General features: G+C 49.2%; 1 protein-coding gene across 1 annotated transcript; it reads left to right on the top strand.

Moving 5' to 3' along the window:
* The first annotated feature begins 23147 nt into the window (after positions 1-23147).
* LOC133345526 (beta-2 adrenergic receptor-like) lies at positions 23148-47144 on the top strand. The gene is made up of 2 exons (XM_061556360.1): positions 23148-23583; positions 36255-47144. The coding sequence occupies exon 2, from the start codon at positions 36316-36318 to the stop codon at positions 37765-37767; it is 1452 nt and encodes a 483-aa protein (XP_061412344.1). The 5' UTR covers positions 23148-23583; positions 36255-36315; the 3' UTR covers positions 37768-47144.
* Positions 47145-72089: the final 24945 nt, after the last annotated feature.

Raw genomic sequence — 72089 nt, 5'->3', positions numbered from 1 at the left:
ATTTTAAAAATAATGAGCAAAAACATTTTTTGCATTGAATGTATTTTTTTTTCAAGGCCCTATTAAAAACAAAAAGTTTCTGTATTTAAATGTCAACACCGCCCCGCCCATCGAGAAGCTTCCAGAGCCGCCTCTGCCGCATCTCCGCGACGTCTCGGCGCAGCGTTCCGGCCGCTGAATTCATCATCAGCATCAGCAGCAGCGCGCAATGAAGCGAGGCGCATCGCAGCACTTCCTCACGTTACACTGGGGGGGGGAGGGGGGGCGAGATGCGTGATGGTCAGAAGCGGACAGTGCCGTCACTCATTCTGTTTAGCGGTGAAACATTTCGTTTGACGTTTTACCCCCGTCGCCTTTTAAACGATTCCCGCACGGTCGGCTGCGTACGATGCGTCGAAAGAAGTCCGGCACAACACACGCGACATAAACAAGGTCAAGCGACAGGGCTGACACCCAACATCCCCTGTGTTATACCTCTCGCTGTGGCCGTGGCTGTTGTAGTCACGTGCCACCTCTTACAATTTAGCGACTTGGGGGGGGGAGGTGGGGGGAGGAATATTCGGTGAGAAATGAATCCCTGAGCGGAACGCAGGGAGCACCTCGCTGTGCTGTGACTACGCGCGCGCGCGCACAGCGGGCCCTCGACTCTGCCACAGCGGTTCGCTCGGTGACCTCCGGAGTAAGTCAGCCTCCTCGCCAACCCCCCCCCCCCCCAAAAGCCGTGCGTGCGTGCGTGCCGTGCGTGCCGTTCATGTCCCCGAATGCCGCTCTGTTGTTAAATCCCCCCCAAAAAACCGGCGGTTTACAAAAAAAACGGCAGCGGATCATACTCCTAATGCGGTGGCTATATGAGGAAAAATTACCCTGCCTCAAATGCATCGCTGATCGAATGAGAGCTTCAAATCGGCTGCACCTAGGTGGCATTAGCAATTCCAGGAAAATTAAACACCGCTGTGACAGAGGACAAATCATTTTTTATCACGTAAAATATTTCTATTTTGGGGGTTTATTATGCGCCGTGCCGGGGGGTTTTTTTGTTCCACGCACAGAGGAATCGCATTCCTACTTTGCACCTGGACTTGAATTATGTTTGTGAATAACCATCGCAACAAGTTAGTACAAACTCCAAGTGCAGCGGTGCATGGCTGTAATCATATGACCCCGAAGTGGGGTTCACACAGAGATGAAGCCTTCTCGAATGTGCTCTCTTACGAGGCAGTACAGCAAGTGGTGGCGAGATGTTAACTATTTCGCCTGGTATGCAGGAGGTCATGAGTTCGATCCCGACCCTGGCGCCGAGTTTGCGTGTCTTTCTCCCCGTGGCCACGTGGATTTTTCTCCGGGTCCTCCGGTTTTTCCCCTCCACATTTAGAAAGATGCGTTTATAGTTTTTGGCCGCTTGAAATTTCCACGCGATAAGTCGCTTCGTTGAGCTGTCAATTGCGGCGACGCCGCTTCTGAGAAAGAGCTATGAATCTCCGCGGACCTTACCTGGTAAAATAAAATAAAAATTACAAAAAAATAGTTTCGTTTAGAAGCATCGCAGCCGTGTGGCGCGCGCCGCAGCCGTCAATTATCCCGGCACTTTGCAGCGGACGCGGCGTCGCGTAAGAATTCGGCGCAGAGTCACGGAACATTTCAAATTCTCGCGAATAGTCGCCCAGCGCGCAACCGCCACTTACGCGGTGGTCGTGGGAGTGAACCCGCTCGCCACGTAATTGCATTTTAGCGCGAGCGACGGTGCTAAGTCCGCGGCGGTCGTGTCGTCTTGGCGACGCGTTTACGGGCTTTGCACGTTCGCAGCGCCAGGTGCGGTCACTGACGCGATTAAACACTCGTTTCCTTCTCCTGCATTATTCATGCTGTAATTAAATCACTCGGGGACCGGTGCTCGAAACGGGTATAACGCACACACTGCGCGCCATGACTGAAGCATGAACGTGTGTAAATGAGGTGGCGGGGGGGGGGAGGAAACACACGGGGGACATGCACAACACGGCAGATGATCAACAAACTTTAAATTACAAGAATTTAGAAGGGAGTTTGAGCCTGCAGCAGCCCCACCCACTCGCACCCTCAATGCTACGGGACTGCTACACACGAAGCCGTCTCTAGGGTAACGGCGAATCGGGGCGACTGCCCCGGGCCCCGCGCTTTGGGGGCGACGCACTTCAACGTCATATTTATAATTCAATATTTCCACTTTAGTTTGAAGGCGTCGAGAGGGGGGGGGGGTACACGGTGGGATTTTCCCCAGGTCCCGCACCCCCCTATGGATGGCCCTGGCAACACACAGAGATGCATTGCTTCTGAATATCGTGGGAAGCGTTGTCATTATGATTGACGTGGCGCATGAGAAAGCGTCAGCGGATGCACAGCTAATGGTGCGATGTAATGGTTTAGTATCGCCCTGCGATCGTCGTCATCACCATCATCATCACCATTATCGATGCTGCTGTGGCTATGGTGAAGAGAAGGAGTCTACATCAAAGTGTTCCGGTCGTAATGGGTAACTGGGACTCGGGCCAATAAAACAGGCAAATGAGAGGGCACACACAATTTTGTTGGGTTCTTGCATAAGAGGGGCACGAGAATGAACTGAATAAAATATCGCATGTGGGACGTTTACACAAACTTACACAAAGAGCGCGTGCTGGCCAATGGCGGGTGGCATCTCCTCGCATCTTTTGTGAGCCACTAATCTGCCGAGCAAAAAAGGGCCATTCCTATTTAAGGCCACAGTGTTATTGATGCACGTTTTGGGTTTTTGTTAATTGTGCTTGTGCACTTGGCACTGTCTTCACAATTCAACGAACGAGATTTTGTGTGTGTGTGTGATTATGCATTGGCAGTGGTGCACAAGCACAATGAACAAAAACCCAAAACGTGCATCAATAACACTCTGGCCTTAAATAGGAATGGCCCTTTTTTATAGCAGACAGTTTCCATTGAAGAAAGGCCATTATCCAAAATGTCATATATAAAAGAAAAAAACAATCTTCTTTAGAGCAGTGAAACTGATGAATTTGTAGAGTTTTTGTTGATTTGTGTTTAGCAAATCTGCACGACCTTTAATGCTCACGATGCAATGCTACAGCGTGAGGCTTAATGCTGATTGATTAGCAAAAACCACTGCAGTTTCGGTCTCTCGGTTGAGCATTTCCTGTGCGACCGGAAGGCTCAAATAAATACCGTGTGATGTAAATGCCACCGGTACACCTGCAGATGTTTTGAGAAATTGCTTCTGCAGAGAATGGCAGTGGTTATTTTAATAATTGTTACGTTTTGTGTAAACATTGCTCAGTGTCAGTAATGTATTTGTTCATCCATAATTGCCGTTATGGCTCCTAAAGGGGAAAACGAGGTATTTAAAAGTTATATCCACCATGGATTGTTATCGGCTCTGGTTTTGATCCTCAAGCACTTAGTAATGGTAATTATATTGATTAAAGGTTATTTTCAAAATTCATGCACACATTACCAGTCTTTACAATGTACCCATAAAACGCTTTCTGCCGAACTTGAATTTCTTTCACTTTTTGATAAATTGAGAGGAACTCTATTCAGAGCTGCCTTTAACAATTCCCGACCCCAGCCCCACCACATAGCCGCTATAAACCTTGAGAAATAAAGAAATAAACAACAAAATTATATTTTTTAAAACTAATCCAGTCACTGGTCCATTATCTTCGCCGTGAAATTACATAAATGGCACCGATAGGTAGAAATACCCTCTCGTATAAACTGAAATCCAGAAATCATGGGGCTTTTCTATTCACAAGTGCCATAAACTAATTATCTGCGTCAAGGCAGATTTGAGCAAAAGTCTGCTGCCAGGGAAACATCAATCCCGTAGAAATCCTTGCAGCTGTACATCGCTATGGCTCTCTAATCCACAAAAGCCTTGACCGTGTATGCGAGGGAGCCGCGGGGGAAGACGTGAGATCCGACTGCGTAGGTTTTTGTGGTCGTGCTCTACAGCTCTCCGATGTCTTTTCGGGTCGAACCGCGTGTTGTTTTCGCACGATGTTCCGACGTTTCGCACCACGTGCTGGTGGAGGGCTTCTTCAGGACGCTCCCATAATGCCAGACACTACACGCGGCACAAATCTGAAGACACACGCCGGAGAGCGAAGTGCGATTCCATCCGACCGAGGGACCGAGAGCACGTCATGCCTAGGTGCGATGGGGAGGTGGCACTGGACGCGCGAGTGTTGTACTGATGTTGAACTTCCTTTCGTGCCGTACGTAGCCGACCGTGCAACTCGGAGGTGCGATTTGAGGAGTGGGGTTTGTCTCGCGGATGACATCATCGACAGCTGCTCAAGCCATTAAAATTGTGAACGGCTGCCATATGCCCGCACAGACGACAAGCCGCATTTAAAATGTCAATGTGGGGGCGTAGTGATCCCCACTGAAACTACGACACTTCACACTCTGCCTTGAAAGGTGGCCTTGCAGCTGCGGTGCATGCCCTACCCGTGATGCACTCCCTCATTATTTTCCACAATATCACCACGGCCCACCACCCTCTTTACCCTCTCTCCCCACTCGAACCTCCCACCACAAAATCCATTGCTGGTACAGTGCTTCTATGCTTCCACATCTACGTTCGTCACCTTCACCAACCCCGCAGTGGCAACTGCTTCCTAAATGTGAACATACGTCCTGCCTATGTACCATCCCGTGTGAGTTATTCTTTGTATTCTTCCAAATTGTATTCCAATTGAGCTACCGGCGTCATGCCATCAGATTGCGTCTATTTTTCACACCTTTACGGCACTGCATTGCCCTACGTTAGAAAAACAGCAGTGTGGAAGTAGATATTACAAAACTACTTCTGACATCCCTTTCAGGTTTTTTTTTTATCCACACTTTACTACATGTCCTGCTGTGGAAGCATGTCCATCACATGCAGTCAATCCAATGTTTCGTCAAATTAATTGAAACCCCACATTTAACGTGTCGTGGGTTTCTTGTGCAGTCATTGGAGATTTCGCAAAGACCATCTACTCACGGCCCTTGAGAATCCATTTGAATCACGGGTGGCTGAAGCCTGGATTCAAATACAGGATCTCAGAGGTTGTCTGCTGCTCCACGATCTGGTTGTGGAGCCACCCCGCCATCTGGCTCATACAGGTCTTAATCATACAAATTCGGTTTTACCGACAACAAGTGATCATATTCTTAGGTTTTTTTCGGTAAAGTCACGTAGGTAAAATTTAAAATTAAAATTAATAAAAGTAAAATAAAAAATAAAAATAAAATACAAATAAAATCACGACGTTTCGGAGGCAACACAAGCCTCCGTCTTCAGGTGGAACCGTCACAGCACGACAGCTGTATCAAGTAAATTTACCTACGTGACTTTACCGAAAAAAACCTAAGAATATGAATCCTTGCAGTCACGAAAGCTTCAAATCTAGAATACAAGTGATCATATACGACGCAAGCCTGATACAACTCTTATCTTGCCAACGCCACACATGGATGCAACCTGAATGTCTGTGCACATGTAGTAATTTTCAAAAGCTTGCAGAGATAATTTAATTTATAATTAACAAAAGCAGCATAGTTCGTTGTAAAAAAAATTCCATTAATCGCGAGACACCTGAATAAAAAAAAAGTGCCATTGGCTGGGCTATATTGAATGTTCGTTTTACTGCGTAAACTGCTGGCTTTTGTTCAGGCCTTTCCACTTCATGGAAGGGGAAAAGATTAATGATAAACGTTCACTTGGGTGTGAGGTGGGGCTTTCACAACATATAACATAAAGTACCACGAATGAAATGCAATGAACACACCAGTAGAAGACTAAACAGATCCCACAAGGTATAATTTCCAACGCCTGCTATTTGTTTTCAACGACCAAATCACCTGAAATGCCCCCAATCTTATCAGCTCTCGGGAGCTAAGCAGGGCTGAGCCTGGACAGTGCTGCTTAGATAGATGACCACCATGGTTGTTATAGACAGCTGCACAGTGTAAACAACAACAAAAATATGTTACCATTCTGTACTTCTATGCTCCAAAATCTACGTTACCTGCCTTCACCAACCCAAACTGACCAGCGCATGCCATCAATTCATATTCTACCACACACTCAACACCAGTACTCATGTAAATAGTTTTTTTCGAACAAGGAGGCAACATTTGTCACTCCTCTGTCCATGTAGATACACCAATGTATTCCATTACCGAGCAGAGAAAAACAATTCCATGGCATACGCACTTCGAAATGTGACAATTGAAAAACTCACCACGTTCGTTATTTAACACTCGTGCATTTTAGAATAAAATTAAGCCTTGGAAATGCTTCAGGCGACAGCTGTCTCGTTTGTGCTTGCGCACCCCTGCAAGCATAGCCGCTTGTTTAAAAAATAAATCGTTGAGAAAAAAATTGGCTACAAACCCAGTTTACATCTCCCCAACCCGCGCAGACCAGCATGGTAAAGTATGGTCAAACAACCCCCACACGAATGGAGAGATCGTCATCCTGCAGTGGATGAAAATCTCCCCATTCTGCAGTAATTTACTGTAAACATCACCCTTGTTATTTTTTTGTTCATCACATGGCGCAGTAAATTATTCTCTCAATTAACAATACAACACACGGAAGGGGACTGCATTATGTGAATGAAATTCCACGTACGAATTACCAGTACCATCGTCCCTTGTGTGCCACTCATTGGACTTGTGGACGCAGCAATTAAATTATCCATCCGATCTTTGACCCTGGACAAGTTGGCTTAAAGCTTTGTCGCAGACCGCTGTGTGCTGAGCCAGTCATCCATGGGCTGGTTTATCACCTCGCCCATGTGAGTCATCCGAGTCGCGCCCCCACTTGAAGGCAGTTTAATGCTTTTGACGTGCACTCGAATGGCCTGCAAAAATTGCAGCTGAAATCCTTACACCCATAATAGCCATTGCGTCATTCGTGCATAGCACTTTGACCAACGCGTGTTGCATGATAAAAGCATAGATTTGTACAATTGGACAAAATTGACCGTGGGAGTGGAGACCGAGAGACGGCAAAAAAAAGAGGCGGAGGAAAAAGAGAAGGGAGGAGATGGCAGCAGCAGTGGCAAGTTGGAGCCAAAGAGATCGCAGGCCACCAATGAACGGGAGAAACTGGGATAAGGAGATGGAATAAAATGGGAGTCGCATTTACCCAGCACTGGGAAGTTGCACTCTGACAATAACAACTTTGGTGCTGCGGTGGTGAGATGTTAACTAGCTCACCTGGAATGCAAGGAGGGTCGTGGGTCCGATCCCGACCCTGATGCCTGTATGTCTGGAGTTTGCGCGTCTCTCTCCCCATGGTCGCGTGGATTTTTCTCCAGGTCCTCGGGAGGTTTTTCCCCTCCACATGTAGAAACGTGCGTTTGGAGTATTTGGCTGCTATAAATTGCCACGTGATAAGCCGCTTCGGTGAGCGATAATTTGTGGCCAGGTCGCTTCTGAAACATAGCTATGTAGCTCAGTAGGACTTACTTGGTAAAATAAAAAGTTTCGTTCAGAACTTCTTCCCATCTCGGGATATATTGAGAGGGGAAATATAGGACTCCTTGTTGAAGAATGGGCTAATGCAGAGAATGGCGCAACAGTTTGAATAAGTCTATTAAATGCGACCTATCCAGGTCTGACACACTCGGTGAAATTAGGTGTCCATCTTCAGCCGTGAACAATCCACTGCTGGATGAATGTCTCCCCAAGTTTGTTGCAATACTTCTCAGTGTCGCGATGTAAAAAACATACGAGGTGTTACCGTACATACTTTTACGTGTATTTTAATAGACGATGTGCAGATGTAATAACAGCAGGCTCCCCCCCACCCCACAACACAGACGAAGCGTGCATAAAATGTTACACAATTGTGCATTTATCCTCAGCAGCTACATTTCCCAAGCCAACGCACAACGGAATTCAATGGCAACTTACATTGCAGCACACACACACACACGCGCGAAGCGTACGGCAAAAGCCGGCACATTCACATGCAACCGCAATATTCACAAACACCAATCACCAGTGTCAGCGAACAATGTGATCCGTGCAAAGCGTGGGGGGGGGTTGCACTACTTAATGGTGCAATTTTTCACCCGTGATTTTTTTTCCTTGTTACCGTGCCTAGATTCCAAGTGGATCTTTTCCCCTCCCCGCCTCTCTCTCTCTCCCCTGCTCACATCCACCGACTGGCCAGCCCCCCACCACCGCGCCCCACACAGTTTAAATCAAACAGGCGCGCGGTACGCGTTGCACAAGAAAATACTCGTAATGAACGCGCCGTGAGGGCCGCAATCAAAAGCCGCGGATAGCGTGACACGGAATAGGGGGGGTTGGTGGGTTGGTGGGTGGGGGGCTACCATCGGCACCCAATGAGAACCGCGGGCTTGCCGGAGCGCGTGCCAGGGCGACGCGAAGTCGCGCGCGTGTTTCGTCGCGGCTCTCCGCTCGCTTTCCTCTTGAAGAGCGGCGCCTTTAGTAATTGCCGGCCAAGGAAGGGGGAGAAGATTAATCACTCGCCGCCAGCTCCGCGACGCAGCGGCGCTCCCAAGACAAAGAGGGCGCGCGGTTTGCCCCCCACACCACCTCCCTACCCCCCCCCCTCCCTCCCGAAGGGATGGATTTCGTGCGTTTTGGCTGCACGGTGGCGTTCACGCAAGAGCTGGGTTACCGCCCGGTTATTTCACTGGTCGATTTATAACCCTGCGTCGCGATTATCGCTTCGATTACTCAAACGATTTGTCACCACGAAAATTGCCGTGGGTGTAGGGTGTGGGGGCCCGGGGAGGGGGGGAGGGGGAAGTGTGCCCCTGGACGGGAGGTGTTGGGCGGGGCTTGGTGATGTCTCGGTATTTGTCGGCGGCGTCACGGGTTTTTTGTCTTCGATAGGCAAAATGTGTGTGGGGGGGGGAGGGGGGTGAGGGGGTGGGGGCCATATTATTGATGGAGCAGTGAGCAATCGACCACAACAAAAGTGGCAATGTTTTGCTCCGTAAATTGACTTGCTGGATAACCCTGCCATCTCTAGACTTCTCCCACATATGTGCGCGGGAATTCTCGCAAACCTCTCCGCCACGGCAATATTTGTCCTGCTTTTTTAATTGTTGTTATTCTTGAAATGTGATTCCGCATTGGCAGCGGCACACAAGCACGACGCGAACTTCACAAATGCATCAATAACGCCTCCAGAAATAGACGATATGTAACAGGCGACATTTAAGGCTGTAGTCCCTCTTCATCACAGGGATGTTTCTGCGCTACGGTCAGGCCAAAAACAGCTCTCTCTGCTACGAGCAAAGATCATTGCCCGACACGTCACCCATTATGTTGTTTCCTTTTATATCGGCGTTATTTATGGACGTGTGGATCATCTGTGTTGGGTTTTTTTCATATGTATACGGATACTTTAAAGGTTTTAGTTTTCAACAGCGTAATATTAGGTTTTTTCGGTAAAGTCACGTAGGTAAAAAATTTAAATTAATAAAAGTTAAATAAAAAATCACGACGTTTCGGAGGCAACACAAGCTTCCGTTCCACCTGAAGACGGAAGCTTGTGTTGCCTCCGAAACGTCGTGATTTTTATTTTATTTTGAATTTAACTTTTATCAATTTTAATTTTTTTACCTACGTGACTTTACCGAACAAACCTAAGAATATGAATCCTTGCAGTCACGAAAGCTTCAAATCTAGAATTTCAACAGCGTCTCATAGGTGGTGTTGTTGACTGCTTTCAGGGGGTAGCTAATTCGAGCCAAAGGTGGTAGTGATGGTGGGGGGCTGTGGGCAGGAGGGTGACAGTGGAGGAGGAGGAGGAGGCTGGCGTGAAGCCGTGCATCATTCCTACCCACACCTCACGCTCGGGGTCAAGCTGCATTGACCTCGCGAGGATGGGGTCATTCGCGACAGCCCCGCCCCCACGACGCCGTGCGTCCAGGAGCGGTGGCACAGCGGTGAGCGCACCGCGCTGTGAAACCCAGGCACCCGACTTTGATTCTGAACCACCACCGGCAGAGTGGGGAGTGACATCTGGCGCTGTCTTGAAACGTTCTCTTGCTTCACCTACTCGCGCTGACCAGTGTGGTGAAGTATGAAGAACGACGCGGTGTAGGGAGGACTTCATCCAGCAGTGGATTAACAAAGGGCTAACCGACCCTCCTCGTACATGCCCACCGAGCCAGATGCCTACCTGACTACCCACAAACTAAACCATTAGGGGCCGTTCATAAATGACGTCACGCACCTTTTTTGTGACGATGTGTGACTAGGGGGGGGGGTGGTTGAGAAATGTGACGTCGCATCAAAATGCGCAACTTTAAATAAATATAGACAACACGTTCTACTTAATTAAATATACTTTTTGCTAAATGTTTTCTCCTACAACATCAGAGTGCAGCGCCACATTAAATACGCACTACAATGACAATAGTTTAAAGCGATTTGAAGCATGTTTTTTTTCTTGGGGGGGGGGGGGCAGAGCTTTGTGACGTCATATTTGAGGGGAGGGGGTCTGACTTTTTGTGACGCCGTGTGACGAGGGAGGGGGGTCAAAAAAATTCCAAAATCGCGTGACGTCATTTATGGACGGCCCCTTAAACCTACCTATCCACCCATACAACTACCTTCCTGTCCACCCATCCATCTACTGGCACAGGTAACCTACCTCCCTACTCATCTAACCAACTAATGACCGAGCTACATTACCCATCTAGAAACCTTTCCAATTAACCCACATACTCACACAGTAACCAACCCTCACTCACCTCCTACCAACATCGATCTATCCACCGACCTTGCGAACTTACCTACCCACAGATCTACCAACACACCTTCCCAGCCAGATACCCATTCACCTACCTAGGTGCCTACTCGCCCACCGACCGACACCAGCGCAACGCTGTCTGCAGATGGCGTTACTGGCCCGGAGATTAACGTTTCTCAGCACTCATTCACTCAAGGCAGCAGAGCCGCAGTAACACATGACATGCCGTGTGGTACTGGCGCGTGCATATCACGTCATGAATCTCAGCCTTCAATTCGCCACACACCCTCCGCCTGAACCAACAGCACTTTTATATTGCCCCAATTGGTCCTTGGGGGCAGTCCATAAATGACGTCACGCGATTTTGGAAGATTTTTGACTCCCCCCCCCGCCGTCGTCACACTCAAATATGACATCACAAAGCTCTGTCCCCCCCCCCCCAAAAAAAATTATTAAACTTGCTTCAAATCGCTTCAAGCTATGGTAATTGTAGTGCGTGTTTAATATGGCGCTGCACTCTGATGTTGTAGGAGAAAACATTTATTAAAAAGTCTATTTAATTAAGTAGAACGTGTTGTCTATATTTATTTAAAGTTGCGCATTTTGATGTGACGTCACGTTTCTCAACCCCCCCCCCCCCCCATCGTCACACATCGTCACAAATGTCTGACCCCGCCCCCCCCCCCAAGGTGCGTGACGTCATTTATGGACGGCCCCTTGAGGCATTGGCTAAAAATACCTAATCGGTAACACGTAGGGATGGCAACTGCTAACAATGATTTCCTTGAAGATGTATATCTCTGGATAACAACTCTTGTGAAATAGCAAGATCAGCGTCGTAGGCATTTCGGGGTAAACAAGTCGTTAAAGAAGGACGCCGTTTGTATGTTTGAGAGAAAATACCGTTCGTTTTTTGTTAAGAGGAAAATTAAAACCAATGTGATAGGACCGCAAGGCAACATGAGAATAAATAACAGTGTAAAGTATGATATATATTTATACTCAAAGATGTACGCCCATGATGGATACAGGCGGCAGCATATGCCTCCCCAGATGGTCCCAACCAACCCCCTTTATATGGGATATTACACGGGGTGATTCGTTTATAGATACCCCACTGATTTTCATCAACCCCCCCCCCTCCCTTTCATATCACGTGGTGATTGGCGAATGTCAATGCGATGGCTCTGCGCCTTACATACGCGCATCTTAATAGATCGTGTGAGCGTGCTGATATTGCTGGAAATCATGTAGGGGGTTTGGAACTAAATGTCTAAATACGTTTAACTTCGCGCGGACATACAAAATGGTCAAATTGTCAAATGTTTTATAAGCAGGCGAGGCCCATTAAGATTGCCTCTTTCACGGAGTGTACGAGTCCAAAGTCAAGTAAATGTATCTCATCTTATTGGTTCTTTCGGTAGTCACGTAGAATTGAAATAATAAAATAATGTTATTATGTTATTATTTCAATTCTACGTGACTACCGAAAGAACCAAGAAGATGAATCCCTGCCGTCACGAAAGCTTTAAATCGAAAAATAAATGTATCTCCCTGTACAAACAAGCGTGGAGCGATTGTCATTTTCGTTTGTGGCCCAAAAATTGTGTTCACATAATAGTTTCGGTTTCCATAGCCAATGCAATGATCTCAAGACCCTAGCAGCGTACGTCAAGAATTGGCGCCTGAAGCCAAACGCCTCCAAGAACGACCGCCTGAAAATGAACAACTGCCAAGTTGCGAAAACATTAAGTGTCAACTTCTGTGGTACACCACTAACACACGACCGGACGTTGCTGTCGACGGGACGTTCACCAATTGCCACCGCCTCCGATCAGCACGGTTGGCCACATACGGTGCGAAATAAGTTCAACATATACATATAAATACATATCTCGAACAAGCCAAAAGAAACTTTAAACACGAGTCAGCATCATTGAGAAACTTTCATGGAGCAACGTGGGGTAGTAACGCTCGCACGTTGAAGATATCGACGCAAGGCGCTGGTCCAATCCACTGCAGAACACAGGCAGACCCCGCTTAGCGCGACCTCGTAAAACGCTGCTGAACCGTCATAACGAATTTTGCCCGGGAGAAAAATCTTTACGACAATAAATGAAATCAACATCTCTAAACAGCGCTGACGAGTGCATCACCGACCAAATGCGCCGTCCATGGTGGCGCCGCTGCAATCCACACGGGGTGTACTGTCTCCATGGTTTGGCTGGAAGAAAAAAAACTCTAACACGTTACAAAGCCCTTGTTTTTTTCCATCCTGCCATATGAAAGGAGACTAGGGACGATGACGTTACGCGTCAACATCGGCTGTAAATATTCCGGTAGATTCTACATATGAAACGCGAGTCACTCTTCAGGAATAGTTCGTACGCATCTGTGTTAAATAACTAAATGTGCAGTGGACACCTACGGGCCATCTGCCCATGGATCGCGATGGTGATGCACTTCTTTCACACCGTACGTAGCCAGACGTGCTCCCATCTGTGATCTTATTGCTCTAAGCAGGACTTTGGTGGTCGTCGTGAAGTTGCCCCACCTCCTACTGACCCCCCCCCCCCCCACCAGATCCACCATCTTCCACAACACCCACCACCTTCCACAACCACCATCACCTTTCACAACCCCCACCACCCTCCACAACCACCACCACCCTCCACAACCACCACCACCTTCCACAACCACCACCACCTTCCACAACCACCACCTTCCACAACCTCCACCACCCTCCACAACCACCACCACCTTCCACAACCTCCACCACCCTCCACAACCACCACCACCGTCCACAACCCCCACCACCTTCAACAACCACCACCACCCTCCACAACCACCACCACCTTCCACAACCCCCACCACCGTCCACAACCACCCTCCACAACCCCCACCACCTTCCACAACCAACACCACCTTCCACAACCCCCACCACCTTCCACAACCCCCACCACCTTCCACAACCACCACCACCTTCCACAACCCCCACCACCTTCCACAACCATCACCACCTTCCACAACCCCCACCATCTTCCACAACCACCACCACCTTCCACAACCACCACCACCTTCCACAACCCCCACCACCTTCCACAACCATCACCACCTTCCACAACCCCCACCATCTTCCACAACCACCACCACCCTCCACAACCCCCACCACCTTCCACAACCACCACCACCTTCCACAACCCCCACCACCTTCCACAACCACCACCACCTTCCACAACCCCCACCATCTTCCACAACCACCACCACCCTCCACAACCCGCACCACCACTCAAAACATCCCAACCCCGTGTCCAGGGTGGTGGAGGGGTGGTGGAGGGGTGGCGGAGGGGTTGGGCCTAAAAATAAAGAGATGGTGCTTAAAGAAGAATCAGAATCTTTATTTATCCTGGATAAATTCGACGAGCTATACAAGCTATTTTTTCACAAATGTCCAGTAGTTGGTAAATAGTGGACATTATTTCGTAAGCGAAAATTTGGCGGGTATGCCCTCATCAATAAAATAAAAAAATTGTATCCGTTTCGGTGACATTGAGGGTGCCAGACGGACACTTGTGAATTATATAGATGAATAAGGATCATTACCCGAAACGTTGCCTATATATTTTAGTTTTCATTTTAACACCGCAATACTATTGACAAATGTATTGCGTTTTATTCCTCCCCAACTTATTTGGAATCAGAGGAGCTTACGTCACGTGGTACAGCAATCATCAGGCGCGTGAAGCGTGTAGCCATGCGCGTGTATTTGAGTTTTGGAGACCCTAATTAGAGCGTGTGCGTGCGCAGCTAGCAATTAGACCTAATGATTCGACTCCGCTTCCCACTGAGTAATTTCTGCTGCATTGACAATAAAATGTAATCAGGTTATGACACCGATAATACATAATTGGAAATAGTCCTTCCCAACGGACGTCTGCAACGTAAGAGTTGTTCTGTTTTACGATGCACGACTTGTTAAAAGCAGAAATCAATTGCGCAAACCAGTCCCTTATGGAGCGTGCGTCGTCATCGTGTACGACCTTAAGCGTATCGTTAATGATGTTATCACATTTGATGAAGTAATTGTCATTTCATAGCTTTGTACCAGCCAAATTATGAAATTTCACTCGTAAAAATGTCTACATCGGCAAGAGTTAAAGCCGTCTTGAGTCATACCAGCGCCAGCTGCCTTTTGAGTCGCACTATATATATATATTTTTGTCAGTGAGAATACAATAGGATTTATTAATATCGATCCCGAGTGATGGCTATCCAATGACACCCAGACCCCATTTGTGCCCTCTTAGCGACCCGGCCTCGGGGAGCCGAAGATTCAGTCATCATTGCCCCCTATCATTTAACTCACTCGTGCAATCGATGCCGCGTATTTACATTTTACACGGACAGAGGCCGTAAATAAAACCAGAGCTGTCCGGTGCCGAACTCCGGTAATCAGACTTCATGCGATATTTGTATGCATCACACGAAAATACTTTACACGCATGCAAAACTTCCTTCACACGTACGAGCGATGGAATAAATAGTGAACGTATTGATTTGACATCACGTTTCTTGGAGTATACGTGCAGGAGTTTAGTTTTGTGTTGCTACAGATATCTGCATACAGTATAGAACGCGCCAGATGGGAGACGACCAGCGCGGAGATGGAGCGAGATTGATTGTGAAATAGCAAATTAGTGAGGGATGGGAGGAAGGTCTTCATTCAGTAGTGGATGATGCATACCACGTGTTTGTTGAACTTCTTTCGCACCGTACGTTGCCAACCGTGCCAATCGGAGGCGCGTGTCTCGTGTAAGCAAAGGCGCGAGCAATACTTGCGCTGCATACTGCCGTGCATTTATGTACTCACAAGACCATTTGTCGAACATTATTATCCAACAGGATCTACTTGAAGGCTTACGGGTCTGAGTGGCTGCCTACTCGACATGCTATATCTGATAGAGGTTTAGCGGAGGTCCAATCTTCCGTTCGATCACAAATTAAATCGTTACCTGGTGATTGTTGGCGCTGATAGAGTCACCGCTCCCTGCGTTACAGACGCGCATCAGACAAATACAAAGATCCCCCGTACAGGCGTTGAGAGGGAATTTTGGGGGCAAGTGCTCGCACGAGCGAGTGAGTGGCCGCCTTTGTCTCCCCCCCCCGTGCTGAGGCTTATACACCGCGGCAGGTACTCATTTAAGGCTAAGTCGACGTAGGGGATGCCCGGAACCGGTTCAAATATGCGCAGCGCAGTTCGCTAACCATTCACACCGCCGCTCACCCTACACCCATTCAGTCCGTGCACGCACCGACGCAACGTCTCGACCTTGAATGTAATCCACGTCCGTGTTTAACAAACATTCGGCGCGGGCAGGGTGCGTTTAAAAGGGAGCCAATTGGTAAACACGCGAAGCGGAGTGGTCGTCGGTCGCGATAACCGAAGTTTGGAAACCCCCTGCGCAAAGTTGATTGGGGTAACAGGCCCGGGGAGGACGATATGATGATGGCAGGTGACATTCTTCTTGACCGGAGTAGTGATGTATGGTCAAATTGACCCGCACAGGATGGGAAGGCCATAATCTAGCAGGGGATTGGCAAAGGGCTGTTCGTACGTGTAGCATTCATAATACCTGCCCAAGACGCGACTGGTCCGTCCCACCGAGGGAATAAAGATTTAAACGTGTCTCAACATACGATTACTTATCATTGCCTACCTTGTGCATGGTCGTTGTTGCGGCAACTGCAGCGCAAAGTGACATTGAGCTGTGCCCTGGCGTTGTCACAATTTGCAATCCAAGGTTCAACAAAGACGAATACAGGTACTGATTTATTCTTTGGTTCTTTCGGTAAAGTCACGTATAAAGATAAAATAAAAAATTAAATAATAGCATACTATGACGTTTCGATTGCAACACAAGCAATCATCATCAGGCATAAAAGAAATAGCAACAAAAATCTAACCAGAAAACTATAGACAGACATATACCTGATGATGATTGCTTGTGTTGCAATCGAAACGTCGTAGTATGCTATTATTTAATTTATTATTTTATCTTTATACGTGACTTTACCGAAAGAACCAAAGAATAATTGCTGCAGTCACGAAAGCTCCAAAATTAAGAAGGTACTGATTTTTTTTGGGTACGCAAACAGTCTTTATGTATAGGACTGCACATGACAGAATTAAACACAGGAGTGCCAAAGCATGGGCGGAGCAAGTCGGGAGGGGGGGGCGGCCCTCTCGAGGGGGTTGGGAAGGGAGTGCAGCCGAGTTTGTTGGAAAGGAAGCAAGCGACGGCAGCTTGGCCTGGTGGCTCGGATGTTTGGTCGAGGCCGTGTAGGATGTTTGAGAGTGGGTGAGCAACGGGGTGGCACCGGTGACCCACTGATTCACGTCGGCGAACGGCTTTGGGGGTAAAGAGGTCACCCTCGCCGCGTTTGGGACCAGAAGATTTGTATTTAACTTTTTTTCCCCAACGAGTCCCGGGTAGAAATGGTAGCAATGGCTCTCTTGCAACAAATGCAAACGCATAATTTTATATAAACACACAGTATATCATGAACGTCAAATATCATAACAGCAAACAGGTTCTATACGGTGCAAATAATAAGAACAAACATAGTTACAAATCATAACGGCACAACGCCACGACTGTAAAAGGTTATCAACACAAATCGTACAACCATTTTTGTCAGTCCATGGCTGCATGAGGCCCTCCTCCCCACGCCGTGTCGGCACGCGGTGCACGACACGAACTCTCTCTCTCTGCTGAAGCCCTCTCGTCGTCGCGAGGAGATCTCCACCTTGGTTGGCATTTAGCTCCTGAACCGTATTGCCGTACGCAACAATAGAAGCATAGACACTCAAATTGTTATTCGTCGGCAGAGCGGCAGCCTTGCAGCATTCCCGATTCTTAGTTGATGTGCACTATAAAACTAACAACTCAACTTGTATCAATCTTTTTATTGTTACCCAGGTAAGACCCACTGAGCTATTTTTCAGATGTTACCTGGCCATTGGTGATAGTCCAATAAAGTGGCTTATCACGTGGACATTTCTATCAGCCAAATACTCTAAACGCATGTTTCTGAATGTTGGGGGGGGGACCCAGAGGACCCGGAGAAAAATCCACGCGAGCACGAGAAGAGAAACACGCAAACTCCAAATATACCACAGGTGTCAAGGTCGGCATCGAATCCACGACCTCCTGCATCCCAGGCGAGGGTAGGTAACATCTGCTCCACATTGCTCTTCTCGTTGTAGGACCTCATTACATTGACATGGCTGCAGCAAATTCACATTCTATAGCACTCATGCTCCAAGATTAAAGTTGACGTTTACACTAACACGTGTTGCAGCACTGCACACGCGTGAGGCCGCGAGATTATCGCTCGCAAACACCTTTTTCTAATTTCCGTTTTAGCGCCGCAAACGGGAATTATCACATTTCTGTAATGTCGTTATCACGCTTAATAATTAATTGTTGCTGTTGCCGGATACGCGAATGTGTATGGCGCGTTGTGTTAACCTGGCCGAGTTCATGCAATTGCGGCCTGCGTGTAAATTATCCGTCGCTCATTTGCAAGACGATTTTGGCCAGATATTGCAGAATCAGAATCGTTATACTGGAGGAATCCGATGAAACTATGAAGCTCCTTTTTTCACAGATGTCCAGTATGGGCGGGTCCGAAAGTTACAACAACAAACAATACAAAGACACACGATAGGAGGTGCAAAGTAGAGGAGAGATCAGCAAAGCACGACAAATCAACTGTGTTTGACTTTACCGTGTAAAGTCCACCGACCTATTATTATTAGCTTATTTTTCAAGAAGAAAAAAAGAATTGTGTGCTTAGCCTGTGGGAAAATCACCAAAGATTCACCCGCTTTTGTCAGATCTCGCAAGCTAAGCAGCTTCGAGCCTGCTTAGTGCTTGGGGAGGGCGACCACCAGGGTTTTTTTAGGGCTGCTGTGGAGTTCAGAGTCCGAATATTTGTGTCTCCTGGAAAAATCCGATAAGCGACGAAACTCTTTTTTCCCAGATGTCCAGTCACATCGTGGGCAGGCAGAAGGCTGTTCAGTAAACAAATAAAACACTCTGTTGTACTGTACTATGTAAGCGTGCAACCAGGTCTATGTCCACGGCCCTCACCGACCCGCGTGGCGAAGTATGGCCACATAACCCCCCACGATCTGCACGGCGTGGGGAGGAGGCCCGGGGGTGTCCAAGCAGTGGACTGGCAAAAGTTAAACAAATTTATTAAATTTACCCCGTCACAATGGACCTTAAGATTCACTTTCAGGATCCATCTGCATTTAAGCGCTGCACGTTAGACCGATCGCTGCGTCTTACGTCTTTACAAGGCAAGTGATGTATCTATAAAAAGGAAAGTAATGTATCTATTTTAAAAAAAAACTATTTAAACATGTTTTTATATTAGTAGGTAAGGCCCACTGAGCGATACAGCACATTTTCAGAAGCGACCTGGCCACAATTGATAGCTCAGTAAAGTGGATTATCGCGTGGTAATTTATAGCAGCCAAATACTCGACACGCGTGTTCATTCTAAATGTGGACGGAAAAACCGGAGGACCCGGAGAAAAATCCACGCGAGCACCGGGAGAGACACGCAAACTCAAAATATACTGCAGGCGGCAGGCTCGGCATCGAACCCACGACCTCCTCCTGTACCAGGCGAGGTAGTTAAGCATGCAACACGCATGATCACTCTGCATGAAGCTGCAGAGTGATCATTGGGGTTTGAGTGGCAGTGTGAAGTGCGAACGTCTTTTGCTGGCAATGTAGTATGTTGAACTTCTTTCGCACCGTACGTAGCCAACCGTTCTAATTGGAGGCGCGCCTTGGTCCGAGTGAGGTCACGCCGTCATCGTCTGCAGTGCCAAGTACCCTCGGCCCTCCACCCAGTCTGGTCGGTGGGCAACCTTCATCCTCCACACGAGTCTATCCGTCAAAGTCTGCACATGTCCGTTCTTTACACTTTGGGCTATCCTGGATGCCCCCATTTTGGCCTCGTTAGCCACTTCATGACCCACGTCTGCGTTCAATGCGAACACGGCTCAATAGAGCCTATTCGCGGCTCCGTATGCCCGTTCCACCGTCTCCCAGAGCTTCTGTATCTTTGTGTCCCAGTGTTTCTTAATCGGTGTCACCAAGCATCTGTTTCCCTTGTCCCAGTGTGCCCGTGGCCCTGTGTCCCTGCGTCCCAGTATCATCCCCATGTATCTATGTCCCAGTGTGCCCGTGTCTCTATGTCCCCGTGTCTCCGTGTCCCAATGTGCCCATGTCTTAGTGTCCCAGTGTCTCTGCATCCCCGTGTCCCAGTATCCCCATGTCTCAGCGTCCCAGTGTCTCCGTGTCCCAGTGTCCCCGTGTCTTTGTATATCCGTGTCCCAGCATCCCAGTGTATCTGTGTCTCTATGTCCCCGTGTCCCAGTGTGCCCATGTCTTTGTGTCCCAGTGTCACCGTGTCTCTGTATACCCGTGCCACGGTATCCCAGTGTCTCCGTGTCTCCGTGTGTCTCCCCCCGTGGCTCTGTGTGTCCCTTGTCCGGTGTAAATACGGCTCAGTGGATCCAGCGCACGGCGAGGCTCTTGATCGAAACTTGGTTGACGGATGTGGGGGTCACTGGTGACAAATTGGTTCGTAAGTATTGCCGAGGCCCGATCTGCTGTTGTGCAGAATGGGTGTCGTGGAATATCAGACCACGGCAGGTGCGGCGATGTCAATCTCACTGTAAAACGAAAAGCGATCAAATCTGATATGGCCATCCGTGCGTGCAGTGTGAAGAATAAGAAGCAGCAGCATCAGGCTGTGTGTGGGCGGGACACACCACCCGACCGAACCCTTAACCCTACCCATAACCATAACGAGCTTGGTCAGCTCGTCACTAGAGGACGAAGTCTTCCCACGATCGAGCACTTTGCCCCGATGCCTGACGCCGCGTCGGACACTTCGGCAGGGAGCCCGTGGGATGCGCTCCCCGTCCCGTTGCATTGTTCACGGCAACATCAACATCCACACATGAAGCCCCTCAACCCCCCCCCGCCTCCCCGGTCCCCAGCCAACACGGGCCCATGGCTACATCGCCTGGAATGTGGCTGATCTCGTTATATCTCGGGGGCTAAGCAGGCGTGAGCCTGGATAGTGTCTGGATGGGCGCTTGCGCTGCGCCCGAAACCGGTGATTATAGTTTGCAGCGAGGCTACGTTGTGGACAGCAGAAGAAAGTTCAAGAATATCCACTGTTGTACTGTACTCCTATGCCCCCCCCCACCCCCCCCCCCCCCCCCGTATATTGCTCCTCGCCTTCACACACTACGCACTGGATAATCGTTAACACAGCGGACCCTCATCCAGCAGTGGAATGACAGTAGGGCCGCACACGTCCCCGTGTGTGAATACTAAAGGCAAGGCGATTGTAAGAGGACCCCGCTTAGAGGAAATGTGACAACAGCGCATCGCCAACGTGACCTCCCGCTCCCACAGCCAAGCGCTCAGTCACCGGGTGTCACCGATGATGGGTGTCGATGCTTGGGTATCGTCTCTCGATCCCCATGTCCCCAAGAAAATGAATTAAGTGATTAAATAGCGACACGGCGTCGTGGCCGCCTTGAGAGAATGCGGATTAAGCTGAAATAAAATACGACGAGGATGCCGGAGGTTTGGTAGACATCGATCTTCGGTTTTATAACAAACAACAATAACAACCCGTGGCACGCAAACATCACCGCGCCTTATCACACGAGAAGGATGTTCGTGATAGACGCAGTTTGTTTTGAGAGCGCCGTGACGGGGGTGGGGGGGTACAAACATAGACGTGCAAAGTCCTTCTGTGGACAATCCAAGGTCGTAATTATAATATATTGGAGGGGGGGGCATCCCCCCTAATATTCAAATATGCTCAAAATACCCGCTCCCCCAATATATTGCTATACAATAGATTTCTGTTTATATGATTGTGGTTATGGTTGTACTTTATTAATCCCTCATCTCTGCCATTACACACAATGAAACAAGAAAAGGTCAAAAAGAACAAACAGAGCAATGTAATACAATACACGAATAGACATTATTGTAAAACATAAATAAAAAGTCCATCCCATGTGTGAGTGAATTTTTTAATATTTTAGGCAGGAAATTCGTTTTCAAATTTATATTTTTTTCTGGGGGGGATCCCCCAGACCCCCTGGAAGATTTGGTCCCCCCCCCCAATGTTGACTCCATGGCTACGGCCTTGGTACAATCCACTGCTGCATGAGGGCCTCCCGTACGGCGTGCGGGGCGGGGAGGGTGATGGTCATACCTCACCCCGCTCGTCCATGCGAGTTGAAGATGGAGCGTCGAGGATGAGTGAATTGTTTGAAATTGCGTTCCGCATGTCGATAAGGAATTGCGTTTTACGCAGGCACGCGCCGTTGAGTTTTAGACCCTGGTAAAATATTTAATTAAAACGGATACGTTTTTTAAAGGGCAGGTGAATTATACTACGACATTCAGCAGTCATTCGTTCAACTTGATAATAACTTCTGTTGTCGATATCCCGTGCTCAGAAATTCTCGTTTTTGTATTCATTCATATTTTTGTTGCATGTAGGAAAGGAAATGCCAGCATGTTCTTTTCTCGGAATACGAATCGTAAATTCGCACACGCGTGAACGCACAAAAGCACGCAATACGAAACAGACGATGGCGCGTACGCTTGGACTCCCACTGAGAGAGCGAAAGATGAATACGTGGATAAGATAACATACAAACTCGTCAGAAAGTAAGCGAGCCTGGGCATCGAGCAGGACACGTCGCTCGAACAGATGATGGACGATGGTCTAGAATGACGACAGAGTGGCAGCGAGTGGCAGCGACGCGTTCGTCCACCGGTGCGGATGGATGCCGTGAAATCAACTCGGTGAATTGGTGCGTCGGAGGATCGTCTTGGCGAGTACTTCATCCAGCAATGGATTAACCATGACTGACGACGATTATAATGAGCGTATGTACGTGTTAAAAAAATATCTCCGCTTCCCACTATTTTCCCTTAAACAAACACGCACACCGAGCCAGAACTCCCCCACGTGGCTGGCAAGCTGCAATTAACCCTGGCGGACCGCGTGCTCTCACAGCAAGGCACCGCCTCCCCGCTATCACAACTGGACACAGCCCCCCTCCCCTCCTCCACCTTACACCACCCGTCATTAATCCAACATCGCCACCACTCGCAAAAAAAATCAGCAGCAGCCAGCCATCCACCCACCCACCCTTTCCCCCTCCGTATCGCTCCCTCGACTCGCCCACGCCAATCTGATTGGCTGTGACGCACTGAATAGATGGAACTCTTCCGTGCGGGTCCGGGCAGCCCTGGAGGGGGGCTCACACGCGCACACGCCCCGTCGCGGGAGAGACCAGAGCGCACTCCCCGTCATCATCGTCGCCCAGAGCCGCGTGCGCTGCCGCACGACTCGCATCGCGCGCGTGAGCAGAGTTCGATGTCGAGACACCAACTTGCGATGAAGCGCACCTGGGACTGAAGTTTTTGTTGTTTTTGTTGCTCGAGCGAGTTAGTGTTTGTGTTGCATATCCGTCTTCTACGACTGCTCTACGATTTACTCGACGAATGTATTGAAATTTCAAACGAATCATATCGGACTATTACTACTGCCTGCTGCCGATCCTACTGCAGTTGTCGCTGCTGCTGCTGCTGCGTCCACCACCACCACAACGTCCAGGTGTAACCACCCTGACCTCGTTATCAGCGAGGTGACCGCGGTGATCACATGCCGCTGCCGGGAACACAGCTAAGGTGGGGTCGCTTTTCGAGTTTTGTAGCGGCGCGTTCTTTCTCACGCACTTACTCTCTCATGTGCCCACACACACGCCCAGTAGCCCACGAACCCATGCACGCTCACACACATGCGCACCCACTTATCATACACTCACCCACGTACGCACTTATACGTGCATATATACATGCACGCAGTCGCCCACTTACCGACGTGCCTACTTACCCACGCGCTCACTAAGCACGCGCGGCCACTCGCACGAACTCACTAACTGACTTACCTACTTATCCACTCGCACGCACTCGCACACGCACACACTCACCCACTAGTCCACGCACACACCCACTCACACACTCAACCACTTCTACCACTCACACACTCGCCCACTCACACACGCACATACGAACCCACTAGTCCACGCACACACCCACTCACACACTCAACCACTTCTACCACTCACACACCCACTCACACACGCACATACGAACCCACTAGTCCACGCACACACCCACTCACACACTCAACCACTTCACCCACTCACACGCACCCACGCACACGCACCCACTCCAAGATGGACCCACTAGTCCACGCACACAACCACTCGCACACGCACACACTCACCCACTAGTCCACGCGCACACTCACCCACTCACACACTCACCCACTCGCACACTCACCCACTCACACACGCCCCCACTCGCACACGCCCCCACTCGCACACTCACCCACTCGCACACGCACCCACTCGCACACGAACCCAATAGTCCACGCACCCACTCGCACACTCACCCACTCGCACACTCACCCACTCACACACTCACCCACTCACCCACTTACACACGAACCCAATAGTCCACGCACACACTCACACACGCACACACTCACACACGCACACACTCACACACGCACACACTCACACACGCACACACGAACCCACTCACACACTCACCCACTTACACACGAACCTAATAGTCCACGCACACACTCACACACGCACCCACTCACACACGCACCCACTCACACACGACGTACCTCCGATTAGCACCGTTGGCTGCGTACGGCGCGAACGAAGTTCAACATACATACGCGGACGCACTCGCGCACGACAGATCGACATTAATCGCCACAAATGCGCAAAAAGCTCCTGTCGGATCTCGAGGGCTCCAACAGCGTTGTGCCTCGTTGTTGATGAAAAGGGTGGCCACAAACTGCTATTGGTTGGAGCTTCGAGGTGACCAGGAGGTGGCAGCGCTGAGTGTCACCTTCTTAGATACAGCGCGATGGGTTTTCTCCGGATTCATCATGTTTTTGTTTCTGACTTCCTCGCACACGAAGCCAAATTATCGTGAATGGAACTGACCACGCATCTCCACGTAGCCGCGGAACCCGACTGAAAGTGTCGACGATTTTCGGATACGGTTGAGGCTTTTCTGCGTAAAATAATCGGCATTAGTATTCGTATTATTTGCAATGTTTTCGGCTTGGCGAAAACCAGCAGCGCTTGCAGGCAACATTTGTGTTGATGGCATGTGAGCAAAGTTGCACAAGGCGCGCCGCAAATGGACTTTTATCTCGGTTTATCTGTCACGAAAAAGGGCAAAGTGCGCATTTTCAGACAAACAGCCAGGGAACTCAGCCCATCTCTGCGTTGCAGGCCATTGTGTTGTTGTAAGGACAACGCCTCCGATTAGCACAGTTGGTTACTTACGGTACGAACGAAGTTCAGCATGCACGCTGTACATACATACGAATTCAACGCGTCCCAAAGGACATCCACCGAGAATGTGCGTGTGCGGGTGCCAAGTGGATTATCAAATCGTGGATTCGGGGGAATCCTTCACTCAGCATTGGAATGCCCGTGGCTGATGATGACGATGAGGTACAGTTGAACACGTGCGAGGAGCTCATGCTATGACAACGTCTTGACCCCACGTGTGTGTGTGTGTGTTTACAGCACCACACATGTGTGCGCCGTATGGCACATCGGGTACGATGCGTTTAACCGCTGCTGTGCATTAAGAGGCGGCGCAGTGAACAATTCCACGAATCATTTGGAGCGATATCCGGACAAACGCGACGTTACAAACGACAGCGCCGCCGACAATGGCGAAACGCCACAATACACGCACACACACACACGCAAAGATAAAAAAAATCCCCCGTATAGCCTTAACAGACTGTAGGGGCAAGTGCTGTTAGAGAGCACCTATGGAGGCCGGAACGGTACACGAACGAGGGGGTGGGTGGCCAGCACCACGCCCGACCGCCTTTTACACACCTCACCAGGTACTCATTTAAGGCTCAGTCGACCTAGGGGATGCCCGGGACCGGTTCAGATAATCGTCACTGGTGTTGGCCGTGAGCGGGAATCGAACCTGGGTCGCCAGGTTCATAGCGCAGCGCGCTAACCGCTACACTACCGCTCACACACACACACGCACAGACACGCGCACACACGCACACAGACACACACGCACACAGACACGCGCACACACACGCACACAGACACACACAGACACACACACACGCACAAGCCACCCAAAAATCGCAGGTCGAGTGGTGACTTCCCAAATCGCGCGACGGAGAAGTTAGCAACTTGTCCACAAACAAGTCGCCTGTTGATCCACGGCGAACATTTCCTAACAACCGCGCAGTTCGCAAATTAAGCGGCCGTCTCCGTAACGCACGTCCTGTCCAAATGTTATTTGTAGGCGAGAACACTCGCGGCCACGTGCGCAGTTCATGAGCTACGGACGCTTCCGCGCTGCTGTCGGGCAAATGCCACTCGACGTAGCCGCGCTTGTTTGCGGGGTTTCTACGCAGTCGCGCACGCGCGCGCTATTTACATCCAACGGGTAAATGTATCTCGGCCGTTATGAAAGCGCGTTTCTTCGTTTGGTTTTTTTTATCAGCGGGAAATCATCAGGGGGGCCATCGGCACCGCTTATCGTGGCTGGCACGCGTGCCCCGTTGTGAAACCCCCGCGCTGCGCTCTTCGCTTGCCGACACTTTGGATTCAACTCCGACGGCTTTTTCGGAGGGTTGTAGCCGCGCGTCGCAATCGAACTCGGCAACGATTGTCCGACGTTTCGCCGCGCGTGCTGGGGGGGGGGGGTTGCGAACGCGGAGGGGAACGATAGCAGCCGAGCCGCGCAAAGCGAGGCAAGCGTGGAGTGTCCCTCACTTGAGTTGGCGTCCGGGTGTCCAACTGGAGCAATCATTGTTTTGGCCAATGCATAAACGCTGTTAACCCACCGCCGTTTTCGCATCGATTCCCGATCGCTGGAACGCATCGATATTTACCGATCTTTTGACAGTTCGTTTTGGTGGGGGAGCGGGCGGGCGGGCGAGCGAGCGGGGGAGGGGGGTGCTTCTATAAATGAATTAGTCTATTTACTGAAAATGTAGTAAGCCTTAGGCGCACAGTGCTCTTCTCGACTGAGCACTCTGGGGAGCAAGGCGAGCGCCCCCCCCCCCCCCCCCGCAGTAGATAAGCACAGCGGGTCTGCATAGACCCCTAAACGGCGTCTCTCGCCCCCCCCCCCCCTTCTTCCCCGTTGTCTCAATGCGGCCGCGTGCGTTGTAATTGCTGGGTTGTCCTTCACCTCTCGCGGTGCGCCTGATGTGGGTTTAATTTCCCAGGGGAGGGCAACCGAGAAGGGGTGGCTAAAGCGCCGCCTTTTGTCGCCGTACACACGGGACCGGAGTGCGTGTGTGTGTGACACGGTGTGTGTGTGTGTGCTTCTGTGTGTGACACGGTGTGTGTGTGTGCTTCTGTGTGTGTATGTTTCTGTGTGTGTGTTTGTGTGTGTGTGTGACACGGTATGTGTGTGTGCTTCTGTGTGTGTGTGCTTCTGTGTGTGTGACACGGTATGTGTGTGACACGGTGTGTGTGTGTGACACGGTGTGTGTGGGAGCGGTAGTGTAACGTTTCCGCTCAAGACCAATACCAGTGGCGGTTATCTGAACCGGTCCTGGGCCTCCCCGAGGTCGACTCAGCCTCAAATTGGTACCTGGTGTGGTGTGTAAACATTAGCAATGGGGATACATGTGCCGTGTTGGTCTTCAACGGTACTCGCCAAGAGCACTTGTTCCCAAGAGTCTGTTTAGGCTACACCGGGGAGTCTTTATGTGGTGTGCTGCTGTAGTTCGTGTGACAAACGTCCGAATATCGGCAATGGGGAACACAAAGGCGGCCGGGCGTGGTGTGGGTCACGCCACCGATTCGTTTCAAGTGTCGTGCCTACCTTAATAGGTGCTTGCTAACAGCAGTACTTAACACCGGCCTGCTAACGTCGGTGGCGCTCCCCACGGAAGCCTTTGTTAACGGACGAGTGTTTGTGTTCATCGCGTTATGTACGTTGAACTTCTTTAGCACCGTACGTAGCCAGACGTGCTCATCGTCGGTGCCTGCTGGGGGTGCCGTGGCACAGTGGTTAGCGCCCTGCGCTGCCAACCCCGGGCACCTCGATTCGATTTCCCGGCCACGGCTGACATCGGTAGCGAGTGACATTTGACCTGGAACCTTGGCGCACTTCGCTGGAGGATCGGCCTTCGATTAGCACCCGACTGCGGAGAGACAAAGGCGGCCGGGCGCGATGCTGACCACATTCACACGCTCGTGCGCTGAACCAGCCTCAATAGCTGCTTGCCAACAAAACTTGGCCCCAACAATATTATAAATGCCGCTACGGGGTGGTGGGGGGGGGGGATATTCGTCTTTGTATTTATATGCACAAAGTAACTTTTAGCGGGATGCGACCTCTTTCTATCGGCTTTACAGTCACACTCCAGGGAGGGAAGTATAACTTGGTTAAATGACGGGGATGGTAAATTTAAAGTGGTGAGAACGCCAGATCTGAGTGAATTTGGAACTTCAGAATGACCCTGCCCTATGGGCATGAACCGAGCAGTGTGCGCGCGGGTCCAAATGCAAAACCTTCGGTCTTCTGAATGTTCAAGTCGTGTGCATGTTGAACTTCTTTCGCACCGCACGCAACCAACCATGACAATCGGATGCGCGGGGGAAGGACAGCAAACTAAACACACGAAGCAGTTCTAAAGAAATGAGTTTGCAATCGAGATGACTTAAAAGTGCATGGCTCCAAGTGGTTTCCAAACATCGGAAGGAGGAGCGTTCCAGACGGCCGCAGAAGCGCGTGTGAAAGCGCCGCGCGATGCGGTGGCCGCCGTCTTTATTCTATGTTTCGCCAAAAAGCCGCTGCTACGAGGATGAGCGTGCACTCCGATCTATTTGTACAACAACAACAAAACATGGCAGCTCTCTTTTAGCCCTTCCGGAACAACGATTTTACGCAGCGTTCCATCCCGAAGGGTTGGCGTCACTCACGCCGGAGAAGCGGAGTGGTATCCCTACCTCGCCGTTGGCGTGGCCAATGTCGACTCAGCCTTCAATGGGCAAGGTGAAAATGGTAAAGCAAACCTGTCAACCCCTTGTCAGTGCCCTCACTGAGTACAGACCAAATCAGACCTTATTGGTCACCCCCGCGCCCCTTGTAGATCTCAACGTTCATCTACAAAGTCCCATCACGAGGGAGAAACACAAACAAATAGACACATTTTTGTTTGTCCGTATTGAAACGGCTATACGTCGTATGGACCTGAAAACTAAATTTCCCTGCGCTAGAACACGGGCTAACCCGTCTGGGTTGACAGCTTTGTTAAAGGCGCAGCCACTGCAATTGCTCACTCGCGTCACTGCTGACGGAAAGGACCTCCTCCTGCACCCCTTAGCCGGCGAACTCGGCGCAATGTCGGGCGGTCACGCCGGGAACAGCATCCCCTTAAAGTGAGTAGCGACCGAAGCCGGGGAAGACAAAGGCAGCCGGACGCGGTGCTGGCCACCCAACCCCCTTCGTGTGCCGTGTGGGGGTCTTCATAGGTGCTCGCGAACAGCACTTGCCCCAACCGGGAGGCGGGCGGGGGGGCATCTTTGTCTTTGCCTTTTGTACACGTGCACGTGCGGAGCAGTCGCGCGGCGGTTGCGAACCTTGTGGAGCCGCGTTCGATGCCCGGCCACGGCCGCAAGCACGAGCGGCAAGTCATGTCTGAACCGTACTCTTAGGTTTTTTCGGTAAAGTCACGTAGGTAAAAAATTAATAATAAAAGATAAGTAATGAAAATAATAGAATTAATAATAGAAATAAAATTAAAAATCACGACGTTTCGGAGGCAACACAAGCTTCCGTCTTCAGGTGTTGCCTCCGAAACGTCGTGCTTTCTTATTTTATTTCTATTATTTATTCTATTTATTCTATAGTTTTTATTATTTATCTTTTATTGTTTCTTTTTTACCTACGTGACTTTACCGAAAAAACCTAAGAGTATGAATCCTTGCAGTCACGAAAGCTTCAAATCTAGAATGTCTGAACCGGTCTCGGGGGGGGGGGGTGGGGGGGGATCTCCCGTAGGTCGACTCAGCCAAAATTGAGTGAGTCGGGTTCGTTTGGCCACGCCGCCTCCTCATCCGTTGGCATCGCTCGTCGCTGTTTCGCGCCGCCTCGAGCAAGCGGCGGCACCACGTCGTGTATGGATAGACTGTTGCCGCCATAGGAATGTGGAGTTTACACCAGTGCTCGCTCACAGCGCTTAACCGTACTGTCTGTTTAGGCTATTTAAGGGAGATTTGTTTTTGTCTTTGTGAGCTTTGTGTACGTGTCGTTGCTGCTGTTTAACATTCGACATTACTGTGGCGATCTGAGTACACAGTACAAATATGCACGTACTCTTGCACAATATCGCAGTGACGGCCAAGTGCATCCACAGAGCCTGGCATAGCGGGGCATAGCCAAGTAAATCTATAGAGCATGGCATAGCGGGCATAGCCAAGTGAATGTATAGAGCATGGCATAGCCGGGCATAGCCAAGTAAATCTATAGAGCATGGCATAGCGGGCATAGCCAAGTGAATGTATAGAGCATGGCATAGCCGGGCATAGCCAAGTGAATGTATAAAGCATGGCATAGCGAGCATAGCCAAGTGAATGTATAAAGCCTAGCATAGCGGGCATAGCCAAGTGAATGTATAGAGCCTGGCATAGCGGGCATAGCCAAGTGAATGTATAGAGCCTGGCATAGCCGGGTATAGCCAAGTGAATGTATAGAGCATGGCATAGCCAGGGCATAGCCAAGTGAATGTATAGAGCCTGGCATAGCGGGCATAGCCAAGTGAATGTATAGAGCCTGGCATAGCCGGGCATAGCCAAGTGAATGTATAGAGCATGGCATAGCCGGGTATAGCCAAGTGAATGTATAGAGCATGGCATAGCCGAGTATAGCCAAGTGAATGTATAGAGCATGGCATAGCGGGCTTAGCCAAGTGAATGTATAGAGCCTGGCATAGCGGGCATAGCCAAGTGAATGTATAGAGCATGGCATAGCCGGGTATAGCCAAGTGAATGTATAGAGCATGGCATAGCCGGGTATAGCCAAGTGAATGTATAGAGCATGGCATAGCGGGCATAGCCAAGTGAATGTATAGAGCCTGGCATAGCGGGCATAGCCAAGTGAATGTATAGAGCATGGCATAGCCAGGCATAGCCAAGTAAATGTATAGAGCCTGGCCTAGCCGGGCATAGCCAAGTGAATGTATAGAGCCTGGCATAGCGGGCATAGCCAAGTGAATCTATAGAGCATGGCATAGTGGGCATAGCCAAGTGAATGTATAGAGCCTAGCATAGCGGGCATAGCCAAGTGAATCTATAGACATGGCATAGCGGGCATAGCCAAGTATATATATAGAGCATGACATAGCGGGCATAGCCAAGTGAATGTATAGAGCCTGGCATAGCCGGGCATAGCCAAGTGAATGTATAGAGCCTGGCATAGCGGGCATAGCCAAGTGAATGTATAGAGCCTGGCATAGCGGGCATAGCCAAGTGATCGTATAGAGCATGGTATAGCGGGCATAGCCAAGTGAATGTATAGAGCCTAGCATAGCGGGCATAGCCAAGTGAATGTATAGAGCATGGCATAGCGGGCATAGCCAAGTGAATGTATAGAGCCTGGCATAGCGGGCATAGCCAAGTGAATGTATAGAGCATGGTATAGCGGGCATAGCCAAGTGAATGTATAGAGCCTGGCATAGCCGGGCATAGCCAAGTGAATGTATAGAGCATGGCATAGCGGGCATAGCCACGTGAATGTATAGAGCCTGGCATAGCGGGCATAGCCAAGTGAATGTATAGAGCCTAGCATAGCGGGCAGGCATAGCCAAGTGAATGTATAGAGCATGGCATAGCGTGCATAGCCAAGTGAATGTATAGAGCATGGCATAGCGGGCATAGCGCTCCCACGCGTGACCGTGGCAAAGCAAGAGGGATTATCGCTGTCTGCCACGTGAGCTGCGCACCTGCCCTCCACCTGTAGTTTGTCTCTGCAATAAGCAAAAAAGCCACCACGTCTTGAGTGGCCACAACACTGCTGTGAAGATCAAAAACAAACCCTGTTCACCTTGCGAACGGATATATCTGTCCCGGAGTGCGCTGTGACGCACTGTTGTTGTGTTTTTTACGTGTTGCGACCAACAACAAAAACAATCTAATTCAAGTGGTTTTCTGCTCAAACAAACTTGGGAAGGATCTCCTCTTAAAAGCTCTCAGTGAATGAAACCCATGACGGGGCCGAGGAGATTTAGACGAGACTCGATGCTTTTTGCGTCCTCCCCGGATTGCTACAGCGGGAGGAAGAGACTGAGGGGTCACGAACCAAAAACCTGGAATTGAACTCGCAAGCCCTCTAACCAACGACTCCACCACCTAATAGTGTTTAACCATACGTCACCACGCTGTTAAGTGCCTGTTGAGACAGGGGGGGGGGAGGGCAACACTGCATCTGACATCGCTTGCCAACCACTTGAGCCGCGTCCGGGAATCGAAATCTTGGTGGCGCAATTTACGACGCCATCACCGCTACGCTCACCAATACACAGTGAATATTGCCAAACGCACACGTGTGTGAGTTGTGTGTGAGTTGTGTGTGTTATTACATTTAGCGGTTAGCGCGCTGCGCGACGAACCCAGTGACCCGAATTCGATTCCCGCTCGCGGCCAACAGCAGTAACAAAAAATCTGAACCGGTCCTGGGACTCCCGTAGGTCGACTCAGCCTCAAATTAGTACCTAGTGCGGTACGTAAACATCGCTACTGGGGATACAAAAGCGGTCGGGCGTGGTGCTGGCCACCCGCCCCCTCGTCTGCCGTGCCGGCCTTCATAGGTGCTCGCTAACGGCACTTGCCCCAACAGTCTGTCAAGGCTACATGAGGGATCTTTGTCTTTGTTATTTAAATAGATTTTCAAACTACGTGGGGAGTTTCATCAACACGGCGGCCGCGCACGCGTGGCTGTGTTGTGCCACGTGTCTGCCTGCCTCATTCGTCACTTTCGGCCCAAGGCATGAATGAATAATAAATAATAATACTGTAATGTTATTTACCTGCAGGGCTTCTTCCACATTGCAGTTCACTTTTCAATACCAGTATTGGTTTGCACAGAGAATTCAAGTTCACCGATCAAGTTCCCAAACCCAATTTAAGACTCTTTTTTTTTTACTTCGTCCAGAAGCGTCCCATTACATTGGCACGTTTGGGGGATCGTATTGTCATGAATGTTCGGGCGTGCGAGAAAAACCCTGAGCAATCCCAGAGTACAACCCCATGACGAATACTGGAGGATAACGCCTCAAAGATCCAACGCAGGCAGGTCAGGTAACCTACTTTCTGTACTGCCGCCTCTTGGCCGCCTCGCGGCTATTGGATTGTGGGAGACGGTGGCAGCCTCCGTGAGTCACGAACCCTCAGTTCCAAAAGGGTGCGAGCTTTGTTTTAATGAACCACCTGGGGGTGACGAGAACAATCGCGCGTTCGCAGCTTGTTGCCGAGGTTTGCGGTTCGAACAAAGGCGGCCACCCCGGTTAATACTGCGGGGTTATTAATTGTAAACAAACAAACAAAAAAACGCGCGATCTGCTTCACAGTGGACGTGAAAGACCCCGTGACGTTATTCGTAACAAATTCGGCCGCGTGTGTGGCCGTCACCACATGGCCCAAATTTCCCACGTTTAAAAATCACTCCGTAATTACCTAATGGGGTGAAACCAATATAGCAACGTTGCCCCCCAACCCCCCCACCCCCCCGACTGCGAAACTGCTGCAGCCTACCGATATCCTCATCTGTGAAACGGTGAAATGTAGAACCTTCGCGATGGCCTTTCGAGAATACCCAGAGCACTAATTATTTGATTTGATGATTGGATATTTGTGAGGGTAGCCATGCAATGCGACAGGGGCTGTGCGTTCGGGGGAAACCCGCCTCCGAGCCACGCAGGCAGACCCCCTAATCCCTCATTTAAAATGCCTTTAAGGCCGCTAATCTCGCTGAAGGAAAGCCGTTAAAAATTAAATCTCAAATTGAGAGCTTTTATGTGTTCGCGCGGGCGTGTGTATGTGCGCGCGCACACACACAAAGACAAATATCCCCCTTATAGCCTTAAAACATACTTTTGGGGCAAGTGCTGTTAAGGAGCACCTATGAAGGCCGGCATGGCACGCGAGGGGGTGGGTGGCCAGGATCATGACCGGCCGCCTTTGTCTCCCCAGTGGCAGTGTTTACACAGCGCACCAGGTACTCATTTGAGGCTGAGGCGACCTAGGGGATGGCCCATGACCGGTTCAGACAACCGTTACTGGTGTTGGTGGCCGTGAGCGGGAATCAAACTCGGGGTGCCGGGTTTGTAGCGCATGGCGTCGGGTTGATGGGAGGGGGTGCTGCTGGAGGGGGGTGAGCGCTCCCCCGCCCCCGCCCCCCCTTCCTCCTGCAGAAGACTAAGCGCCCCCTTTTAAATTCGTGTAGTTTAGTCAAGAAAGTGTGTCAGCAGGGGCTTCATCACTGTCCTCATCGGCACAGGGGGTGAAAGAATCAGGGCAGAACGCACGCTCGACGTACGCGCCGCATGCAGCCGACCGTGCTAACGGACAACAGCGGCCCACATCCTTGCTCCTTCTCCATTTGGCGTTTGGCATTTCTTTAAAATCAGCTTGAGATCGACTGTGGCCGCACCCCCACGGTTGCTTTTTTAAAATCCTTTATATTAAGTTCACTTGCTTGCTTGCGCGCTTACGACCGTGCAAATATTTCGGTCGTTTTTTAACCCACTTCCCGTGATCCAATCGAGCTGACATTTTGCACACAGACTCGTTGTGCGTGACAATTTATTTTAGTGGAAAAAAAATTCCAAAATTTTCCACTGTTTAGGAAAAAAAAGAATTCATATTTTATTTAAAATACCAATGTGATAAAAATGAAACTCTTACTCAAGAAAAACAGAAATGAATAATAAAATAAAACCGATGCCATGCATATAAAGGATTTATAGTGAAAAACTTTGTTTTTACGGGTTAATTTTTTCTTTGTACGCCCCACTCCCCGGCAAGAGCGGCCCCAGGGGGGCGACGCGCACGCTCCGTTGTCGCGAGCGACGCGCGGATTTAAGCGGCACGCGACGCACCGCTCGCGTGCGGCGACGGGTGAAGTCGCCGGTGACATGGTGGCCATTATGAACGCGGTGACCCCGTGAAGACTATCGCTTCAAATTGCTTCCTTCCCCCAAAACCTCCCTTTTGGACAGCGTCGCGACGCGAGCTTCCGAGTGTAAATGTTTGCAATAGCTCTGCTCGGAGCTTACATTGCTCACCGAACGTTTGTTCGGGTCGCTGGCAGAGTTGAAGTAGGCGCACGACGAGTAGCCACGGTCTTGGCGAGTAGGTGTACTGGATGTTGCGTGCTGGGTGCAGGGAAAAAACAATTTTCCCAGAATGCTGCCCAGAGAAGACCCGGATTAAATTAAATCCGGATTTTACTTTCTGCTACAGACATGCCACTGGTGATTGGTGGCAACTTGGGGTTCTTTTAAAGTCTAAACTTGTGCAGATCCCATTATTCGAATGCCATACTGCGCCCATTACCTTTCCTCCTTTCTCTCAGCGACATAAACGGCGTGCGAATGCGTGTGCACGTGTGTTCGTTAATTGTGATACGTGCGTGGCCGTTGTGGACAATCCACTGCTGTAATAGTAGGTTTTTACCCTTTTAACTGGTACAAAACTGACACCTTTATTCAAGGCATCATGTTTGCAATGACCACAACACAAGTAGTCAAAAAAACAAACAAAAAGAAGCAACTCTGATAAGGATAATAATATGCACTGTCCTTGAAGTTGATTGGCCCACACCCGAGACGGCTTTCTTTAGAGCCTAGTCCCCATTGGTGTTGGGCCAGATGACACCACAGCTGGGCGAGGCCCTCTACACACCGTGGAGGGCTGTGGGTCTTGTTTGACTTCACCACGCTGCTCAGAAAGGGTTGGTGTCAGCGGCGAGACGGCGGCGCATGAAAGTACAGCACAACAGCGGATGTTGCTACACTGGACTACCCTCCACATAGCTCCGCGTCGACCTGTATACCACCTGTTGTGCGCAGGATAGTCGCCCATCCAAGGGCCTATCCAGACTCAACTCTGCTTAGCGTCCGGGATGTGGCGAGATCCGGCGCGTTCCAAGTGATTTGGTCCTAACTTGGCTCCGCGTCGTGAGAAACGTCTTTTTAATTCTCACTTCCCCCTCCCCCCCCACCATCTCTGACCCTCCCCCCCCCCCCCCGATCTCTCGCCCCAAAGGGCCGCGGGTGGCGGCACGAGGTCTCCTCGGGCCTAGGCGTGAGGAGGAGGGCCCTCGCCGATGCGCGCGTGCCACGCGCCACTCCCGCCCGCACCGAGGAGGCGCACGGCCATGGAGCACCGTGTCAACTCCTCCTCCTCCTCGAGCAACGATAGCGGCGGCGGCATCGCTCACAACCGGAGCGCGGACGACGGCCTGGCCAACGAGACAGCGAGCGCCACCGGCTACACGCAGTCGTGGGCCATCGGCATGGGCTTCCTCATGGCCCTCATCATGCTCATCATCGTGCTGGGCAACTCGCTCGTCATCCTGGCGATAGCGCGCTTCAAGCGCCTGCAGACGGTCACCAACTGCTTCATCGTGTCGCTGTCGTGCGCCGACCTGGTCATGGGCGTGCTGGTGGTGCCGCCCAGCGCCGGGCTCGTGGTGACGGACAACGTGTGGACGCACGGCTCGTCGGCGTGCGAGCTGTGGACGTCGGTGGACGTGCTCTGTGTGACGGCGAGCATCGAGACGCTGTGCGTGGTGGCGCTCGACCGCTACCTGGCCATTACGGCGCCGCTGCGCTACAAGCAGCTGCTGACGAAGGCGCGCGCCCGCCTCATCGTCGTCGTCGTGTGGAGCATCTCGGCGCTCATCTCCTTCCTGCCCATCCAGATGCTGTGGTGGCGCGACAACGCCGACGTGGAGGCGACGCAGTGCTACAAGAACCAGGACTGCTGCGACTTCATCACCAACGCGCCCTACGCCATCGTCTCGTCCGTCGTGTCCTTCTACGTGCCGCTCATCGTCATGGTGTTCGTGTACGGCCGCGTCTTCCAGGAGGCCAAGAAGCAGCTGCGCAAGATCGACAAGAACGAGGGCCGCTTCTACGAGGTGTCCGCCGGCGGCGTGGGGGCCGCGGCGGGCGACGGCGGCGGAGTGATCCCCAGGCGCCTGTCGAAGCGGCGCACCTCTCGCGTCGTCTCCATGAAGGAGCAGAAAGCCATCAAGACTCTCGGCATCATCATGGGCACCTTCACCATCTGCTGGCTGCCCTTCTTCATCTCCAACATCATCAAGGCGTTCTGCAAGACGTGCGTCGACAAGAAGCTGTTCTTCTTCTTCAACTGGCTGGGCTACATCAACTCGGCCTTCAACCCGTTCATCTACTGCCGGAGCCCCGACTTCCGGAAGGCCTTCAAGCGCCTCCTCTTCGGCTGCTCGGCGCTGAGCAGGCGCTCCGCGCCCAGGAGGCGCGCCGGGAGCCTCGCGTCCTGCGCCGCCGAGGAGCAGCAGCGGCGGCGGCGCGCCGGCGACCGCCTGACCCCCAACGGAGGAGGTGCCGGGGGAGGCGGGGGCTCCCGCGCCTCGCAGCTCGCGTTCGCCGTTCGCACCCCGGGCGCCTTCAGCAACGGCAAGGCGTCCCTGGGGGACGGGCGGCATGACAGCCGCACGAGCAACAGCAGCAGCAGCGAGCAGAGCCTGGAGCGCAACGAGAAGGCGCCCAAGACTAGGCCGGCTGAAGGGTGACCGGGTGGCGGCCCACGGAGGTGACGACGCGAGGGGGGAGGGAGGGGGGGTGGGTCGAGGACCACCGTTTAAAAATGCGAGGGCTTGCCGAGACAGCTCGGCAAGGGTCGTGTTGAGCCCTCGCCCCTGTTGCCGTAATTCGTTGGACGAACGCGGCCCAAGTTTCACCGGAGGCGGGGCAGGGGGCGGGGGGCGCGATCTGATCCCCGATTGCGCGCGTGCGTGCAGCGAACAGGCGTGTTCCAAAACAAGTCGCCGAACACTGCACCCCTTTCTGTTGTGTTCCTGCCGCTTCAAAATTATTAAATAATAAGAATAACGAGGGAGGACGGCGAGCCTTGACCGCAGTTAACTCTCGCGTGTTGCATCGTCGTGGCCAGCAATTTGAAAATTGAGAGCAGATCACTTTGGGCTGCCTCTCCCTCAAAGAGGGGGGCGTGCACCCCCCCCCCTCCCCCCCGCAGGGTCTCCTCCTCCCCAGGAGTGAGCCAGGCCACAGCCATGACCGTTTTGAATGTGAAGAGAGTGTCGACCCAAAGAGGTCAGAGGTGGCCGTTACGCGCCGCGGCGTCGCTCGCGGTCGCGGCACGGCCCTCCCCGCGTGCCTCTGCACTTTTTTGCTCGGTCCGTCGCCCAACTCGTTGCGAAGCTCAGAGACGGCGGACAGGTCACCGCCGCTTGGTGTGCAACCGGCAGACCCTCGCGGCGGCGGCTGCTGCAAGGGCCGCAGTAGCGCGACGGTGTCCACGTGTTCGAGGCTGCGACTGGCACCGTTTGTTGGCAGCTCGACAAAAAAAAACAAGTTTATGCGCCAAGCGGCGTTGGGGGTTGGGCAGGAGAGTGATGTGGGGAGGGGGGGCTGCATGTTTCACATATGTAGATATTTCCCCTCTGGTTTCAATTATTACCGCGATAGTATAGAATTCTCTACAGCCTTACGAGTCTGGTTTCCTCCCTTGCAGGCCTTTTCGTGATGCCACAACCGTCGAGTGTGTCATCTCGATCGCACAGAGACAGAGAGAGAGAGCTTCGTGCCCAGCCGCTGTCCCGGCAGCACCGGCAGCTGTAGCAGCAGCAGACAGCTGGCGCCGCAGGCTGCCCTCTGAGCCACAAGTCTCAATCACAGCAGGCTTCTGTGGGGAGGAGAAAGCAGAGTAGCCTGGAGGGAGAGAGAATTCCACAAAGCTGTACATACCCGCGCCGCTTGACCTGCTGCTGTAAAACAGCTGTGGAAACGTACAGTGTTTAATAGCAGTCGGGGTGAGTTGGAGATTTGTTTAAGGTCTCCAATCTAACCGCACCGCGTGTTTTTGTTTCTGTGAGCTAATCAGACGCGTGCGTTGTTGAGCGTAAAGCGAGCGCGTGTCCCCGCTACAACGGGTTGGTGGAGTCGTGGCGACGCTGCGCCTTGATGCCAACTTTAGCGGCCACGTGGGGCTCCACTCACGGCCATCGTCAACAAAGTGGGCGGCGGCATCCGAACCTGTCCGGCGTGTCCCACAACTAGGTCGTCTTAGCCTGCAACGGTGCGTTGTGCCAACATCATCACCACTGGAGAGGCAAAGGCGGTCCGGCGCCGTGCTGAATTAACCACCCACCTTTAGCGGGTGCTCGCTTACAGCCAAACGGCAATTTTGTGTGTGTGATCTGGGCCTAATTAATGAATCTATTAATACAATGCGAGCGAGGGTTAGGGGGTATTGGGGGTTCACCGGGAGGGGGGGTGGGGAGAGGAATGGACTTTCTCAACAGGGGTCAGGTTGAGCGCACTCACGCGGCACGGCTGCGTACGCGCGGTTGTTGTTCGTCGCTGATTAATCACGCACATGTCGACGAGATTTGGATCCGAGAGGTCTGCTCGTGGAGCCGAGACTCGCTCATTCGGAGGAGGACATCATCTGCAATTTCTAAAAATGTTTGTACCAAGTTAATGTGTTCTTAGATGGGAGGGGGTTCGATGTCTGAATCCGCGTGTGTGAGTTCCAAAAAGTGGAACCGGCTCGCGCGGGACGTGACGTCTCCCAACGGGCAAGCCTTTGGCCATTGTGTGCCGTCAAAGTCGAAATTCCAGATTTGAATATCCCTTGCGGCTAACTTTGATGCGAGAGGAGAAATCCAACCAACCGTTCCACCTCCGAGTAACACGGTTGGCTACGTACGGCGCGAAAGACGTTCAACATACATACATATAAGAATAATTCATACCCACGTGTTGGACATTTAGGCGGTCCCACGTTTTCTCTTTAAGAGCATGTAATACGGGTGCTTCACGGAATGTGGATCAAAACATGCGTGCATGGGCAAGGCATCTTTGCGTGTGAACGGCGTGTGTGTGCGCGCGTGTGAGCGATGCGTGTGGGGAGCGGTGGTGTAGCGGTTAGCGCGCTGTGCTACGAACCCGGCGACCCGAGTTCGATTCCAGCTCACGGCCAACACCAGTGACGATTATCTGAACCGGTCCTGGGCCTCCTCCTAGATCGACTCAGCCTCAAATGAGTACCTGGTGCGGTGTGTAAACATCGCCACTAGGGAGACAAAGGTGGCCGGGCGTGGTGCTGGCCACCCACCCCCTCGAGTACCGTTCTGGCCTTCATAGGTGCTCGCTAACAGCACTTGCCCCAACAGTCTGTTAAAGCTACACGGGGGATATTTGTCTTCGATTGTGTGAGCGATGCGTGTGTGCGCGCGTGTGTGCGCGCGTGAGTAAGTGCGGGTTTTATTTTTCATAATTCTGATTAAAGCGAATGCGGACACAAAACAAAGAACTCGTGTGATGTCCGTGGACACTCACACCGCTTGAAGCACTTAAAAACTTCTTCAGAACAACACACAGACACAGACACGCACAAGAAATCTCCATGGAACGGTTCGCTAAACATGACTCATTCGATGTCGCGAAAAACATTCAGAATGCATCTGGGATTTAGTATTATCTGGCGTTGCGTAATTACACTGTTCAAAATGTAACCTGTACGCTGATCGTCACATATGCTTCGTTGAGTCGCGAGTCTCGCTTTGTCAAGCAATAGTGAACTGAGTGTGCAACAGACTTTTTGTTTTTTTAAAGAAGTCAAGTTGCGTTAAAATTAGACTGTTGTCCTGTTAATCACTTGTTTGCGTAAAAAAGGCACAAAACATAGAACTCGTGTTGTTGTTGTTGTTCAGATTTATTGCGAAGTATACTTTAAATACAGCCCTGTACATAACGCACAGGCACAACGTGCTTATGGCAAATGATCATTCCCGCGTAACGTTGTATTATCTGGATTATGAGACGCACTTTTTTTTTCTCCCGCCCTGTATTTTTAAAGCAAATCTTGCAGGTGCACCCCGTAATGCCGTGGCTGTGTGTTGGCGTGTGTGTATGTTACACCAAATTTGTGGGAGCGGTGGTGCAGCGGTTAGCGCTACGCTGCGCTACGAACCCGGCATCCAGAGTTCGATTCCCGCTCACGGCCAACACCGGTGACGATTATCTGTACCGGTCCTGGGCCTCCCCTGGATCGACTCAGCCTCAAATGAGAGCACCCAGTGCGGTTTGTAAACATTGGCACTCGGGAGACAAAGGCGGCCGCGAATGGAGCTGGCTACCCACCTCCTCGTGTGCCGTTCCGGCCTTCATAGGTGCTCGCTAACAGCACTTGCCCCAACAGTTTGTTAAGTCTACATGGGGGATATTTGTCTTTGTCACCAAATTTGCATACCTTTATTGACACCGTGCACAGATTTGCGGTGCGTATTACTTTCTGGAGCATCTTAGAATCCAGAGAAACACAGTATCTACATTTATCGATGTGGAAAGCAGCGTCATCCTGTTGCAATACGTTGAATGAAGAGTTGGTCAAAAAGTATTTTTTTGGCGCCGGGGGGAGGGGGGGGAATTATGATTTTAAGACGGAATTTGTTGCAATCATCAGATGCCGCGTTCGTGTTGACAAGTCACTGTGTGCAGTCTGAGTGCACTTGTGCTGCGCTGGGCGGCTGCCCCCTTGATGTGGTAATAGTCAAGCAGTGGGTGTAACGATCACCCCCCGCTCCCCCCCCCCTTCATCGTGTTAAGATTCATCGCCACAATTCACCGTCACGATGGGATTCGATAAAAAAAACAATTACATCGCGGGGAATGTAGCGGCCTCTTGCGGCTGTACGGAGGTCGCGTGAACCAATTATATACAGCGTGTACGAATCTAAAAAAAAAAACAGTCGAGCCGGAGATCCAATGTAAATCGGCGAATCGATGCATCGTTACACCCCATGGTAATATGCGCCTGCCCGTCACGACGACAGGCCGATGCGCATCAATAACCAACTGAACATTTATCGTGACTTTTGCGTCGAGGTGAGTTTCCGACCCACGTGCTCTTATTTATTCTGCAATTGTGTTGCAGCCATTGGCAGTAGTAGAGAGAGAGTCCATCTTCCCTGCCGATCCCCTTGCTTGCCCCTAGTTCTAGCACTAACGCCTGCTGGCGTTTATGTAAAATCACTGGGTCCCACTAGCACTTGCAGCGAACGATCGCGAATCTTAGCTCGACCGCTACCCGTTGAGTTTTCCATTGCCCGTGCCTTCGTGAGTCTCTGCGCCGATTGACTGCCGGCTCCAGCGGTGAGCGAAACCCACGGCCAACGATTTGCTGATAGCTCGAGTACCAGGTGGTTTCCGCGAGGCACGTAACTCGAGTTGAGGCATCTGTCCTGCTTGAGTTCTGGGAGAAATGAGGCCGACTTCACCATCGACTCGAGCCGACTTGAGTTTGCTGGCCCCATGGAATCGATGAAACTCAATCGCACGAGTTATCTGGAGTGTTAAAAGACCCGGCACGGACTTGTCGACAGCACGGATCATCGCGGTCAGTAACTTACCCGCCACTCACTTTGGCGAGATGACTTTTCACAGGCCGGTGTGTGGGACCCAGGTGTTTGAAATTACCCCCCCCCCCCCCCGCTGTCCCCCCCCCCATCCCCCCTCGTGTCCCTTACTCGATCCCCGCTCTCGTTTTATCGCGATATCGAGTTTGCAGTACGTGCTATTGACTACCTCATCTTTAAGAGTACCGCTGTCATTGTTACGCACCGACGCGTTTTCGTGTACATATGTGTTAATTCACACGTCCCTGTAACCCACCCGCGTTATACATTAATATCATACTATGGGTTTTTTTTTCTTGTTGTGAATGTATAAATGTATTGCCAAGACTTGGCCTCTCTTGAGGTTTTGGGAGGAGGGGATGGGCTTGTGGGATAAAAGGGAGGGCAATAGGGTTTGGGGAGGAGGGTCACAAACAGGGTAAGATTATGGAACAAGGGGCACTCTTTGTAATGTTGTTGGTGGGGTGGGGATTGAGGTTGTGGCTGGTGGTGGCTGTGCTTCACCGTGTCCGGCGAGGTTTCTGTTGTAATCACTGCCTCTGGCGTGGCCCTAACGCGAGCACTCGGCGAGAGGAGCCTCGCAACACTGAGCGCCAGCTACGATTTTGGCCAAGTGACTTTCAAACGGAAGGCCCTATCGCTCTCAAATATGGGCGCTCTTTCCGCACGCACGCGCCTACACGCGCGCCCACCGCACAATGCGCATACACACTCATCCTCGAGCACTCGGCCGCTCGCGTGAACCGAAAGCCCAGGGGAAAGAGCGCTGCTTGTTGGGATTACGCAATAGCTCCTGGTGGCCCAATTAGCGATCAAAACCACGGGATCAAAGTGGTTCGGCAGGCAGGCAAGGAGTGGTTGTACCCCCCCCCCCCCCATCGCCATTCAAGTGTCACGTTGAGTTGCAAAGAGATTCCCACTGCGTCCGCCTGACTGTCCGTATAATTGCAAAACGCGGAAAAAGTATATAATAAACGAGAATAAAAGGTGAAATGCCTTAGGCGCACATGATAGAATTACGGACAATGGTCTGGGCCTCCACGTGTAGATGAAGGATACATGAAATATGTGTTATTAGTCCATCAATCAACATTGGGGAATTTTGTCAGCAGTGTTTTCCGGCCAGCATTTGTGAAAGCAGGCAAACTCCGAACTGGTTTAGACTTCTCTGAGTGGCATCAGCAGAGCGTGGCCTGTCAAACGAACACTGCTGGGTTGCCCCGGTGTGATAGGCAAGAGCTCTTCACTGATAGCACGGGGAACGGCACTAAGGGCACGTAACAAATGTTACGCGTACACATCTAAAATAGTCGGCGTTCGGTAACAATCAACAGGTAGCCAAATGTCTACAATGCATTCCAGAGTCGCTTCTGTGAAAATTATTTATTGGCGACTCTACGGCACAAAACGACAAATTAGGTCAAACTCTGCAACGAAGACTAAATGCTTATTTGAGCTTGTGCTCAACAACAATAATAACCGTAAAAAATAATAATGTCCCATTATATAGGTTATCAAAGATTAGGGCAAACATTTTTCCGTAAACAATGGCAACGCCGGTGGAATGGGATGTGCAGTGGCTCACGGAGGCAAAGCGCCCTTGGGCTCGTAACCGCCGCGGTGGCGGTGCACAATGTGAGCGCGTGCGGGGGCCGCGCTTTGATGAGAAATGCCCGTGGAAACGACGCACGTGTGTGCGGGCGGTGTCAGCAACGCCACGTAAGATGAAAAGCTGCGGCCAGGTCTCCTGGGCACCGCTTGCCAGCAGTCAACGTGGTCGGGGAATGGCGGAGGGTGGGGGGTGGGGGGCCTTTTTGTTTTGTTGTTCTCATGTTTTTTTCCTTCTTTTAACATTCCCCTCCCCCATAAAAACAAATACATCCCGATTGTGTTTTGGGCGTCGGGCCGTGAAAGCGGATATATCGCGTTTGCATCGCTTCGTGTTGGGACGTGGCCCCCGCAGAAGTGGGTATCACAGAGCTATTTCTTGGGATGCCATTCGAGTGGCCCCCTGGTCCAAAGGGTAGAGGGCCGCAGTTTCCCAGCCGCTCTGCATGTGTCGGTCAAACCGATATTTAATTTATCGGAGCTGGTATCTATCCAAGTGACGTGCAGAACAAATGTAATGTCACGGTGTTGTTTTTGTGTGCAGTCATGTGTAACTAGGCTGAGATCAGTTACTCACTATTCTTGAGTACCTGGTGTACGATCTGATGGTGATCCCCTGCATTCGAACTCATGATCTCAGCGATGCCAGCTCAACGCTCTGACCTCTAAGCCACCCGGCCACCACTTTCTTTTTACGTTTTATCTGAATTGTCCGACAGGAAGCAGGCCAGATTGTGCTGGTAATCATTGCCATGGTAGCCCATATACTTGCAGGTAGAATGAGATGTTTTTATTTTATTATAACTGTTGCATCATTTGTGTAGTCTGATGCATATCAACCGAAGGTCAAGAGGTCGTGATGATGGCCAATGCCTTTGATGCCACCGCACCTCGCCATCACTTCTTTCCCTCTGCTAGATCTCATAATTGTTGTAAAGTCACCACCCGAACGTAAAGATCTGTTCTAACAGTATCCCACTGTGGCATGCCATGGTATGGCATGGTGTGGTATACTCCACCATAACAATGGGAAGGTGCCTACATTGCTCAAGGAAGCTTGGCTGCTAAGTTCACACCATGTTGTGAAAGTGTTGATACTGACCGGTGCGATGTGCATTGGTGTAAGTATCGGTGTGAGTAGCAGCTGCATGGGATTTGTAGGCTATCTGCGTGAATATTATCCTAACATGCACACCCTCTCATTAGTCGCACACATGTTTTTTACACACACACACACACGCGTGTACATTAAAATGTGGGCTTATTAGGCTTCAATCTAGAAACTGCAGCTTTTGTGACACTCGAAATGCAACCTGCCGCTCGGTGTGCACGATGTATCCAGTGAGTGTGGCCAATGCAGTATTTGTTGGGTGGAATGACCCCACCGTGGTCCTACATAGTTGCACGAGCTACCCAGGGGTATGGCTGTGCCATGAGCGTGACGATTCTCGGTGTCCGTACTCGTGACCCGTGCTCTGTGACTTTACTCCCGCCGACGAGAACTCCATTTGTCGACTCCATCCGTGTCACCAGGGCCGTCCGTAGGGATAGTGGGGGGGTGCGGGGCCCGGGGCAAACCCCACTGTGTGCCCCCCCCCTCCCTCAAGTTCTGGGCCCGGGGCAGTCGCCCCGATTCTCTGTACCCTAAGGACGGCACTGCATGTCACGGTGTTAGGGGTTGACAATTGGCACTCGCCACACTGCGAAACCTTCCACTTTCCCCAAGGCCACCCCACCACCACCACGGCTGTGATGCCCCCTTGCTCCTTTAACGGCCCTCTCCTCCTGCCTCCGCCTAAAGAGCCTGCGAATGTTATTTGCCGAGCCCTTCACGGCTCTCTTTCTCGTCTCCTTGTTTCCTGAGCTGCTGCTGCTGCGCTTTCCTACCCCTCCCTGCCCTCCCACTATTCAAACTCTCCATCCAGGCTCGTCAGCCTAATCCCACTCTTGTGAATGTCGCCTAACCCCCCACCCCCACCACAGTAAACACTTTTTGATTTCCAGCCCCCAGCTCTCCCAAGTGGTTACCTTGCCACCTGAGCTGTGATCAAGCGCGAGTATCTTGATTCATGATTCAGGCAGGCCGAGAGCCCCATTGAGACTTCAAGTAAAAAAAATGCAATGGAGAACCCGGTTACAAAATGCGAATGGGAAAGGAGATGCCTGGCGAAAAAGGAATTGGTGCGGTTATTGGAACAAACAACAATAACAATGTCAAAGTAATCCCGTGCAACTAAAGGAGACGTGAGTCGAACATGTTGTTACACAAGTCGGCAACGTGATCAGTGGGATACAAACTATGTCAGGCACGAGGCAATGATGATCAAAATGCATTTACACGCGGAATGTCCGAGCCTGGTGCAACCCACCTATTCAATTTAAGGGTGATCACGTGACGCCGGTAGTGACGTTACATGGGGAGCGGTGGCGCAGCGGTTAGCGCATTGCACTACAAACCCGGAGACCCGAGTTCGATTCCCGCTCGTGGCCAAAACCAGTGACGATTATCTTAACCGGTCCTGGCCCTCCCCTAGGTTAACTCAGCCTTAAATGAGTACCTGGTGTCTTGTGTAAACATCGCTACTGGGGAGACAAAGGCGGTCGGGCGTGGTGCTTGCCACCCACACCCTCGTGTGCCACAGTGCCGGCCTTCATAGGTGCTCGCTAACATCACTTGCCCCAACAGTCTGCGGCAGGCCATACGGCAAGGGCCCTGGTGCCAAAGGAATCCCGTGGGCCCCTGCGCAGGTGCACCGCCTGCACACTCGACGGCTGCACAACTGCCTGACTCAATTGAACTAACATTGTCAGCAAATTTCGATTTAAATGCTTTCGTGACTGCAGGGATTCATCTTCTTGGTTCTTTCGGTAAAGTCACGTAGAATGGAAATAATAAAATAATAAAAATAAAACATAACAAAATAATTCTCACATACACTTCAGTGTGAAAAATATGTGTATGTGAGAATTATTTTATTATGTTTTATTTTTATTATTTTATTATTTCCATTCTACGTGACTTTACCGAAAGAACCAATAAGATTGTCAGCAAACACGAAAATAAAATTAACAGTAGAGTTATATTACCTTCCTGGTTAACAACCTTCCCTCAATCAATAGCGACACCTGCCAATGACTTAACTCCGCTCCCGGACCACACAGGCGCACTGCTGCTAATATATCGTACCCCGTGTACTTTCTTGTTTGTGTCCGCTCGAGGTGAATTTAAACGCACCGCTAATGATTGTGACGCAGCAGGTAGCGCGCGCGTGCTGTCCCTGCTGATGCGCACTCGTCGCCCTCTGACGCCCCGTGAATTGCTGCGTCCGCGAGACTTTCGTTTCGTTTCGAGCCGAGCAAATGCTTCGGATTTTTTCGTTGTTTTGGTTTTTTTGTTGGCGCGTGAGCTCCCCCCGGGCGGCCCCTCCCCCCTCGTCCCCACCCCCACCCCCCAACACCCTTTATGATGTGATGTGTGCAATACCTATATTACAAATGTACATTCAATGTTGCCATGTGTGTTCGTCGAGCTTACATTGGCTGGTTAAATAAATAAATAAACAAGCAAAGTCCCGATGTTATATGTCCATGTACGTAAGGTGTGTTGTAATTATTTTGTACGGTATATATATTTTTTTTTTTGTTATCGTCGTTATAAATATTTCGGATTTTATTTCAGATAGCTCAATAAAAGTTCACATTTAGCTGGTCGCTCAGTCATGTGCATAGTACCTGCATTTAAATCGAGAATACAGTACTTCTAATAAATTATATAAGTTATATTGCTGGTGCCTGGTAGGACTCTTTGTACTATTGTGTTCCTTGTTTCTGCATCGCCACCCCATCGCATGCGTCTTGTACAATTAAAGGGACAAATATAAACACATAGCCCACGGTGACCGCATGTCTGCCAATTATTCACAAAAAATGCTAACATCCAGTTGTTTATAGAAGGAAAAAAAGGATGGTTAAGGGAATGAGTCACAGCATCAGTTACATTGGGCGCGTGCAATCTTTTCTCTTAATCTTCTTGGGCTACGCATAACAGAGGAGACAACGTACGGGATATCAAGATGCTACAATGTGGCCTGGCCATTGCAGCGATGAAATGTCACCTCCTCCGTCATATGCGTGGTGTTTCCTCCGGGAACGCTGGCTTGCTCCTCATCCTCCTCCTTTATCATCCCACAAAAAAAGTCAAACACTCGTTCATGGAATTGCCAAACATTCAAATGCAAGACGCTGCTGAGAATGAGTCTTGAGACTCGGTGAGACCTTCCTGGGAAACTAATCGGTTTATTTTATTTCATGGAAATCCTGATTGCGATGTTGGGTCAATCACTTTTTTGCTACAGCTACTGTGCCAATATCGAAAACCAGTGCTCTTGCTATTGTGTGTGTGTGTAATGACCGAGACAACAGACCGCTTACCTTACATGGTGCACGTGCAAACGGGCAGCCAGGAAGTCAATCAAGGGTTCTGATTGGTGCAGGGAGGCCTCAAAGACGACTGATTAAGATAAGAGACTCATAAGGCATTGGAGGAGAAATTCAAACGTCAAGGCGGAGGAAACGAAGGTTGATCGAGAGAGGGCCGCTTGAGAGCCGTTGGATAAGGAAGATGAGGATGGGCTGGGGCAGATAGGTCGGGAAAAGATTCGGGAAAGAGGCCTCGGGGTGGGGGGGGTGTACCTGGGGAATCACAAGAAACGGGGACGCTGGAGAGAAGATAGAGTCCGGACCTGCAAGAAGGAAGCTCATGACCTTGCTCGTGCCACAATAAAGGCTCTTGGTAAACTAAATATCGTGTGCCGGACGTCATTACATGTGGAAAAAACACACACACCATACCGTACACATACAATTCCTTGCACACAAAGACTTATTAAAAAATTATATACGTGTTTCTGGGGAATAAAAAAACGGACAATCCTCGACTTGCGAACGAGTTACATTCATGAGGCTCGTTCCTAAGTGGATTTGTACGTGAGTCGGATGTGATGGGTAAAAAATATAAACATCTCATGGTAGTAAGTAAGTGCGGATGTCCGTAAGTCGGACGTTCATATCTCGGGCACTGCCGGTTACATCGAAGTCCATCAACCTTTGGGAATTCTGGATCGATGTTTTGCAGAAGAATGTTTTACGACGAAGCTGGCTAACGGACCTGCCCTACAAAAGAAGAGCCCAATGTGCCACGTCGTAAATTGTCTCAGCAGTTGATGGCAGGCGTATCTCGCGTGTCCGAGATAACAAACACTTCTTATTCTCTCCTTCTTCTTGTTCGTCCATCAAAGTTGATGATGACCATGGCACGTTTGTCATTTTGTTGGGTTTTGATGAGTGCGCAGATGGCTGAAGAGGCCAATCCGAGCCCGGAATTCCCTGTGGCACACTGGACAGGTCAGGGAGGATGTAGAGCTCTGAGGTGCAGCCACACGTCCTTCCTTGGTAGATTTGCGCTGCTGCCTCTTCAAGATGGCACAGGAGCGTCTCCTACTCTCACAGAGGACTGCACCGTCCTGTACTTTTCTTCTCCAGGCAGGTCGGTCCTGTACTAGGACCGAGAGCAACACTCACGTCTTCATTGACGCGAGACGGTAACCCACAAAAACAACAACAACAACAACGACGACTCTTCGACGGTCTGTACACGTTGGCCACATTGGGCGTGTGGATTTTTTTTGCCGGAGCAGCAATGTCGTCAACGTCGTCAACGTTCATCTTCTTGGTTCTTTCGGTAAAGTCACGTAGAAGGAAAATATCAAAGTAAAATTTTAAATAAAATGTATTTTTATTATTTTATTATTTCCCTTCTACGTGACTTTACCGAAAGAACCAAGAAGATGAATCCCTGCAGTCACGAAAGCTTTAAATCGAAATTTAAGTCGTCAACGCTGTCTTCACGTTAAACGCTCGGCACGCGGCTCGCACCATGCACGTGAGAGGCCGTCCACGTTTCGTTTGACGCGCTCGTAACGATGATCCATCCCACCCTTCTTTGGCTGGCTCTTTTGGTCCTTAAGAGCACCGTACACGCGCCGTGCCTTGAATGAAAACACATTAACGACGAATCTACGAACCCCTCCCCCGCCCCCCGAGCTAAGAGGAACACAATGGTGTGGGGATATTTAACGACCTAGGGGAGGTGCATTTCAACTGGCCCTCTGCACCGAGCAGCGATGAGTGCACGAGTCGTACATCGTGCAAAGGGTGAGGTCCGATTTTGCGCGCACGCCCCTTGGAGGAGCGAGGCCCCCCTCGTCTCGTGAAGCGACCAGTGCCCGATCTTGTTGTCGCCACTGAGGCTTCGGATTCCGTGACGCAAACTTGCGGTAAGTAAAGTGCCGCACGTTGCACACAAAGGAATGGGTTTCTGAGAAAGGTGGTATGGACATTTTCCATTGTCTTATTGTGCCAGCCAATACGTATATGTGTTCTGGTAAAATTCAATAACACGCGTATTCATTGTCCTATACGGAACTTAAACACCCAGGGACTCGTGTAGGGTAAGGCTTGCTCGGGATGATTACGCACGAAGCAACATAATCCTATGGTAGTAATAATAATACTCTAATTACGCTTTCTTGGATCTTTCGGTAAAGTCACGTAGAAGGGAAATAATAAAATAGCAAAACTAAAACAATACAATTCTCACGACGTTTCGGCCACAACACAAGTAGCCGTCCTCAGGTGAAGAACAGAACTGACTGCGACCGAGCTTGTGTTGTGGCCGAAACGTCGTAAGAATTGTATTATGTTTTATTTTTATTATTTTATTATTTCCCTTCTACGTGACTTTACCGAAAGAGCCAAGAATATGAATCATTGCAGTCACGAAAGCTTTAAATCGAAATCTAATTACGCTCACATGGGTCTGAAACCTACGTTCCATATGTCCACACCTAAGCTTGTACAGATGATTGTAATTTACTTAGCAGCTAATGTAAATAATTATAACGATGTTCCATAAATAGAATTCTAGAATGTTGAACACACGCCAGTCAAATGCTTCTCACCCTAAATAAATTAATATACGTCTAAATTGTTTAACATTAACCCCAAAATAAACTGGGAGGTGGGGGCAAACATTAGACGCGTTCTTTTTTAAACCTAGGTTCACCAAGAGAGTGTGGAGAGAGCTTGTTTTAAATACAAACACACGTTTTCACCACTTGTATTTTGGGTACAATTAAGTTTTTATTTTGCTAAAGAGTCTGATGCTCAAAGCGACGAAGAAAGAGGGCAGAGCCTGCCTGCTCTTGGTGAATTATATTCGTGGTGATCCATTAACAGATGCCTCGTGACCTCTCATTGCTCTGCATTACTCTTTGGTTCTTTCGGTAAAGTCACGTATAAAGATAAAATAATAGATTAAATAATAACATACGACGTTTCAATTGCAACACAAGCAATCATCATCAGGTATAAATGAAATAGCAACAAAAAATCTAACTAGAAAACTATAGGACAGACATATAAGCAGACAGATATCACCAAGATACATAGAGAGAGAGAGAGTAACACAGGCACAGAGAGGGAGATTGACTCTGTGGCGAGGCCTTAAATGCTCTGCATTGTTTCTCAACAGCGGATTGAATGGAGGGGAGAGCGTTAGAGCAGCGGCTTTTTCACCTGGGGGGGGGGGGTGGTACACGTCACCCACTCGGGATGCGAGATGCCCTTTCTGGGGGTGCGAGGCACGGTCAGATTTTTTTAGAAGGTAAATAATCGAAAACACAAATTAAGCACGGTCACGTAAGTGATAACGACTATGTTTCATCAAACCCCTCTGTATTTATTAACATTACCCATGGGTTCATATTCTTGGTTCTTTCGGTAAAGTCACGTAGAAGTGAAATAATACAATAATATAAATATAATTTCCCTTCTACGTGACTTTACCGAAAGAACCAAGCATATGAATCCCTGCAGTCACGAAAGCTTTAAATCAAAATTATCCATGGTTTTTTTTAAGATTGAGAAGCAAAGTTGTGCAAGGCTGCAGTAAAGGTTAAGAAGCACTGCGTGTGAGGATGTAATAAGTGGTGATTGCTGCAATGTGTGCAGATGCGTTCAATTAAACTGTTGTTGTCTTCGCTATTTACCTCCATTATGTTAGTAGGGGTGCCTACGAACGGTTGACCTTGCATATACTATATACGCCAAACATCGTCGTTCTAAATGTTGGGCGTGATCCATCAACCTCACCTTAAGCCCCACACCGAGACAAAATGATCAAGCACTTTTAAATCACCGAACAATGGACGGGTAAAGTCACCAAACCAATCTATACAAACACTACCGAGCGCCCTTCAATGCCAGTCATCGTTTATCCACGGCAGTCCTCCCCCCCTGCTACCCTCCCCCCCCATCACCAATTAAAACGCCATCCAACTGCAAATTGATGATGTATGATGATTATGTATGCATGTTGAACTTCTTTCGCAGAGTACGTAGCCAACCCTGCTCATCGGAGGTGCGGTGAAGGACAGCAAACTTCACACATCCAATCTACAGATTCTTTTAGGGGGCACTCAAACTCCCCCCCCCCGCGACATTCGCCTGGTTTCCAAACGACATTGAGGTTGATAATTGTTTTTTTACTTTTTTATCTGGCAACAAAACTGACACCTTTTTTTTACAAGGAGTCATGTTTGCATAGACCACAATACCTGCAGTCGTAATGCAAACAAAAAACACAACTCTGATAATGATATGCACTGTCCTTGAAGTTGATTGGTCCACACCCGAGACAGCTTTCTTTAGAGCCTAGTCTCACATGGTGTTGGACCAAATGACGCCAAAAGGCGCACTTAAAAAAAATTAACCCGTAAAAACAAAGTTTTTCACTATAAATCCTTTATATGCGTTGCATCGGTTTTATTTTATTATTCATTTCTGTTTTTCTTGAGTAAGAGTTTCATTTTTATCACATTGGTATTTTAAGTGGAAAATTTTGGGGAAAAAATTTCACGAAAATAAATTGTCACGCACAACGAGTCTGTGTGCAAAATGTCAGCTCGATTGGATCACGGGAAGTGGGTTAAAAAACGACCGAAAGATTTGCACGGTCGTAAGCGCGCAAGCAAGCAAGCAAGTGAACTTAATATAAAGGATTTAAAAAGGTGTCCCTTTTGTTGGCAGATAAAAGGGTAAAAAAACAATTATCATATTTTTCTACTGGCAAATGAGGTTCCAATGGTGACATTGAGCTTGGCTGCACACCTCAGAAGTCACGGCGATTATTTGTGTGTGAACTACTTGTGCGCATTATAAATTGCCATTGTTGTTATTATGCAGGAACAACAACAACAAACAAAATCCCCACACCGTACAACGCAACAATGTGCTTGGCTTTGCACTTCCATCGATGGACTAAAGCATGACAAATATGTATAGAGTATGGTCATGAACACGTTCATCACAACAAGAAAACACTTTACACTTTCCCTCCTCAAGTCAACGCAGCAAAGCAGCAATATCCAATATCAGTGTCATACATTTGCAACAAATCAAGTTCACCCCGTGGATTAGAGAGCTGAGGATGGACCGACATATTAGCCTCCTGCATAGATATCTGTTCGTTTGACACCAAGTCCTTTATTTATAACCGATTAAGAATCCAACGAGACTATAAGTCAAATTTTTTATGGTCAACTGCATTAGAAGCAAGTAAAGCATTATAAAAAAAAATAAACAGCCTTCTGTCAATCCACCGCTGGATGAAGGCCTCGCCACACAATGTCAGCCAAGGCCGGTGTTGTCCATGGCTTAGTACCGTGTTGGTGTCCAAGGATTTGTTCTGATTTCGCTCGTCACTGGTGTGAGCCACGATCAGGAATCCAACTAAGATTGCGCCAGGTTCAGCGAAAAAGTGCGCAAAGCATTGCAGCACCACTCGATATCATAAATAAAAAATACACATAATAAAAAAACATAACGTACAACGGTACTAAATAATTCGGCTCTATTTTGATTTAATTATACACGCAGCATTCGACCATAGTTTATAATAAAAAAAAAAATTAAACCTCAGAAATAAAGGCAGTTGTTGTAAGGCAGTAGTTGAGTACGGACGTGACCGGCTTTGTTTGGTTAATTTATTTCTACAACACTAATGGGCATGTGGCTACCGTGTGCCTTGCAGTTGGAATTACGCGTGCGTACACACACAAAAACACGTGGGGGGGGGGGCACTCTTCATGAAGCCCAGAACTCGGCCCATTGGAGGGAACACGTTGGAGGGGACACGTGTCAGTCATTGTAGCGCAAGTTGGGCGTTTCATGCGCCAAGCTCATTGAGAGCCGGTGGATGGGAATTGTGTTTTTGTCTTTTTCAACACGTGTTGTACACATGGGCCGATGCCTTGAGAGGGCACTTGCATGTCAGGAACCGCACGGACAACCTGCATGTGTGGATGTTGAACTTCTTTCACAGCGTACGTAGTCAACCCGTGCTAATCGGACGTGCAGTGGAAGGACAACTAACTGAACCTGTGCATGAACCTATTGCAGTAATGCACCCTATTGTACAGGATGAAGTTGTGCTTAGCCAGAGTCAGGAAGACGGAATATCGTGGATATTTAGCGTGAGGCTCGCATGGTACGCGTTAGAAAGGATGTCCACCGGAGATGGAACGATGAAATGGGCAGGTGCAAGGTGGAGTATTACATCACAGAGCCGTGATAGATGGTGCCGACTTGGGAAGGCATTTATCCAGCAGCGGATCGATCAAGACTGATAATTATGATAATGAGTGTGAGGATCAGAGTGTGTTTCTACTCATCTATGGGGACGGAAAAAAATCGAAGGCAGATAGGGCAAGAGGAAGACAAAGACGGACTTCGTGGTGGTGAGGTGACATTCAGGAGTGGACCCAGCTCAGCACGGGGAACACCATGGGTTTATCTGCCGAGAGGTCGTGCCGTGATAAATTGACCATCGACCTGCGAACCCAGAGCTCACCCCGATGGTCGGATAGGACGGACAGAGCGTTTACTCCTCTCCGCATAACATCGTCTGCAAGTCGTTAGAATAGAGAAAACGTTCCTGCACTCAAGGGCTCATTTGCCTCTGACCCAAGTCCTACCTATCTCTCTCGCTCTGTTCATTATACAAGGACTTCGTGTAGCTCAAACCAGACACTGTCGCCTCATTCATTTGCTTACTGGGAGGGGATCACGTTCGAAACTTGATGTAGTAATACGCAGTCATCACCTCCCTTCAAAGAGGTCAACCTCACCTTATAACTCTTGTGGCAGGGCTGTCTAAACTACAGACCACCGGCCAAATATAGCCCAGCAGATAACCTAATCCGAACCGCAGCACAGATAAAATGTCCTCTGGATACTTCGGCTTCATCCCATATGAGATTAAACACTCATGAATAGAATTGGCCAAACGGACCAATGCAGGACCCTCCTGAATTCGAGCCTTGAGATTCTCTGACGCTTTCCAGGACCAATGCTGTGCTGTGGCCAAGTGGCTCACAGCTGATTTGGGGGCGAGGTGGGCGGGTAGATAAAATAGTACCGCTTTGTGGGTAAGTCAACAAGAGGTCTGCTTCATGGAGGGGTTCACCACTGTCGTGACGATGCAGAATTCCACCACTGACTCAGGGCTGGAAGACAGGAAATGAGCATCGCCTCGACGCTCCTTTGAGAAAGAAATAACTTTGCGGTGAATTGACGTTTCGCACTGCACGTGGCACAATGCAAGGTAGCGAGAGCAGCAGTGTGGTGGTTAGCACGTTGCACTTGAACCCGGCGAAACCGAGTTCGATTCCCACTCACGGCCACCAACACCAGTAACGATTATCTGAACCGGTCCTGGCCTCCCCTAGGTCGACTCAGCTTAAAATGAGTAACTCAGTGCGGTGTGTAAACATCGCCACTAGGAAGACACAGGCGGTCGGGCTTGGTGCTGGCCACTCGCCTTCTCGTGCGCTGTAACGGCCTTCATAAGTGCTCGCTAACAGCGCTTGCCCCAACAGATGATGCTGATGGTGGTGTCAGTAGTAACTTGTAAATTGGGTAACGAGTTATAAGCGGAAGCATCTGTTAATTATCCTGCTTGTTCGTTGCACTGCTCAGATGTGAGACCCCGCGAATATTTGGCAAGTGTGTGAACTGCGCTGCAGCCTTCACGTGCCAACTATAGTTCGCCTAATTCCCACGTCGTTTGATGCGATGAGCCAACCCGCATCTTGTGCGATGGACAAAGTCGGCTGGCGATCGAAATTTTTGCCACCACTCCACCCTTTTGTCTCAGTGCTCCCAAAACAAAAAATGTAAACGCCCCACTGCCACTATGACTTCCTGCCCACTGCACGACCCTATGTGAGGACTGGAGTCTGAAATAAAGTTGTCTCGATCCTAGTCACTTGCGATTCAACACAGCACGCATCATCCCCTACTGCCAGACGCATGTCCACGAGTCGTAAAGTAGGCCAAGGGCCGAGTCACTTTGTGCCCTCAGTGGGGCAGTTGCCACTGGGAGTGCCCTTTCAAATGTTCGAGATAACGTGTGATGTAAGGGGCCGTCCATAAATGACGTCACGCACCTGGGGGGAGGGGGTCAGACATTTGTGAGAAATGTGACGTCACATCAAAATGCGCACCTTTAAATAAATATAGACAAGACGTTCTACTTAATTAAATAGACGTTTTAATAAATGTTTTCTCCTTCAACATCAGAGTGCAGCGGCACATTAAATACGCACTACAATGACAATAGTTTAAAGCGATTTGAAGCATGGTTTATATTTTTTTTGGGGGGGAGGCAGAGCTTGTTGACGTCATATGTGAAGGGGGGTCTGACTTTTTGTGACGCCGTGTGACGATGGGGGGGGGGGGGTCAAAAATCGTCCAAAATCGCGTGACGTCATTTATGGACGGCCCCTAGGTCGCGTGTAAATAATTCGTGAGACGCGTCGGTGTCGAGGAGAGTTGTTGATCAAAACAAACATTCGTGCTCATCGTTATTGAGCACACGTCGTGGAAGGCGCTCGCATATCCGACCGTCACATATCCGCCCCCGCCTCATTAGCTGTCCACACGTGCGTGCGGTGTAGCTGTCATCGTATAGGGATCAGTTTAACACGTAGTAGCAGGCTTTCGCGACCAATATTATTTATAATAAAGGTTTTTGGGTTAGATCGCGTTAGTATAAATGTGTCGTAACCCTCCACCACCCGACACAGCCAGTAAGGTTTGTCACGTAAAAAAAACGCGACGAAATAACATTTCAAATAAATGTTGTGGATTTACTCTCCAACACACCGGTGGGCTAAAGTAGTAAACAATTTGGCGCGTTGCTTACGTGGCAAACCTTACTGACTGTGTCGGGTGGTGGAGAGGAACGACACATCTTCTTGGTTCTTTCGGTAAAGTCACGTAGAATGGAAATAATAAAATAATAAAAATAAAACATAATAAAATAATTCTCACGACGTTTCGGCCACAACGCAAGCAGCCGTCCTCAGGTGGAGAGCAGGTCTGTCGAGGAGACAGATGTATACTTACGCGATCTAACCCCAAAACATTTCTTATGAGTCATATATGGATGTTCATAATTCCGACCTTTTTCACACATATCCGCCGGCACCTCCGTTTCCCATCAACTGCAATATCCGCCAACATTGCCCGGGCAGCGTGTGGGAAGGGCAGGTGCCCGACCGCCTCGTGCCAGGACAACGCAGGAGTTGAACGCCACAGATCCCCTCGGCCGTGCGCGCACGTGGGAAATGCCCCCCCCCCCCCGCCGCCAGCCCCACCCCCCGTACCCCACGCACCCCTTTCACGAACTTACTCGGCCTCGGCAAACTTTCTTGAGCTGCTAACTTGGCTCGGGTCTTGGAGTTTCCCCAAATTCCAGCGCAGGCTTTAGACGAGCGGGTGAATTCGCCCTCCCGTCCTCCATTGGCGCCCCGTGATCTATTTATCCCATTGCAGGCTACGGTTCGCTGCCGTGGAATATTGATACATTGTGACAGCGTCAGTTGCAGTGTGGTATATGCTACGTATTTGTTTCGACATACCTTTGCATTTACACGTACAGACCCACATAAATCCAACTCGAATTGTTTATGGGCGCGTACGCCGTTCAGGTTTATTTTTGTTTAAGTAGCCGCGCAATCATATGGTGTTTATTTCTGCTCCGTTAGCATTCAAAAATTGTTCCGTTGCCTTCTGTGCTGAACGAAAATAAATCAGGGCCCACGGGATGCATGCGCCGCATTGGCAAGTGTCATATGATGAACGTGCAGTACCTTGGCCCTAAAGGGGATCACGTGGACAATCTATAACCCAGGCCGGGTCAGAAGTCCAACTCGGAGACACCATTCGTTACGGGTTAGAGCTTTTGCACGCCATGCGCTGCTCCTTTAAATTCCAGACTTGCTGGACCACTGAATTTTTATTTTGTTAGGCCCGGCTACGTGGAGCCAAACCCATCACAATGGCACCCTTAAGGCCAACTTTTTCGCGAGTTTTTAACAACAATATTTAACAAAACGCCGCTGCTGCCCCGATCACACGTGCGAGTAATTTGCTCAGCGCCCAATCAATCACCCAACCGGAGCGCCCGAGCCCGCTGCCCAGCCGCCGCAGTAGAAACGACTTGGAAAACAGGACTTTTAGAATTTCTCTCGCGGTCATCGTGGACTCGCGGGATCGAATTTCAGCCGTGCAGGTGCGAACCTCTTTGCTCCGGTCAACAAAACTTTGGCCGCGAGATATAAACATTCATTTTATTTCTGGTGTGGACCAATCAGTTTCAAGGATAATGTAAATATTATCAGAGTATTTTTTTTTGTTTGCATTCGGACAACAAGCATTGTGGTTAATGCAGACATGATTCCTTGTAAAAGGTTTCAGTTTGGTGTTTTAACATCTTAACACCTGTTTTGTTGTCAAAAAAGGGGATAACCTATTGTCATTAATTTCGTTATGTAATAATGAGACCCGCTTTTGACGATAGTGGATATTTTCCACGTAACATCCTAGCTTTCTAGCACTCTTACCCAAGACAGACTTCTCTTGCTGGCCCTCCCTGTTTTATTTTTAGCCTGGAGGGTTTCGTTGATACAATTGCCTTTTTTTGCAAGCACCTATTAAGGCCAGAACAAGGAAAATGTTTCCACAACTATCTCTACGCCTGGACAATAACGCTTTCCTCTAGCGCGCCAAGTATTTGTTTTAATCCATATAAGTCAAAGCACATTCCTGCTCGGTAGTGCTTCTCTTATGGATAGGGTCGCTCCTGCTGGAAAAAAATATATATATTTATAATGTGGCATTTCCATCACGAAGCGGTGGAGTTTGGAGGGGGATACGGGGGCAACACCCCCCCCCCATCCCCCAAACTTGGCACCTTTATTAATTTCTTTTCAGTAGTTTACAATTAAGATTTAAAAAAATCATAAATGTAATGCACCCGCGATTCCCAATGTGAGGGAAACATGCGCAAACCCATGCCCCCACCACCACCACCCCCGAAATATCGAAGTCAAACTCCGCCTATGGCTATACTGCAGCAGGTCGAAAGGCAAAGATTGGGTGAATCGTGAAAGATATTTTTAGTGAAACTCCAAAAAAAAAACCCTGTTGGGCTATGAGGTGGCCAGGAGATGGCAGTACAGCAAGTAGGTTCCCGGTACACCCTCGTATTCGTGAGTAGATGCGACTGCTGTTCCCTCCCACATGCAAACACCCCCAACGCTTCCACCACCCCCACACCCCTCGCCCCAATAGAAAACGTTTGGGCCAAACATATCAATGCAGGCTCACGCTTTAAAACAACAACAACGCGTCCTGAGCATCGGTAAGGTTTTCCTGTCAACAATTAAAATGTAATTGTGACACCACTCTTAAAATGAGAGCACCACCAACACGCATTTAATTTACAGTAAACATATTTACATATACAGTAATGTACATAACAAGGCTGTTTATCGTTTTTAACACGCGCGCAGTGCATAACGAGATCGGACGCGTTCCGCATCATGCCTAACCTCATCAGCTCTCGGAATCCTAAGCAGGCTTGAGCCTGGATAGTGCTTCAATGGATGACCACCGTTAATATGAGCTGGTTATTCCTTGGTTGCGTGGAATTTTCTCCGGGTCCTCCGGTTTTTCCCCCCTCCACATTTAGAATCAACATCACGCGTTTAGAGTCTTTGGCTGCTCTAAACTTCCACATCACGTGCCACGTTGCTGAGCTATCATTTGTGGCCAGGTCGCTTCTGAAAAATATAAAAAAAATCAATAGGCCTTACCTGGTACACGTTTAGTTTTAATGTCTTAGTAAATAAATGCAGTACAATAAATAAGACATGTGAAAAAAGATAAGAATCAGTGTTACCCTTTTTGGCAATAAAACAGGTGTTAAGATGTTCAAACACCAAATAGAAACCTCTTGCGAGGAATGAAGAGTGTATTAACCACACGTAGTTTAATTTAGTTTATAAGCAGTGTGGCTACGTGGTGCATGGGCAAGCAGCAGTGCAGCGATAACCATGTTTGTGGTACTGTGCGTCTATGCTCACCGTCTTCACCAACCGGCGGCTGAGCAGTGTGGTGAAGTATGGGATAATAACCCACACGATACGCCCTCGTCCAGCAGTGGAGTGACAAAAAGGGCTGTGCACTGCACGTACAACACATGAGCACGTGCAGAAACAGACATTTGCACACACACAAAAAATCACACTTAAGCCTTTTCAGGCTGCTGGGGCAAGTGATGATGGGCAACACGGCGCACGGTGCAGTGGCTGGCTGAGTCGACCTAGGGGAGGCCCAAGACATGTTTAGCTAATCGTCACCGGTGTTGGCCGTGAGCGGGAATCGAACTCGGGTCGCCGGTTTCATCGGAGCAAGCGCGCTAACCACGGGCGCCACCGCTCCCCACTCCGCTACCAACCCCGATAAGACACAAACATAAATACATACACACGAACATGCATGAGCAGGCATGCATGCATACACACGAACATGCATAGCTGACATTGCGTAGTGCTGCCAGCGAGTCTGTGGACATCTAAGAAAACCCATGACCCGTTCTTGTACCCCAACCGCGTTGCCCTGTTCCCGTTATCGCCAACAGCGATCCGATTATGCAACACAAGAGTATCTGTCGGAACCATCAAAGTCATCTCCCGTGCACGGCTTTTTGAGAACTGTGCGCCCGGGGAGGAGGAGTAGGAGGAGGGGGGGCCGTGGAATGTGGGTGTCACTAACGCGCAATCACGCTTCAGGCTAAATTGGAGGCGCAACAGGCGACCGCACGAGCAAGAGAGAGATTCTGACGTCGGGTCTATCCGGGGAGGCACGACCCTAATTGGAACGCGGCAGTAGAGTGCCCGCGAAAGGCGCACGTGCCCAATCGTCAATGCGCTGCTGGATGAGGGCCTCACCTACGCCGTGGCGGGCTGTCTGGGTTATTTGACCACATCTCACCATGCTGGAGAGTGCGGCTTGGTGAAGGCGGGAGGCATTAGACGTGGGAGCGTAGATGCAAAGAGGACTTCAATGGATGTTGGAGCACTTCTCTCTCTCTCTCTCTCTGCTGGTGGTGGTCACCCGCCCGAGGTCGGCGCATGCTCAGACCTTGCTGAGCTTCCAAGACCGGATGAGATTGGTCAGATCGGGCGGTGATTTTGTCAAAGGCTTATAAACAAAGCTTTATCACCTGCCTGTTGAATGTTGGGGGTTACGTAAAGGATAAAGCGTTCGTCAAAAATAAAATCTGAAAGGCTTGAGCGATCCTCAAGAGCACAGAACTGAAACAACAATTACCGCCAAGATGCTGGCGACTTGCACTGGATCCTCAAGTCATCAACGGCATCACGGACACGTGCAGGTTCAGAGGAATGAGACTCGTACGATAAAACCACCATACACCTTACACGCGCGTGTGTGTGTGTGGGTTTATAGACCAGGCTGAAATCACGGTCTAATTATTATTAAGTTGTTGTTTCGATTTAAAGCTTTCGTGACTGCAGGGATTCATCTTCTTGGTTCTTTCAGTAAAGTCACGTAGAATGGAAATAATAAAATAATAAAAATAAAACATAATAAAATAATTCTCACGACGTTTCGGTCACAACGCAAGCAGAGTCTGAATGGACTCTGAAACAGACTCTGTCTTCTCGACAGAGCTGTTCTTCACCTGAGGACGGCTGCTTGCGTTGTGGCCGAAACGTCGTGAGAATTATTTTATTATGTTTTATTTTTATTATTTTATTATTTCCATTCTACGTGACTTTACCGAAAGAACCAAGAATATAAGTTGTTGTTATGAAGGAATGGTGACCATGCACGGCTACTAATGGATGACAGGAACTCATCGCATCGCACGACGGTGAAAAACAGCGGTAGCTTGGGGAGGCCCTCATCCAGCAGTGGAGAGATCACGGCTGATAACGATGAAACTGCTGGACAGGCAATGCATCCCATAAGCTTTTTTGAAAAACATCATATATATTTTTTGTATTGCATACATTTGATAATGTCATCAGGATGACCGCTTGAATTGCGATCGAAACGTCGTAGTTTTTTTGTTAGTTTATTTTATTTTATTTGAACCTAGCAACGTGACTTTACCGAAAGACCCAAAGAATATGAATTCCTGCAGTCACGAAAACTTTAAGTCAAAATTGAAACATTTTATTGTTACTTAATTATTTTATTCATTTTAATTATTTTATATTTATTTAGTATGCGTTAACATATTCATTAATATTGTATTCATTCTCATTGTTTTAGTATTGTGTTGCCTCAATTTACATAAAGTGGAGAACGAGCCCAAAGACAGCCGCCATCACATCCATGGGCATGCAATTTATAAACATTTGCACAACGTGTGTATATATTTGTTCTATATTTTTTGTTTTATTCTAGTTTTCTACCTACGTGACTTTACCGAACGAACCAAAGAGCATATTATACACACAGTATACATCTCAGCGATACGTGTTAGTCCAATCAAAGGGGTTAATGAGCTCTGTAATTATCGAGGCGAACCTGGCGACAGGAGCGAGGCTGATGTGATTAATCGAAAGCGCGTTATCCATTTAAATATCGCACCGTGTAAACAGAGTCTCTGAAACTCCAAAAACTGTTTACAGAGAAGAGAGCAGTTTATTTATCTCTCCCTCTCTCTCCCGCACCAATTAGTAATGGGATATAGTATACATTTTAGCACACGGCGCATGTTGCAGTTTGGCTAAATACGTTTACAGAGAAGCGAATGAATGGTGTAATGTACTTATTTATCAAGGTGTAATTTTTAACCGAATTGTCGGTTCATTTCTGTCACGACTCAAGACGACCCTGGGGGATTTAGTGAGAGAAAAAAACACGTTACGTTTAGAGAGCCAAGAATATCAGGTAACCGACCTGGTGCAATCAAATACATCCTAACGTGACACATATCCATTACGCTGTCAATCTGGCGGTATTGGCAATAACACCCAACAGTTGGTCTCTGGCCTGATGAGGACACTACAATGCACTCCCATCGTGTGTTTGTAGTGGTTAATGTTGTACCCTTCTGACCCCGTGCCCCTCCTGGACATCTGTGAAAAAGAGACATGCATAGCTTATCGGATTCCTCCAGTACAAATAAATATTCTCATTCTGAAAAATAGAAACTCTGATTATGAAAAGCATCGGCCAGCTTCACATGAGCCAGTTGACTATTCTTATTTTATTTCTTCCTCCATCGAACCGTGTCCGGTTCTCAGCTCGAGACAGGGCGTACGACCTCTCCTTGTGCCGTAATAATCCGGGGTCCGTGATGCATCACGGGATGGATGAAGAAGCCCAAATTATACGCACGCGCGCGCGCCTGAATTTGCATGAGCTCCTCGTGTGCATGGCAAAGCCACGCGCACACAATCTCCGCCACAGCCACCGAGGCTTTGCGTCAAAGCCCCCCCCCCCCCCCCCCCCCCCCAACGTCAACCTTCGCTCGGTGGGCGGTCGGTCATTCTCCTCTGATGTTCCCGTTGTCACAAAATCCCTTTCCCCAGTCGTCTGTGCTATCGACTCCCTGCCTGCCCCCTGTTCAAATGCAGGCTCAAGGATGCCCTACGTTTCCGTCCAGCGTCTTGAGATGTGTCGCGTTTAGATGTTAAATACGTCCTACTTCTGTTGTATTTTCATAACACGCATGGATAAAAAAACGTCTATTGAAGTGACTTTGAAAGTAGTGCTGTAATGTAATTTCACAAGGCCCTTCTTTGACAAACGGTGGTTAACTGCGCTACGCAAGATCGCTGAAAGCAAACGCATTTGCCTGTAGAATCATTGAGGGTGGAAAAGGAAAAAAAACGAATCTATTAATGGAACAATAGACCAAGTGTGGCAGTCTGCGAAATTTCACATTCACACAGCACCTCTCCGTCTTAACTTAACCAGCAATCCTTGCACCGAGATATTACGTAACATTGAGCGCAAACTATGACGCGACATCACGTGCACGGGCGCAGTCAAAATAACAAACCCCGAATGTAATGATGCTGACAAAGCAGTCTCGACGTTAAGGGTGAAATGTATTGAAGGGCTATTAATGGAGTTTAATAAATTGCGGTTCCGGCCAACTTCATTCATGCGAGCCACGCAATTCGTATTGATTTGGCACTAAATTTGTGGCTTCCATCGGCCGATACATATCTAGCTCACGTCTTTACTTACTTAATTAGCATTGCATGGACTGTATAAATGTTCATATATGAGAAATGGTAAGTGGGGTTATTTATGAGATAGAATAACTTAACATTTTGGCAAGTCAAGATATAAATAGATTTTTTTAGGCGTTCGTAAAGGTCCCATATATACATATATTGATTTGGTCTGTAAAACATGGGATATTTTCTTCTGGCGTATAGGGCTACATTTTAAAACAGTCCAAAAGCAAGCTGTAAACGTAGGTCATATTTATAGAGACAATTGCATTTCCATTCTTACACTGAATGATCTTTTTTGGGCAGTACGTTAGGGAAAACGATAAGATAGAAATGCATCACCGCCATCACCATAAACAAACTCTATCTTATAGCTGGAAAAATATATATGCAAAGCTTAAGTTGAATCTTCTGCAGAAGGGGAATAACTGAGATTATATTTGTGGCTCATATAAGGAGAGATAATTTTATACTGTTTGGTGTCTCGGCAAAGATTATGCCATTTTGTAAAAGCAGCCGGTAGATTGAGTGTTTTATGTTCACAAACATTTAGCAGCAGGCGTTTTCCAAAGAAAGATAAAAATGGAATATTCATTATCAATATGCCATCACCATCCCTCATGGACCTACGAAGCGACGATACGTTAAACCAATAGACAATATGTGAGTTAAAAATATACATGTTAGAAAAATATACCGATATAAATCTGCAAGACCCCCATATTATGCAATATGAGAGGTAGACCATGGGTATTAGCAATGGCTCACATGTGTAAATGCATAGGATTCCATTCTCTAATTAAGCAGGTCAACCAACCGTAATGTTGGCACTGCTTCCGTACCCATAAGTATAGCAATTTACCACCATTTGTCGAATCCACTGCTGGATGAAGGCATCCCCATGTCTTAGATTCGAAGCTTTCGTGACTGCAAGGATTCATATTCTTAGATTTTTTCGGTAAAGTCACGTAGGTAAAAAAGTTAAAATTAATAAAAGTAAAATAAAATTTAAATTAAATAAAAATCACGACGTTTCGGAGGCAACACAAGCTTCCGTCTCCACCTTTATTTTATTTTACTTTTATTAATTTTAATTTTAATTTTTTACTTACGTGACTTTACCGAAAAAAACCTAATAATATACATCCCCATGTCGTTCATAGGGGTTATTTGACCATACTTCACCACCATGTCAGTGTGGGTTGGTGAAAGAGGAGGCTCGAGGACTTGTTCAGATATCACTAACACAATCTAGAGAACATATGAGAATTTATAGGATCTCCCCATTGGCCGTGGTTGTGTGTGTTTTGAGGCTTAGTGGATCGACAAGTGGTTGTGAAGAGTTCCAGAAGGTGGGATCAAGGCTGTGAGCTGGATACCGAAACAACGTCTGTCAAACAACGGCTATCAAACAACAACGGCTATCAAACAACGTCTATCATCAGCAGCATGAAGACATGCTTCCATGCACATCACTTTCATCGTGAAAATGCACGCCGCGCCTAAGCACGTGTTTACCCGTTTATTTTTAAAAAAAAGTACAAACCCCTTTGTTAATACGAAGCCGGATGAAGGCCGCCGCTCAACTTTTGTTCGTCGGGTTTGTTTGGTCATAGTTCGTCTCAGCTTGTCCAGCGCAGGTTGGTGAACGGAGAGACCCCCTGCGGCTGGGAATCAAAGTCGGTCACCGGGTTCACTGCGCAGTGCGCTAAGCCACTCCCGTACCGGCTCCGCCCCGCAATCACGAACGCGTAAGTAGACATTCGTAAATATTTGGCGATTTAAACGGCCACTTGAATTGTATCGCGACCACCGTGAAAACGATTCTTGCAACGATTTCCGTGGCGATGCAAATCGTAAATTCAGCTCGGGCAACCACGCATTCATCTACGGGGATGAACGGCGGCGAGGATGGGGAGGGCCGAAATGAAAAAAAATTAACCCGTAAAAACAAAGTTTTTCACTATAAATCCTTTATATGCGTGGCATCGGGGCGGCTAGAGTCCTCTCGTCCTCTGGCTTGAGATGGCTGCCAGCTATGGGTCAGATGATTGTCTGCCACCATTAAGCAATTGGTAATTAAATATTTAAAACAATTTCCCTAAACAATGTAAAATTTGGTAAAAACAAATTTCACGAAAATTAATTGTCACGCACAACGAGTCTGTGTGCAAAACGTCAGCTCGATTGGATCACGGGAAGTGGGTTAAAAAACGACCGAAAGATTTGCACGGTCGTAAGCGCGCAAGCAAGCAAGCAAGTGAACTTAATATAAAAGGATTTTAAAAAATATCGCGCCCGGGAAATGTTGATCGGCGCTCGGGAGTTGCGAGCCCCGTGAAGGACGCCCGTTTGCAGTCTTCCCTTCGATCGCGCCTTGCTGGGGGTGGCCGTCTGGGTCGGGGGGGGGGGGGGTCGCTATTAGCCACCGAGTTCGTTTACGGGCGACTTCCGCGACAGTTTGGGTCTGCGCCGACCGAGGGGGCTGGTGGAGATTAAAAGGAATTAAAAGGGTTTCCCGAGGAATCATTCTCACCTTTGCGCTGCGATTGCACTGTGTAACGAGTTGGCTAACGTATGCAATGTTTGATGTGTCCTGGTGGGAAAGCGTCATCACGACCACTGCGTTGCTTTTTTTTCGATTTAAAGCTTTCGTGACTGCAGAGATTCATCTTCTTGGTTCTTTCGGTAAAGTCACGTAGAATGGAAATAATAAAATAATAAATAAAAACATAATAAAATAATTCTCACAACGTTTCGGCCACAACGCAAGCAGCCGTCCTCAGGTGGAGAGCAGGTCTGTCGAGAAGGCTCTGTCTGTGGCCGAAACGTCGTGAGAATTATTTTATTATGTTTTATTTTTATTATTTTATTATTTCCATTCTACGTGACTTTACCGAAAGAACCAAGAAGACACTGCGTTGCTGCTTGAATGTTTCGCATGTATGTACGTTGAACTTCTTTCGCACTGTACGTAGCCAACCGTGCTACGTATGATGTTGATAACAACTGATATCATTAGAATGTTGGTTATTATCAGGGCTTAATTTCCCCCTGAATATTTTCGAAGGCGCTGGTGGGCTTGCGGTAGGTGGCGCATGCCGAGTCGATGCAGCCACAGAGGAGGAGAGAGCGAGAGATGCGGTGTGGTGTCCTGCGAGGCGAAGTTGTTACACCGAGACGGGAACGACACTGAGAGACGGAAATAGAAACGCGTCGACGAGATAACGAGCGCAAGCCAGGGGACACCGCACTGGCTGCTGGGAAAAGTAAGTGGGCTCGAGCAGGGCAACATTTTCTTGAATTGTGGGATGGTCAGGGTTGACCGAGTCGAATTTACGAGAGAACGTGAACGAGAGGACGCCCACACACGAGGAGAGAGATGGAGCGACGAAATCAGCTGGCGTGCAGGACTTTGCGAGATCATCCCATCGCACAATCAACACAGGTGGGAGACGTATTAGGTGAGGCCTTCGTCCACTGGTGGATAGATGAAGGCTGATAATGATGACAAAGAGTGATTGAACTGGGTGGCAGGGTGGGTGGGTGAGGTTAAGAGTATATTAATGAGAAAGGGCAAGTGCGCATTCATCCGGGATTGAAAATTTATTGCAACATGGCCCTGGCAGTGGAGGTCGTATGCCGGTCATGTGAAAACACGATGAGAAATGTGTCCCCCGACTGCCTGTGTAAACGCGCAGATGCACCAGCAGCCTCCCACTTGCTCCTCCTTCCACTCCTTTACCCCTATCGTGACGTTCGTCGTCTTCCATTCCTTCTTGACAATCGGGTCACGGTCTGGCGAGCTAAACATTGGGCTCAACGCTTTTGCAAAAAAAATTACAATTGTTGCAGCGCGTCGTCGACATAAATTGAAAACAAACGCTTAGAACTGTTCACTAAAAAAAAAAAACACGAAAAATAAAAACAGACCTCTATTTAATTTCATTATTTTATGTTTCCACGAAAAGTATCGCTGAATCTCAAAGGCAATTTTCCCGAAGGGTCCCCACGTTGATGTATGTGTTTTTTGCAATTCCATTCACGAGCGTTTTTGCATGTCGAAGGCAACCAACTTGCAAACGGAGAAAATTGCACACAACACAAGAGGGCAAGGAGGCACTCGAAAAACTCAACAATCCATCGGTGCGTTTCCATCTCGTGGCTACCTCACAGCCCGATGCCTACAACACCTGGTACTCCTACAACACCTGGTACTCTTACAACACCTTGTACTCCTACAACACCTGTTACTCCTACAACACCTGGTACTCCTACAACACCTGGTACTCCTACAACACCTGGTACTCCTACAACACCTGGTACTCCTACAACGCCTGGTACTCCTACAACACCTGGTACTCCTACAACACCTGATACTCCTACAACACCTGGTACTCCTACAACACCTGGTACTCCTACAACACCTGATACTCCTACAACACCTGGTACTCCTACAACACCTGGTACTCCTACAACACCTGGTACTCCTACAACACCTGGTACTCCTACAACACCTGGTACGCCTACAACACCTGGTACTCCCAGCACGTATGGTGCAGCACGTATGGTGCAGCTGATTGGGGGTGTGACGCGCAGTGGTATCAGACGTTGTGATTCACAGTGGTATGAGACGTTGTGCTTCACAGCAACGAGGGTCCTGGGTTCGATTCCCGACTCGGGTGCCTTTTCCGTGTGGCGTTTGTACCATTCTACCCCTTTGTACCATTTGTGTCATTCCACCCTTTCCGTGTGTGGAGTTGTGTTCCATTCTACCCCTGCTCTGCGTGGGTTTCCTCCAAAAACACTTGGCAGAACCCTCCCGAAAACAATGCATCATATTATCATTATCAGAGCATGTTTTTATTTGCACGCTCACCACAAGCAAAGTGGGTGGTTAATGCAGACAAGATTCCTTGGAAAATGATTCTGTTTGGTGATTAAACATCTCAACACGACTGTTTGTGATAGTACGCCTTTTGGCGTCATCTGGTCCAACACCATGTGAGACTAGGCTCTAAGAAAAGCTGTCTCGGGTGTGGACCAATCAACTTCAAGGACAGTGCATATCATTATCAGAGTTGTTTCTTTTTGTTTGCTTTTGACTGCTTGTGTTGTGGTTATTGCAAACATGGTGCCTTGTATAAAGGTGTCAGTTTTTGTACCAGTTGAAAGGGTAAAACCCTATCACTACATTTTGCCACTGGTAAAGGAGATGTCTCATAGTAGTAAAACCCTATTGTTATATTTTAATGCTGGCAAGAAAGGGTCCCATAGCCGTGTGTTTGTTCGCTTTGAGCACCGTCAGGAGCGAGAGACAGAGAGAGACAGAGAGAGACGAGAGAGACATAGAGAGACAGAGAGAGACAGAGAGAGACAGAGAGAGAGAGACAGAGAGAGACAGAGAGAGACAGAGAGACAGAGAGAGAGACAGAGAGAGACAGAGCAGAGAGAGAGAGAGACCAGAGAGAGACAGAGAGAGAGCAGAGAGAGACAGAGACAGAGAGAGAGAGACAGAGAGAGACATAGAGACAGAGAGAGACAGAGAGAGACAGAGACAGAGAGAGAGAGACAGAGAGAGACAGAGACAGAGCGAGACAGAGAGAGACAGAGAGAGACAGAGAGAGACATAGAGACAGAGAGAGACAGAGAGAGACAGAGGAGACATAGAAGACAGAGAGAGAGACGAGACGAGAGAGAGAGAGACAGAGAGAGACCAGAGACAGAGAGAGAGAGACAGAGAGAGACAGAGACAGAGAGAGAGAGAGACAGAGAGAGACAGAGACAGACAGAGAGAGACATAGAGACAGAGAGAGACAGAGAGAGACAGAGAGAGACATAGAGACAGAGAGAGAGACAGAGAGAGACAGAGAGAGACAGAGACAGAGGAGAACAGAGGAGACAGAGAGAGAGACAGAGAGAGACAGAGAGAGACAGAGAGAGACAGAGAGAGACAGAGGAGACAGAGAGAGCAGAGAGAGACAGAGAGAGACGAGAGAGAGAGAAGAGAGAGCAGAGAGAGAGAGAGACAGAGAGTGAGAGACAGAGAACAGAGACAGAGAGAGAGAGACAGAGAGAGACAGAGACAGAGAGAGGAGAGACAGAGAGAGACAGAGACAGGGAGAGAGAGACAGAGAGAGACAGAGAGAGACAGAGACAGAGAGAGACAGAGAGAGACAGAGACAGAGAGAGAGAGACAGAGAGAGAGAGACAGAGAGAGACAGAGACAGAGAGAGACAGAGAGAGAGACAGAGACAGAGAGAGAGAGAGACAGAGAACAGAGAGAGACAGAGGAGAAGAGAGAGACAGAGAGAGACAGAGAGAGACAGAAGAGACGAGAGAGCAGAGAGAGGACAGAGAGAGACAGAGAGACAGAGAGAGACAGAGAGAGACAGAGAGAGACAGAGAGAGAGAGAGAGAGACACAGAGAGAGAGAGACACAGAGAGACTTTTGACTTTTATAAGTTTATTTCACCAGCGCAAATTGCGCTGGAATATTCCGGTTCATTCAATACACCTGCCTTTATGGCAACAAAAATTTTATACAACGTCATCCCGCACCACATCGCCACCGCCCCACAGCCAGTGTCCGGTGTGCTTTTCAAAACCACTCAGTTCACCTGCCTTTATGGCAATTAACGCTCATCGTCATCACACACCACGTCGCCACCGCTCACAGCCAGTGTCCGGTGTGCTCGTCATCCGGGCTCTCACACCCCTCTGCCTAGCAGAGTCGCTCTTCCGCTCCCACCTCCTCACCCTCCTCCCCGGCTGGCGGCGGCGGTAGCGGTGTCTTCTTCAACGCCGCGGGGGGGAAAGGGGTGATGGGGGGGGATGGTGGCTGTTTTCTGACCTTGTTCATCAAGGCCTTTACCCGGAAGATTTCCTGGCGGCTATATCCGAACTTGCTTGGGTCCTGGACCACCCGCCGGGCTGTGCTCATAAAGTTCTTCCTGTTGGGGAAACTGTCCTGCACACGGATGTTTCGTTTCCCGTACGACCATTTCAGGAAACCAAGGAGGTATTCGGGGGAGCACTCCATCTCGGGCATCGGAGGCCAGCTCATCGGCCTTTCCGCCTGTCCCTTTGGGGCGCCGCCGCTGACGCCGCCCACCCTGCTCCCTTGCGACGACGGGCTGGGCGAGGCTGAGTCTG

The sequence above is a fragment of the Lethenteron reissneri genome, chromosome 22 (assembly GCF_015708825.2).
Source record: "Lethenteron reissneri isolate LAM-NWPU_2019-01 chromosome 22, ASM1570882v1, whole genome shotgun sequence".
In the NCBI taxonomy this organism is placed as follows: Eukaryota; Metazoa; Chordata; class Hyperoartia; order Petromyzontiformes; family Petromyzontidae; genus Lethenteron; species Lethenteron reissneri.
Note: the sequence above shows the minus strand (reverse complement) of the source record. Positions and strands in the feature narration are given on the sequence as shown.

Coding starts and splice junctions, on each gene's coding strand:
- LOC133345526 (XM_061556360.1), top strand. CDS start 36,316: ATGCGCGCGTGCCACGCGCCACTCCCGCCCGCACCGAGGAGGCGCACG.